Genomic DNA, 72,089 nt, shown 5'->3' with positions numbered 1-72,089 from the left:
AGGCAGGAAAATAGATTTAAGGTGTCAATTTCATCTAGGGTTTTGAAAGGTAGACCAGGAGGCGTTATGTTTGGGTGAGATGGGGGGGGTATCTCTGGTAAGCTTCATGATCCGGTGGGGAAGGGAGTAGGGTGGATTTGCATGGCAGAAGTTTGATAGCGTTCTCGATGTTGTTGGTGATTTGGATGGTTTTCTCAGCAAAAAAGGAGGCAAAGGTTTTGCCATTAGGTAGTGTTGTGTTAAATGAGGAGGTGGGATTGCTTTTGCAGTGTTCACTTGATTTTGGATGAAAGTTGCTTTGGAATTCCTGATTTGTCTATTGTAGGCTTTGCGTTTTCGGCATAGGAGTTTAAGGTTGGCCAGGGAGGGGGTATGTCTCCATGTTCTTTCTGCGAGTTGGAGGTGTCGACGTTCTTTGTTGAGGCAAGAGTTAAACCGAGGATTGGATCTTTTATATGTGATTCGTTTTAGTTGTTTGGGGGCAAGGGCGTCCATAATCTTGGACGTGGAAGTGAAGTAGTGATCAGTGAGGTCGTTGACGTTGTTCATGGGTGAGGGCGGGAGCAGGATGTTGGTAACAAGAGTTGATATAGTATGTGTGTTGATGCTGATGGTGTCTTGGACCCAGTGTTTGGCTTTTGTTGGTTGGCCTTTATAGGTGGTTGCCTTTTTTTTCTGAAGAAGATGATGCAGTGGTGGTCGATCTATTCACAAGGGAGAATAGATTCAAGTTGCATGGTGTTCTGCTTTGCAATGATTAGGGCCAGGGTGGCTCCTTTGGAGTGGGTCGGGGGCTATTGCAGGCTAGGATAAGGTTGCGGTCCTGAGTGAAAGACTTGAAACTGTTGATGAGAGGGTCATTGGAATTGTTACAGCGAATGTTGAAATCACCAATGAAAATCTGATTGTTCTGCTCTTCATTGTTAGTGGGGATAACCTCCATGATCTGTTCGAAGATTATGTGATTGTCTCCGGGAGGGTAATAAAATGTATGGAGGGAGTATCTTGAGTTGTTAGTGGTGGTGATGTCGATCCTGAGGTATTCACAGGAGGGCAGAGATACAGTGTGTAATTGTTTCATAGAGAGTGAGGACCTGTATATGCTGGTGAGGCCGGCTCCTGAGTGGTCTAGTCTAATGATGTCATGACTGGGGGGGGACTAGAATGTCCAGAAAAGGAATAGAAGATTCATTCAACCTAGTTTTCAGTAAGCATGAGGATGTCTAGGTACTGGTTATGAATAAGAGCAGCTAAGTCAGCCGCGTGTTTCATGGTTGAGCGGCAGTTTAGTAGTGCATTTCAGGATTGTTTTGGAGGTAGTCAAGGACGTTTGCGAGATGAGAACTTGATATATTAATTTACCTGGTGCTAGAGTGAGAGGTCCTGATAGGCTAAGTGATAATAGTCTCAATTTGTGTGGCAGGTAAAGCGTTAACAGCTGGAGCATGGTTGTAGGTGTCAAGGAGGGATAGTATATTGTCGCTTCATAGCTGTCTAACTAACCTATTAGGTTGTGAGGAGTGGTTGTGGTTGGGTGTGAAACACCAGAGGGAGTGAGATTCCTGGGTAAGCAGGGATAGTGTGAGAGTGGTACTTGGAGGTTGGGGAGATGTCAGTCTGGGGTGAGTTAAGTGTTGGGCCCACTTGTGCTCAAGGTTGGAGGTGATAAGAACTAAATTGCAAATGTCGACTCAATTGCAGCTCCGATTGCATAGTGTCGGGCTGAGAATCAATGTGTGGGATCCTAAGAGGTTCCTGGTTGGGACGGTATTGGAGCGAAGAGGAATAGCGAGTGGTTAGAGATGCTGGTATTGTGGCATTGGGGAGGATCATCGTCGGGGGTTGACAGTTGAGAGGTTATGGTGTGTGAGTTGCTCCTATTGATAGGGGTGCGAATGTGATGGTCAGTGGTGTTGTCGGAATGGTGTTGATGGTTTGGGAGCAGTGGTGCTGACGTAGGGGGATGGGATGTTTTGGACAACTGAAGTGACTGTGAAAGAGGGGTGGGAATGCAGAGAAAGGTGAGTGAGAGTAGGAAAGTTATAAGCGGAGATGTCAGAGGGGAATAATGTGGGGAGATGTGGGTGGGTGGCCGAGTCTAGTTTGTTCTTGAGGTAGGTGGAGAGGTCCCTAAAAAGTTCAAGACTGTGAACAGAAGATTGAATGAGAACAATGCCGTTGTTATAAATGGCAATTATGGCACTACCGTTGTATAAGGAAGAGGGTGTACAAGTACGTTTGTGACCTTGTGGGATTTTCTTGGTGAGGGTGGCGGCTGAGTGTAGAGGAGGGGGCTTTCCTCCATTTGGCACCCTGATTAGTTGAGAAGATGAGGTCATTCAATAGGGTACCCTTGTTATGGCAAAATAGGGGTCGGTGATAAGACTTTTGTTTTGAAGGTTGAGGATTTTGGGCCATATTATCAAGAAGGGCAATAACATTATCGACGCTTTAGCGGCAGGAAACTGCCACTAAAGTGGCAATAAGGGGCTTGATAATATGCCCTTGAGAATTCCCATAGAATCCAAGGTTCTGGTGTGAACCTGGGCTTCTATGGGAATTCACAAGGATATATTATCAAGCCCCTTTATGTTTGAGTTTTGTCATGGCGTTTTGGTATAAGTTGGGAGGGTAGTTTATTAAGAATGAATCGATACCAGTTGGGGATAAAATGGCGTTCAACTTTCGGGCCTCAGTAGGATCCGTGCTGGGTGGCAGGAGCAGGAGAGATAAGGGAAGAATAGGTAAAGGCCTCTAAGGGAGGTATGTCCTTCGGGAAGGAATGTGCGGTGTTTTTAGGCAGGCAGGGTAGATATATCCTGTTGCTGATTCTGGGACTAATCAGAATAGTCTGATATGCCCATTGCCAGACTGTGAGACCAGTGTAGTGGATGGCACAGAGTCACGTTTTAGTGGCCAGTTGCACGCATGGATAACTGGTACAGTTATGAGGATGAACAGTAAGAGTGTGCCTTGCAGGAATATGGAACGGGTCAGCCAAATAATCCTTATGATAGGGAAATCAACAAATATTTGGGGTAGAAATACAGGGAAGGGGGTGTAAAGAGGGTCACGCATCAGCTACAATGTAGACATAAATTTGGCAAAACATCATAATATCACCAGCTACGATGAAGTCATGAGTGGGGCATAACATCATAATATCAATTACGAGAGTACGTCAGAGATAGTATTCATTTCAATTCAGGAAATACAACGGAACTCCCTTCTTTCTAAGATGGTCGCCTCCTTAGTGGTTTCCTGACAAAGGTTCTCAGGCAGAGGACAGTCCTCTTTCTGTTTCTGGTAAGAAAGAGTCCTATGGTCTTTTTGGATTCTAGGCATCATCACATTGGGGAGAGGTGGATCTCCTTCACCTTCCAATGTAGGTAGGCAAGTAAATAAGAGTTTGTTTTCAGTTTCTGCAGTCACAGATGATGGCCAATCAGGGATGCCCTCCATTTAGTGAGGTGAAAGGATAGTAGTGGGAGATGATATCGGACTGACAGTGCGATGATCAAATGATATTGGATTGACGGTTTATCATTTGAAAATAGCCTTGTACAGGTATGCATCATTAATTTAAACACTTTCATTCAGTTCTCTTCACTTGCGTGTTGAGAGGTTGACCGCATTGGTGGGCTCAGGTTTGGTTTGTAGCTCACGACTAGAGTGTTTACTCACTTTACAGTGGTGTTTCATACTCACCATTAATTTGCAAAGCTGGTGGCACGATATGACTAGTGCTACTAGTGATTTTCTGCCTCTTTAACTATAACCTAGCTGTTTTTGTATTCCCCTACAGGCTGATTGAGAGTGGATCTTCTCTGAATCTTACATTGGACCTCTGATTGGTTTTGTATTTTCCCTGTATGAGGACGCTTTTTGAGCAGAAGCAATTTACACAGGTCCTGACAAATACCAATACACCTCTCTAAGGGTACTCGTGGCAGAAACATGATGACCGACATACCCAAGCAGTGTTAATCAACCACTACAATGGCCCTTCTTTTTAACCCTGACCCAGGCATGCATGAATAAAGTTATACGCTTGTCCTGGAGTTAGTTTTAAGCACTTTATCACTTTTTGCACGTTCTGCATACCTCACCACCTTTTTGTTCACCACAGGGTTTCTACCAACTCTTCTAAAAAACATCTGAAGAGCTTCTCCTTCTCAGTGAAGGAGTTTAAGCCCACACCGTGATCAGCTGTCACGATGCGAGGAGATTTCTGATGATGAAGCATGCTACCTCTGGTGGGGAGGGAAAAAATCCGTAAAAAGGAATATCCCTTCCCACCCAGGTCTTTTTGTGTGTGTTAGTTATAGGATTTGAAGTAAACACCTGCAGGTCTATAAATCTCCCCTGGCCCTCTTTGTTGTGTTGAAGTAGCCAGCACATACCAACAGGAGACATCACAGCCAACATCCCATAACAAAATATAGCAGAAGTCAGCATTTTACTGTGGCTTTATTCCGGAGCCAACATACTACAACAGCTTCCAGCATTAACTAACACCTAACTATAGAAACCAACAGCCTGTGACAATTTTCTGACAAAAGTTAATAGACAGCAGCCTCAGACAGCATATGACAGGAGCCACCATCTTACCACAGAAGTCAATGCCGTCCAACAAGAGGAGCCAACATTCTCAAACAGGAGGCAATGCTCCACAACAACCTACATAGAAGCAAACCCTCTATCACACAAGCCAAAACCTACAAAAGAAGCCGGAAGCCTTTGACTGCAACCAGCATTCCACAAAGCCCATGATAGAAGCCAATACGCTCTGATCAGCAGCCAGGACCTCCTGTCAACTTGCAAAATTAACTTCTGGGTTAGGGATACTGTAAATTGAGTTTTTGCTATGTGATACTTTGTTTGAAAATGTATCTTATTGGTTAGAATTTTGTGCAGTGGGTGTACATTTATAATGTGAATATTGGATATAAAAGGAGACGTCTCGCCTTAGTAAAATGAGCAGTCTCCTGAGAATTTACACCGTGATGTATTTCTAGGATCACTGTTACTAGCTGCAGCTAATAAACTTGGTCTCTGACGCCATCCAGAAGTATTCCGTGTCTTTGAATACCAAGAAAGGTGAACTCGAATATCTTAGGCGTGCCCCTGAAGCCGCTGGGTTAAACCCCGGTTCTTCAACTGGCACCCAACGTGGGGCGACTTCAGCGGTACTGGGCCAAGCCCGAAGATTGTGAGGAGCCCCGTGAGGAAAATCTGGAGGACGGCCGCCACTTCATTGACCCCTGCATGTCGACGTGGAACGAAGGTTTTTTCTGCGAGGCTTCCCCTTTCCGACGGCTGCGAAGGACTGCTGCCCTGACTGTCGCCCTGTCTTGGACCCTCTTGTGATGATTTGTAAGGCGAAACGTTAGACGGTCTTCTGGTGGCGTGACAGACATTTTGGTTAAGTAAAGTGGGTCGCTCCCACGACTTTGTTTTGTTTCTTGGTTTTGATTCGGCCATTGCAATAGTCGAAGCCGAGGGGTTCGTATATTTACGAGTGTATCATTTTTTGATAACCCCTTGAAGTTTTAAGCAAGACTAGCGAGCTAAAGATGCCTGGTTTTGGCAAAATTAGGAAATGGTTTTGTTGTAGTTGTAATAAGGATTCCCGATTGGAGGACTCGTGTCCGATACCTCCGGTTGGAACTCCAACCTATGAGCTCTATTCAAAGCATGGTGTGGGTCCCATTACCTTTAATGAAGTATGGGTCCGTTATTCAAGGAAAGATGGTGTTTTACGATGGCCCCAACATGATAGTTTTGAATCAGATGTTTTAGATAACCTAGAAGTTGCGCTATTTAAGAAGAAAGCCCGGCCGGCGATGTTTGACTCTTTCCGCCTTTGGCGTAAGGAAGCCAAACAGCGAGAAATTAAGCAAGTTAAGAGAGATAGGAAGGAAAGGAATATGTCGGTAATGCAAGCTGCTAGGCAGTTTAAGGAAGATGAAGAAGATCGTGCGATTGAAGTGTCAGATAGACAACATTGCATGGCCATTGACAAATGTTACCCGGCTTTGCCACCTCCCCTTTCAAATGTGACTGAAGACCCTGAAAAGGATCCTTTGATGTCACATTTACTGAGATTACCACCCCCTTATGTGCAGGGTGCTACTGCACCGCTGTTACCTCCAGTTGTTGCACCCCTTGTTGTCGTTCAACCCCCTGTTGTTGTTCCGCCACCTGTTGCTTCACAGGTGGATCTTCCTTCCGCGGCGCAGCCCCCTCCAGGGCCGCCAGCTTTGTCACCAGCCTTGCCTCAAACTCCTTTGCCTTACACTCCTTTATCTTCGACTTCTCTTATTTCTGTCCCTATGTCTCTCTTGCCTCAAAACACTTTGTCTCCTGTCCTCATGTCAACTTCTCCTTATGCTCGGCAACGAATGACTGAAACTGTCACTAGTCTTTTGTCTCCTTTCTTTGGGTCACTAAATATGACCCCTGTTTCTGAACGTAAGCAGAGACGTAGTCAGCTTCCTGGTCCCGAAGAGCGGGCAGTGTTAGATCTCCTTGCTCGTAGATGGGTTTCGAATGCCTCCAAGTACGGTCCACAAGTGGTTATGGATATCTTCCTACAGTGGGAGGCACCAAAACAAAGGTATGTTTTTGATGTCATGTGTACCTTCCTTCGTCAGGAGTGGGAAGATAATGAGTTGGGTTCAATTCCTTTGGAATTGATTAATGTTCAGTCTGAATTTGCTAAAGGAACGGTAGTGGGTTCCGATGTTGAGGAAGCGGTAGAGACACTACTCATCTTTAGGTCTAGACTTCCACCTCAGTTATTGTTCGAACCTGACCCTTCTGTTAGGAGAAAAGTGAAGCAGTATCCTATGAGAGAGGTCCCCCCTGTATGGAGAGAGGCCGTTGTGGCTGATGCCGCTCATGGTATTGTGGCTGCACCGGCTCATTTTCAACGAGTGTGGTTGAATGTCCCTTGGAAGAGAGCTGAGGTCTTGGCTCTTAAGCAGACCTTGCCTGACCCCCGTAAAAATCCTGCCGGTTATTACAAGGAATTGTCTCAGACAGTTGATGCATGTGTTATGAATTTAGCTGACATAGATATGTTGATGGGTAATGTAGTTCCTCAACCCTTGTGGGCGAAGATCTGTCACGAGGATCACGCGCCAGAGTTAGGAGATACATGGGTTAATATTACTGCTGCAGATGGTCGGCAGGTAGGAGGTGCCAAACCTGAACCCTTAGTTGCAGAACTACCTGGTAGAATTATTAATTTAATGAAAACTATGATGCCTCCTTTGCGGGTGAATTGGGACAAGTTAGCAGCATGCACACAAAAGAAAGATGAGAGTGTGTCTGATTTCTTCACTAGGTTTGAGGAAACATTCATTGATCATAGTGGTCAGGACATGAGTACAGAAGGTGGTCAGAGGTTGTTTGTAGATAAGTTTGTTTTTAATTTACTTCCTGAACTTTCTAATAAGTTAAAGGACTCTGAGAGTTCATGGGCTGTTTCTTCTTCGGCCCAGATATTGGCTACTGCACAATACTATGAGAAAAGAGATAAAGATGAGAAGGATAAAGTAGAAAAGAAGACTAGAGAATTAAAAACGAAAGTTCTTCTGCAGCAGGCTTATCCGCCTCGCCCTAATCAGCGTCAGTTTCAGCAACCCCCACAGTTTCAGAAACTGTTGCAGAAGCCTGAGTCTTTTGCTTCGCGACTCCCGCTAGGCCCTAATCAGTGTGCTTATTGTAAAGAGGAAGGTCACTTCAAGAATAGTTGCCCGATCTTGCTACAGCGTGCGAATGGTATGTCTGGTCTGAGAGGTCGTGGTGGTTTCCAACAAGTACCTAGGGGTAGGGGACGTGGTACGTTTCCCCAGAATGAACGTTCCTTTTCCCCTCAGAAATTCTATAAATTATTTTGACCAACAGAATGTTCCGACCGTCCAGTCCACTCAGTACTACATTGATGATTATTATGTTGTAAGTGAGAGTGCTGGTTTTAATGATAGTTAGTGCAGCCATGGACAAAGGGAGGGAGTAGTGTCGGTTCCAGTAGACCAGAGTGGACCTTATGTTGAAGTGATTACATCAGGTGTGGCAGGGACGGTCCAATTACGCAGCAGGAAATCAGACTTGCCATTCGCTCCCTAAACCGAGGTAAGACTCCTGGCATGGACGGATTACCTGGAGAATTTTACCAGACTTATTCCACAACGCTAGTGCCCATCTTAGAGAAAGTTTATGAGACGGCTTACGAGGTCGGTCACCTGCCCGTCTCCACCATGCAAGCCTCAGTTATATCCATACCAAAACCTGGCAGGGATACCCTTGACTTGACCAATTACAGACCCCTCTCAATGCTCTCCACAGAGTATAAAATACTTAGCAAAGCTATCGCCATGCGAATACAGGCCCATCTCCCTTCCCTGATACATCCGGACCAATGCGGCTTCCTCCCAAGGAGGAGCACTTCCCAGAACACGAGGAGACTCCATGCCCTCATGTCTGCCACACCGATGGACTTTCCTCAGGCCGGTTGTATCGCCTTAGACCTCCGACAGACCTTCGACTCCCTGACATGGGAGTTTATGTTTGAGGTCATCCGGCGTTTCGGGTTCCCCGACTCCCTGATCAAGTGGATTCGACTATTATATACGAACCAGACAACCAGAGCACGAACTGGCAGGTATATATCGGACAGTTATGATATCTATAGGGGCACCCGGCAGGGTTGCCCGTTGTCGCCCCTGCTGTTTGTACTGACACTTGAGCCTTTGGCGATAGCACTCCGAACCCGTGCGGGCGCAGTGGGCATCTCGATTGGAGGAACGCTTAATCTCCTCTCAATCTACGCCGACGATATATTGTTGTATTTTCGGGATTTGGATGCGAACCACTCGACTCTAGCAACCATCTTTGACCGGTTTAAGGCCGTGTCCGGCCTGGTCATTAACCCGACGAAATCACTTGGCTTTTATTTCCGAGACGGGCAACGCCACTCCCACGTACAATTTGGTGATTACCAGATCCAGATAGCGCCGACCACATTCAAATACCTGGGCATTAACGTTTGTAGACGACCAGAGGACGGCAATATTTGGAAGGCCATCACTAGCCTCCGGAGTAGTGTAAACTTTTGGACGTCCTTGCCATTATCCGTCATGGGTAAGATAGCAATTTCTAAGATGGTCATGCTCCCACGTATACTGTACTATTTTGTAAACCTACCGGTTCCCCTCCCACAACAAATATTTGCTGCACTAAACACAATACTGATTAGTCTCATATGGGGCCCTGGGAGACAGCGAATAAGCCTTAGGAAGTTACAGCTAGGCACCAGACAGGGGGGACTTGGAGTACCGGACATCCGAGGCTACTACTACGCAAGCCAGTTGCAATGGCTGTCACGATGGGTGGCGGGCAGCAATTTATATGAAATCGACATCACACGAGAACAATTAGCACGGGGAGAGCTACACTCCCTGTTGTTGCCTGGTGCCAAGATCCCACGCGACTGCCACCCTCTCCTACAAACGGCACTGCTGTGTTGGCGTAAGGCACTGGCGTACACGGCGGGGACTGTACCTTAAGCAGATAACATCCCTCTGCTGGGTCTCCCTACACCGCAAGGATGTCTGACACAACACAGATTACAACCTTGGACGGAGGCAGGAGTTGACAGGGTGGGCAACCTCATTGGGGACAATACACTACTAGATCACGTCTCCTTCGCTTAGTCAACGGGGGCCCCACCGCGATTGTACTTCCTACATGCTACAGTGACGCACTATGTGAGACGTACATGGGCCCCACAGCGCAGCAAACCTGAACAACATGAACTAGTGCATCTCCTTCACTATATGGGGACCGGGGGCCACTTAGTTCGATGGCTCTACACAGGCATTAGGGAACACGCAGCTCTGTCTATTACTACACTCAGAGACACCTGGACCCTAGACACAGGAGAGGCTATGACGGACGGGGCTTGGAAAATGGTTCTAGAACACCATAGAAGGGTGTCTAGAAATGTCAAGTTTAAATTTATACAGGCTATGGTACTGCATAGAGCGTATCTCACCCCACAGAGGCTCCATAGGATGTTCCCTGCTTCTTCCCATAATTGCCCCCGGTGTCAGATGGATGAGGCCGGACTCCTCCATATGCTGTGGTCATGCCCACGACTGCGCAGCTACTGGGGGACAGTCTGCCATATACTAAACACTGTTATAACTCTGCAGATCCCGGAGGGGGCATTGCCTTGTCTGATAGGACACAGACAGAGACCCAAGACCCAAAAAGCCTCGCTGAAACTCATAGACCTAGCGTTAGTGTTGGCAATTAGGGTCATAACAATGCGGTGGAAATCAGCCAGGCCCCCGAGTGTGGAGGGGTGGCGGTCTGATTTGCTAAAGTGGGGCAAGGCAGAGGGTGTAATCCTGCGTAGAGAGGAAGAGCGGGGGCTCCGGAAACATCCAGTTGCGCAGGACTGAAAGCGGATGCTGCTGGAGATAGAGGAAGTAGACCTGATGCCCCCACAGGTGAATATCCCATAGTTGGGCCTATAAGGTGGTGAACAGCGGAATACAGAGCGAGCCTGGGTACACCAAGCGCGCAGGTTAGCCAGCACCATGCAAATGCAATTTTCTGGATAAGAGGGAGTTTATATGTCGACGAACACAGTGCCTAACCAATGGAGGAGCCAGGAGACGTAAGGGGAGGGGTGGGAGTTGGGTGGGACGGGATCCAGTTTTACGGCGACACTGTAATGATAATGTAACGTGAACGGTGAGACACTGAAAGGTTTTTGCTGATTGCAGTTAATGTACCTGAGACGAATCACTTGTTAAATTGCCGACAGTTATATGAAGGAAAAGAGAAAAGACTGTTTGATGATAACATGTATACCTGTAACATGAGTTAATTGGTACAGTCACGAATAAAAAGTTAAAAAAAAAAAAAACATCAGGTGTGGCAGAACCTTTTCTTTTGGATACTGGTGCAGCAAAGAGTTCTATCATGCACTCTAAACTCCCTGGCGCACCCTCGTCTGGCTTGACTAATGTTTCGGTAGGATTTTCTGGCGCCCCAGTTCGTAACCCGGTTTCTTGTCCTTTGCCCCTTTCTATTGGTCCTTGTGAATTGGAGGCTCCCCTTATTCTAACGACAGGCTGTGGCGAGAATTTGTTGGGTTTGGACTTGTTGAAAAGATTGCATGCGACATTACATTGTTCTCCTTTGGGAGTACACCTTACGGTGGGTAAGAAAGTGATTTCCCCGATGTATCTGTCTAAGGATCGCCTTCCACTGGAACTGCGTTCTCTCCCTGATACACTTTGGGCTACAGGTCCTAATGATGTTGGTCTTTTGCAGATTCCACCCTACGTTGTCACCCTTAAATCGAATGCTAAATTACCTCGCATTCCTCAGTACAACATTTCCAGTGATGGCGAAAGAGCTCTTTTAGCGATTATCTATGATTTTGTTGAGAAAGGTGTGGTTGAAGAAACAAGAGGCAATGTGTGTAATAGTCCTGTTCTGCCTGTCCTTAAGCGTACTGACTCTTCTCAGCCACCTGTGTATCGGTTTGTGATTGACCTTCGAGAGGTCAATAAGATTGTTGTGCCACAGTTTCCTGTTGTCCCAGACATTACTGCTTTATTGACTATGATCCCTGCCTCAGCTGCTTGGCTTTCTGTTATTGATCTGAAGAACGCTTTCTTCAGTATTCCAATTGCTGAGGAAAGTAGGGATATTTTTGGCTTCTGTTTAGGAGGCCGCAGTTTCCGGTTTAAACGCGCTCCTCAAGGTTATTGTGAGAGTCCCTCCATTTATAGTCAGCTTTGAAAACTCAGCTTGATACTTTTGCATTGCCTTCTGGTGCTACTCTTATCCAGTATGTTGATGATCTGTTGGTTGCTGCTGATGATGAAGAGATTTGTAAAGAAGTTACTCTTTCTTTGTTGCGACACCTGTCTGACCTTCATCATAAAGTGTCACCTTCGAAGTTGCAATATTGCCGGCAAGAAGTGACCTACTTGGGTCATCTCTTGTCGAAGGAGGGAAGACGATTGACCCCAGAGCGTATTCAAGCGATTGCCCAAATGACTGTGCCATGCACACAGAGAGAGGTGCGTGCCTTTTTAGGTATCACCTCGTATTGTAAACAGTGGATTCCGAATTTTTCTTTTGCTAGCGAAACCTTTGTTGGCACTTACTCTTAAGGACACACCACACCCTCTTCCTTGGTCTGACGAATGTCAGAAGAGTTTTTCTGAATTGCGTGATGCATTGTGTTCTGCTCCGGTGTTGGGTACCCCCGACTATAGTAAACCTTTTACACTTTATGTACACGAGAGAGAAGGTTGTGCGTTGTCAGTATTGACGCAACAATTTAGAGACAAGCAGCGCCCATGTGCGTATTTTTCAGCCAATTTTAGATCCTGTAGCTAGGGCGTTGCCTAGTTGTCTAAGAGCTACAGCAGCAGCGGCTGTTTCTATCCGACAGTCTGCTGGTTTGGTATTGGATAATACATTGATTATGATGGTTCCACATGCAGTGGATACCCTATTGAACAGAACAAAGACTCAACATCTTACCAATGCACGTTTGTCAGGTTATGAGTTGACGCTTTTGGCTAGCCATGTACACATCAAGCGGTGCAAAAAAATTGAATTCAGCTACATTGTTACCAATTTTTGAAGAGACAGATGCTCAGGAACAACTTTGCACACGATTGTTGAAACAGCACGTATTGCACAGAATTCCGCACAGGCAGCGGAGTTGATAGCATTGACTAGAGTATGTGTGTTGTCAAAAGGAAAGAGAGTGAATGTTTTTACAGATAGCCAATACGCATTTGGCGTGGCTCACAGCTTTGGTCGTTTGTGGAAAGAGAGAGGATTTCTTACTTCCCATGGTACGAAAATTCAGCATGGACAATTAGTGAGTGAACTTCTTGAATCACTTACTTAACCGACTCAAATTGCGATAGTAAAGTGTAGTGCGCATAAGAAGGTTACGGATCATGTGGGTCGAGGGAATGCGTTTGCAGATGAAGTAGCGAGAGAAACAGCGAAAGATGTGACGAGTCAGATGTATGTTGCAGGTCCTGCCAGATGGGGTGTGGAAGGAGGAATGTGTGAAGATACAACAGAAAGTGTGAAGATGATTCAGGCAGAAGCTACTGAGAAAGAATTGAGTATGTGGAGAGAGAGTACAGGAATGTTGGATTCAACAGTCTGTTGGGTTGAGTTGTCAGAGCACCGGCGATGGTTGTTGCCGGATGCATATGTGCTTCCGGTGGTTACTATGGCTCATGGACTGGCTCACATTAGTTCAAAAGGGATATGTAAGTTGTTGGCTCCGGTATGGCAGAATGGTGGAATTCCTAAATGTGCTGAGAATTTGGTTAAACATTGCATGATTTGCTTGATGCATAATCCTGGAAAGGGAACACCAACTCCAGCGGGTCATTTTGCTCCTCCAACGTATCCGTTCGAGGTGTTGCAGATAGACTACATTCATATGGAAAGATGCAATAACTTGAAGTATGTTCTTGTGGTTGTTTGTGCCTTTTCCAAATGGATAGAAGCCTACCCCCTAAAGGATAATACTGCCTTGTCTACAGCCAAGGTTTTGCTCAAAGTATTCTTTCCCAGATATGGTTTGCCGAGGATGGTATGGAGTGATAATGGAAGTGAATTTGTGGGTCAGATTATGAAGAAAGAATGTGCGGGTCTGGGTATCAAACAGAAATTTCACGCTGCGAATCACCCCCAGTCAGCAGGCCTGGTCGAGTGCTATAATGGCACTCTGAAGCTGAAGTTGGCCAAGGTGCAAGCGAGCTCTGGTCTTACATGGCCCGATGCCTTACCATTGGCACTTTTGTCCACGAGAACGACAGTACATTCTTGCGTGGGACTTAGCCCATACGAGATTGTTTTTGGACGCCCGGCGAATGTCTGGGGTGTGCCGAGGCCTAAGAAGTACAGTGATATCGAGTACCCTACGTTGGTTAACTACTTACATGATTTGACTGCTAAATTGCGTGTTCTTCACCAACAGGTCCATGACACTTTGCCTTCAGTTTCTGTAGACGCAGGCCACACGATTCAACCTGGCGACTGGATTCTAACCAGGAATTTCCAGAGGTCAAAGAACTTGGAACCAAGATGGACCGGTCCATACCAAGTCCTGTTATCAACTCGGACTGCTGTTAAGGTGTTTGGCAAGAAAAACTGGGTACATGGTACCCATTGCAAGAAGATACATTTGCCCTTACCGTACGAGAAGTGGGTCCGGGAAGGTGTTGCCGATTCCGAGAGTGAAAGGGTTCCAAGATTTGTACCTTTTAGCGATGCACATCTGGAATGGACTCAGTCAGAACGTGCGGATAATGAAGTCTTGCAAGAAGCTGTGCCGCCGTGTTTGAGATTTGATAGTACGCATCCAGAGACACTCTTTCAGGATCAAACTGTGCCTGGTAAAGAACGATACAACTTAAGGTCTAAAAAGGACAAATATTTTTTTTTTTTTGTGAATTACACTCTTTCAGACAAAAGACTATTTTTCTTTTTCTTTTTTGAACCACCATCCGGGTTCAGCTGCAGGGTCGCGGTATAAGACTTAAAGGGTGGCCCGAGTATTGACAAAATGTCTGCGGTTCTAGGGACGTCTAGGACGCCTGGACGCACACTTGAGTGAAGAAGGAAAATTGCCGCGAGCAGCACATTAGAGGATGAAGTCTGTTGTAACTGAAAGAGATGTTGAGAGAATAGATCTTAAGACAAGATTTTGTACATTGATATATAGCAAATGTTTTATAATATTGTGCTTTTTGATGTTTTTAAGTATCACATTAGCTTGTGTGGGTTGGATTGTCTATGTTACACAACAGACATCTGCACCCACCTCTCAACCTATGCTTTCTTTCACTACTGTTTCTTTGCATCAGTTTTATACGTTGCCTGAACATGAACAAACAAGGGGCCCGATTCACAGAATGAACTTAAGACTCAATCCTAAACTTACTACTATTTTGGTATTCACAGAATGCACTTTCTACTTTTGGCATTCACAGAATGAACTTACTACTTTTGGTATTCACAGAAGTTAGTATGTTGTCTTAAGTTTGTCTTAAGACAAACTTAAGACAGACTTAAGACAGACTTAAGACAAACTTAAGACAGACTTAAGACAGACTTAAGACAGACTTAAGACAAAATCCTAACTTAAGTCTGTCTTAAGTTTGTCTTAAGTTTGTCTTAAGACAAACTTAAGACAAACTCCTAAATTCTGTGAATACTAAATATAGTAAATTCATTCTGTGAATGCCAAAAGTAGTAAGTGCATTCTGTGAATACCAAAAGTAGTAAGTGCATTCTGTGAATACCAAAATAATAGTAAGTTTAGGATTGAGTCTTAAGTTCATTCTGTAAATCGGGCCCAATGAGATCAGAATTTGTCAACAACTCGTTCATACAGTTGTTGCATCAGCATCAGTTAGTAGTAAATACCACTAATTGTTGGGTTTGTGGTCTTATGCCTCATACCACAGATAAAGGTATGCCATATTTGGTTTTGCCTTTTTCTTTTAATGGGTCTGTGTGGGCTTTACAGACCATGTTTATCTATGCAAATGAGGTACGCCCCTTACGTTCCCTTAAAGACAACTCCAGCAATAGTGCCTTAATAAGGGGAATAGTAGCTATGATCCGAGATATTGATGCATATAATACTATCCCTAAGGATGAGGTGCAGGCTTATGTTGGTTGGAACGTGACTGGATATAGTACCAGCTTGACAGAGAAGGAGAGACGAAAAAGGTCTCCCCCTATTTGGATTGTACCCCACCGAGGCCATTTTTGTTTGCAAGGTACTGGTCGGAATCCGAAAGCTCAGCTAGGTAAGAGTGTGTGTGCTCAAACCTATGTCTATTCATCCCGGACTTCTCCACCGTTTGTGCCAGCTAAAGGCACATATTTTGTTTGTCATGACAGAGCCTACACATGGTTGCCACCTGATTTTTTCAGGAACATGTTATGTGGCGTTTTTGCTTCCCCCTACATACACTACTGCTTCAGACTATCATAGAACGAGATATGGTAGAGGTGTCTTCAATCAGGAAGATACTGCAGCACATGAAGTAGGAGATTTCTTCAAGGGCTTCCTGCCCTTTTAGGTTGCATAAGATCTCTGAGTCTATCCATGTAGATGAAGGAGACTGGTCATTGACGGGATGGTTTTGGGGACTGCTGTCCAAATGGGGGTGGAAGATTCTGACATTCCTTGGTATGGTTTTAGCCATCTTTTTCTCTTGTTGTCTTTGCATCCAGTGTGGTCCCGCCATTTGTAGTCTTTGTGCTACTATGTGTGTTCGGAGACCTGTCCCGAGAGAAGTAGAGAAAATAAAATGATGCTACAGCAACACTTTGATGACCTAATGACTATTGATATAGCCCTAGATTCAGATTAACATGAGTCTTAGGTTATTGCCTACGTAATGGCAAAAGGAGGGTCTGAGGTTCTGTAATTCTCGAGTCTGACTCCATTTTGTTCTGTGCCACCATTTTGTGTTGCCCTCACGTAGGCCTGTAAAGGTAACCTGGCGAACGAAGTGGCCTGGCCTTCTTAGTTCATGTATACATTAACTAGGTTTCTTTTTGACTCTGAAATGAACTGTAAGAAACTGACCTCTTCACCTGAAACTGACCTCGCAAAGCCAATTTCCCTGATCGATCTTTATCTGAGATTGCCAATCAATGTTCAGGACATCGTTAACTTTTTAATTTCCTTGCACATGCTTTATCTTGTTCAGCATCTGTTACTGTTTATTTTTTATGTTTCTTCATTACATGGGTTATGCTTTCAATTATAGGTTTGTCCGGCTGGTAGAGATTGAATTTGGGACATTCCTAATAATTAACTTTTGGGTTGGGATACTGTAAATTGAGTTTTTGCTATGTGATACTTTGTTTGAAAATGTATCTTATTGGTTAGAATTTTGTGCAGTGGGTGTACATTTATAATGTGAATATTGGATATAAAAGGAGACGTCTCGCCTTAGTAAAATGAGCAGTTTACACTGTGATGTATTTCTAGGATCACTGTTACTAGCTGCAGCTAATAAACTTGGTCTCTGAAGCCATCCAGAAGTATTCCGTGTCTTTGAATACCAAGACAGGTGAACTCGAAGATCTTAGGCGTGCCCCTGACGCCGCTGGGTTAAACCCCGGTTCTTCATGTTCCATCAGCACCAGGATACCCTCCCAGTTGATACTGTGCTCTACAAAGCTGCATAACATAACATCATATCCAATACATAGCGCCATGTATTGCTTTCAAATGGAGCTAGTGCATTGTAAATAGCAACTGGTGCCCTAACTGTGAAGTGATTTGCTCAAATTACTTTCAGTTTACTTATTGTGTTTGTCCTCTTCAAGAGGGTAACATAACTCAATCACAGCGAGAGACATCAATTACAATGCGGGCATTGCTTCGCAATGCCTATATATTGCGGTCATTACAACGCAAGTCGTTACAACGACTTGCGCTGGATGGTGCTCTAACCTAAGGAATAGTATGATTTACTATTCCAACACCTTCCCGACTATACGTAGACTGGATCATACTATTCCTTAAAGTCCAGCGCCCTCCAGCGCAAGTCGTTGTAACGACTTGCGCTGTAATGAACGTGATGTAAAATACCACGTTGTCAATGTATGTGATGTAACGTCATACATTCAATCACAGCACAATAAAAAAATATTTTAAAAATACCAACAAACAACAGTCTAATAATTCCTTCCAGTATCCTCAATGTTATAGTTAGTAAATAGTTGAAAACCATTAAATGTACAATAGCAGGCAGAAGGAGAAGGTGGGTGGTGACAATAATAAATCATAAACATCAGTTAAATGTTCAGTACCGAGTGTCACTTGTAAAGCTTTTGCGGCTTAAATAGACCATACTTCACCTTTTGGCAAGAAGCATACCTTACCTCTGCTAAGGAAAAGCCAGAGGTTTAGTAACTCTTTAATCCCTGGGATGAGGTTTAAACGAATGTGATAACCTTTCCCTCGACGATACAAAGTAGAAATAGAAGAAAGACTAGAGCTGATCATTTAGGAGCGTGTGGTCACCACAAGCATCTTACAAATGGTCATGGCATTATCTCCATCAGAGTACTGGAAAGTCTTCAACGATGCACAGGGCATTCCATGGCATGCAGTGGTGGTTGGTACAGATCGGGGGTGGCGGGGCGGGGAATGTAAAAGCTAAAAATAAATAAAACGTACCTTATCGCCGCCGTGTCTCTCCAGTCTCTCCTTCTTGTCAGGACTCGGCCGGAACAGGAACCAGGAAGCTTCCAGGATCCTCTCACCAATCACAACGCTGCAATGCAGCGTTGTGATTGGTCTGAGCGCTGTGGTTAGATGCTCAGCCAGGGAATGGAGGCCTGGGCAAGTTCTCCAGGTAGCCTGCTATTCAGCCTGCGTGAAGTACATGCAAAGTGCGCATGTATGTTTGACCAGCCCAAAAGGGCCGGCCAAACAAAGAGCAGCCCCATCCCAGCTGCAAAGCAGCAGGGACAAATAGAATGATAATAACATTTAGTTATTACCATTTTATTTTTCCTTTAGTTTCACTGCTTAAAAGCAGCAGGGCGACGCTCCTCCACCTTAGTGGAGGAGCTGCCACTGGTGGCATGGCTCACAGTTGGGCTCTGAGGCATGGAGCTCATTACACCCACACAGAAGGCCCTCCACTGTCCGAGAAAAATATCATGGTTCAAGTCTCTGCACACAGCTATTGTCATTGCAGTGCAACCCTTCAAGATTATCAAACCCTGCAACCAGCCCACCACCGAAGTCAACCTCAGACACACAACCAGATACAAAATCTTTGGCGCCTATGGCTCAACCCTGTGGAGCAAGCCTTCAACAACATACACCTTTGCAAAACAGAAGATTTCACCCTGGCTGCAGAGTCAGACTTCCCGGTCTTTAAGGAAGATGCCTTGCAGGTCGCACCTCAGCCGGTCCCACGCCCCGCGAACCTCCCAAACCACCTACAAGTTGTTGAAAGGAGGCTTCAGGCACATTAAAATGTGAGTGGCAAAACAGCATTTCTCCTTCACAGCCTATCTAATCAAGATATTACCTGGAGAGCGGGTACAAAGGAAAATGACTGAGACAGAAGCCAAATGGAAAGATACAAGAATAAATAACCCACAAAGCCATTTGCACTAAATCTATAATATTGTGAATTAAATTATGCAAACAATTCACTACACGTTTCTTCCCTCATTTTGCAGGAAGACACTGAACACCGCTGCAGGAGCCCAGCCGTGCAGCGATACCCTTACACAAGTGTATCCCAGCCACGTGGCGTGCAGCCAGCATGACATTCATGAATCGAGCCAGACATAACAAGGGCCTGGCAGACGGTATCTTGGCAGCTTCACAGCTCGTGTGCGTCAGGCTGTTCAGAAGTCAAACTGTGACTCCGTGCCAGAGGATGTACAGGGTGTTGTGTAACCCCTGCACGGTTTTAGGGCAGTTGGCTGGGTGTACAACATCAAAGGGAGGATACTTCACTGTGCAGGATTTGTTAGTGACAGAAGCATGCGCGCCTGGATGTAGGCTCCAAGAGTTGGACACAGTCATCGAGTGATGCAGCGAGAGCTGATTGGTTGAGCTGTCCGACGTGATAGATAAAGTGAGTTTCTGGAAATGGTCATGCCATAAAAGAGCAGTGAGTCCACCATCTAGGGGCACTGCCCAACTCTAACGCAGATCCCAAGAAGCTGGCACTACCCGCTGGGTGGGAGGGCACATGGATATATGTGGGTGCAGACATATTGGTCACAAAGAGAGAGGAACAATATTGTCCTTGTAAATTGCCCTAGACAGCAGGAGATTAGCCCATCGGGTTTTCTCAGCACTATGAGTACAGAGTCGATTTTGGTGTAAAGAGGCCAGGGATTTATTGAAGCGAGGGCTAGGCTTGTTGACCCCTCAAACAGTAAAAGCCAGTCTGGCCTTTGGAAGGACCGACAATTACACAAGTAATTGTAACTAAAAACAATATATGTAATGCCTAGTTTTGCAAACGGAACACTTAATTTTGGTAGTTTAGTCTGCTTTTAAGCACTTCCAGTTTTCATAGACAGGCGAAGTAAGATACATTTACTAACTGTTTGCATCAAAAAAGTGACAAAACCCAGCACGAAGTGTTGTGGTGGGATTTACTTTTCCATACAAAACATAATTTGTGTTGGAATGTTGCCTAAAGTAAAGCTAAGTTAGCACAATGTGCTCACTTTGCACTACTTTGTCATGTGGCCCTGCCATTGGCATTCCAATCGGTTTTGACGCAAATCCCAATCTACAAACATTTGTAGAAAGGGATTAGAGCCATACAATTAAGCCTCCTTTTTAGGTCTCGTGACCTATCAATGCGCATGCGCATTGAGAGAAGCGAGACTATAGGGCTTTAAACAAAGTTTAACTAACTGTGGCGATTTGGTGCTGTGCCCGTGCGCTTTTAGGTCAATGCGCAAGCGCATTGACCTAAAATGCGCGTGCACATCATCAAATCGCCATCTGTTCCCAAAGCCACACTCCTCCCACACCTTTGAAGTGAAGCTTAGCTTCACTTCAAAGGCCCCGGCTGCTTCACACCCTCATGCCGCTCTCCCCGCTCCGCCCCCTCCCCTGCCCGCCGTGTGCATTTCTCCTCCCCCCTCCCCACAGCAATGCCCTCCGTCTTGTTTCCTTTCTTGTTTGTCGCCCTGCCCTTCATCTGACTGTATTTGTTGTCCCTTTGCAACTGTTCACTTCTTTTGGTTTCCTTTAGCCCCCACCTCGGTACAGCTTCGATTCCATCTATGATCTGCTTGTTTGTCATCTTTCACAGGCACGGCCATGCCCTGCGCATAGCGCCGTTCAAATGCACCCGTGCACTCTGACCAACAGCGCTATCTTGGCTCTCCTTCTGTTCTATGTCTCGGAAACGATAGTTCACTCATGAATGATCTTGTCACCTGTTTGTCATCTTTCACAGGCACAGCCATGCCCTGCGCATAGCGCCGTTCAAATGCACCCGTGCACTCTGACCAACAGCGCTATCTTGGCTCTCCTTCTGTTCTATGTCTCAGAACCGATAGTTCACTCATGAATGATCTTGTCACCGGTCAGATACCTGAGGTTCTCCTCATCTCTGAGACCGGGATTAGTGCGATGCGACCCCTGTTCAAAATTAGAAGAAATCACACATAATACCAACGTCGTCTCCTGGAACCATCTAAATAAAAAGTGCCATCAAATATCAGATGCATCAAATCACCACTGCTATCCTTGAAGTGCGGAGACAAAGTGCATGAAATATTGCTGTAATTATATCTGAATGTAAAGATCGGGATCTAAAAACCGGGACAAAATGAACAAATATATTCCAGAGTAAAGTCTCAGCTCAGATCTGATACTCCCGTGCACCAGCGATCAAAGGGTGCAGGCGTAGCTATTTCATCCAGACTGCAAAAACTGCCACTCCATTCCTGAGGCCTGATCTGGCCCCATGCTTTGTGATAGACAGGCGCAAAGAAGCAACAACATCTTCCTCTGTACTCTCTATTCTATCTCTCACTCTGTCTCTCTCTCTTCTACCTCTATCTCACGCAAATTCGTTGTCCCTTTGTCTCTCTCTGTCCCTCATTGCGTCTCTCCTCTCTCCTTTCTATTTTACTTTCATTCTTTCTCTCTCTTTCTCTATCTCTCTCACTCTTCCTCTCTCTCCCACTCTCTCTCTTTCTCTCTCACTCTCTCTTCCTCGCTCTCTCCCTCCCACCCTCTCTCTTTCTCTCTCTCACTCTCTCTCTTTCTCCCACTCTCTCTCTCCCACTCTCTCTCTTTCTCTCTCTCTCACTCTCTCTTCCTCGATCTCTCCCTCCCACCCTCTCTCTTTCTCTCTCTCTCCCACTCTCTCATTTTCTCTCCCTTCCAACCTCTCTCTTTCTTTCTCTCTGACCCACTCTCCCTCTCTTTCTCCCACTCTCTGTCTTTCTCTTTCTCCCACTCTCTCTCTCTTTCTCCCTCCCACTGTCTCTCTTTCTCTTTCTCTCACTCTCTCTCTTTCTCCCACTCTCTCTTTCTCCCACTCTCTCTCTTTCTCTCTCTCTCCCTCTCTTTCTCTCCCTGTCTCCCAAACTCTCTCTTTCTTTCTCTCCCACTCTCCCTCTCTCACTCTCTTTCTCCCACTCCGTCTTTCTCTCTCTCTCTCTCTCCCACTCTCTCTCTCCCACTCTCTCTCTCTTTTTCTCTTTCCCACTCTCCCACTGGCTCTCTCTCACACTCTCTCTCTTTCTCCCACTCTCTCTCTCTCTCCCACTCTCTCTCTTTCTTTCTTTCCCACTTTCTCTTTCTCTCTCCCCACTCCCTCTCTTTCTCTCTCTCTCCTTGCTGCTTGTTTTCCACAATCAGAGCACTCTCCTCGCTGCTTCCCCTGTATCATCTTAAATTTACACAGATGCCTCCTTTTCTGCATAATTCTATATTGTTATTGAAACTAGTGCGTAATTTATATTTGAAAAAAAAGTAAGTGTCAGGGCCCTTCTTTGGATGCCACTGCAGCCTGCACTGCCAATAAAAGTACCAGTACAACTACAACACATTGCAATGTTACAAGTGTAACAATTCAAACTATTCCAGGACTCCCAATACGAATGGCATGGAATAGTCTCAATTTCCATTTTCAATGTATTTTGAATGATTAAATACTGTTGTTGCTCTCATCTTATAATTAAACAGACAGCGCCACCATGTGTGAACTGTCATTAGCGCCGACACTGAGAATAAAGTGCCCGTACTGAGCCCTGGAAACCACCGGTTCAAATTAATTGCTGCGTTCCCGGTATTCATTCCAAACAATCTCTATTATACATGCACACCACACCAACCACCACCCTTCTTTCCCACATATGAATTATTTATGTACGGCCTCAGAAAGGAATCATTTAAATTTCAAACCTGTAAAGTTCAATTCACAGTTTCTGTATTTTGTGGTCGCCTTTACATAGTGCATTACACAGTGAGTTATAGCCCTCAGTTCACGACAGGCGACACTGTTTCAAGCTGTTTTCAAGCTTTCAAGCCTTATTACAAATCACAAAAAAGATGTTAATATTTCACTTCTGTTCTTGGATTTTCGTCACAATAAAAAACACTGAATATAATCTTCACAAAAGTTATTTACAAAAGTTTAAGCTATTGCCATTACAAATTAAATACAGTATTTAACAATTTAACAAAAAAAATAAAAGCCATTGTTATTTGTAATATTAATACATCTAAGTCACGTAAATAAAAAACATGTTGCATTACAAATGCTATAGGTGTCACATTTGCGAAAGTTATAACTATTGGCATTGTAAATGACAGAGCTATTAATTTAGCTATTTTAACAAATACATAAATAAATAAAAATGTAATTTATAAGACCAATAGCTCAAACTTTCCTAATGCGAGACCTATTGCATTTCCAATGCTTGTTAGTAAACAGGCTTTTTGTTGCAGGATTAACCCCCACACACTTTTGCCCCCCTTATGACTACTAGGCACTGGCGTAATGACTCTGAAATGCCACGAGCCCTGCTAAGTAGGGCTCAGTGCATGTGATCTGATCTTTGAAATGGTGTATGTTTAATTTGTCTTGTTCCCAATTGGCATAACCTGACTTACTTGTAATCCCCTAGGACATGGTACCCAGGGTAGGTAGGGCCTGTATGTTGAGGCATCTCTCGTGGACTGCAGCACTAGTTGTGCCCCACACTAGTAAGACAAGATTAAACATGGCCCCCAGTCTGCCACTGCAGACTGGAACGGCAGTTTAAAACTGGTAACTCAGCTTTGCCATTTAAAGTATCGACAAAGCCCAAACCTCCCTTTTTAATGTACGTAAGAAACCCTTATGGCAGGTCTAACGAGGCCTAAGGTAGGATGTTGTATGTTAAAAAGTGGAACCTGTACTTTTACATGTTGCAGCAGTAAAAACCCTAAATTATCATTTTTACTATGGAAAGGCTAGTAGCCTGATTGGCAAGTACAGAGTTATAGCCTGGCATCCCAGCCCTGCTAACTTCTAAATGGGACTACTAAGGTTGGTACTGTTTGGTATCAAAAGAATCAGGGTCAGATGTAGGTAAAACCAGTTTAGCGAGTCCTTAATAGCGATTTTTAGAGAATCGCTATTAAGGACTCGCAAAATGCCATGTAGGTAGGAATTGCAATATTTTTTGCGATTCCTTAATATTCCTTAATTGCAAATTGGAATTCGCAATCAAGGAATACCTTCCCATTCATTCCTATGGGCCTTGAGGCCCATAGAAATGAATTGGAATTGCGCACTCAATTTGCGAGTAAACAATAGGTACTCGCTAATTGCGTGCACAATTTCAAGGGTGCAAGGGTTCCAGGGGAACACCCTGTTGCACCCCTGAAATGTGCATGTTTGCACATGTGGCACACATACATGCCCTAAGGGCATGAATGTGTGTCACATGGCACTTTTAAAATAGCAAAAAAGTGCTTTTTTAAAGGAATTCGAAATTACAATTGCAAAATAGGGAATAGCAAATTTTGCGATTCCTTATTTTGCGAGGGGGTTTTTGTGTGCTACATTGCACACAGCTAATTTGCGATCACAAACGCTGAAATGCTGCGAATTTCAGTGTTTGCAATCGCAAATTGGCTTCCTACATCTGGCCCTCAGTGTATTAAATTCAATTTAAGGGTAAAATCAAATTTAATGTCACTGGTGGGCAAAGGGCAACTTTAGAAGTTGCCACTTTAGTTGCCCAAGCTTTCCTTTGTCCATTTACTGACAGGTTTGTCCTGCAGACAGCTTTTTTGCCCTCCTGCGGGATGTGCTAATGTCTCCCAGGAAAGGACATAATAGGGGTCTGCATGGGAGAGAGGTGTTACTTCCCAACCTGAGGAAGCCACATAGGTGTTAATCCAAAAGGCGAGCTTGAAGGGAGAAGCCGCATTTGAAGGACAAATGGTTAACACTTGGGAGAGGGGCTGCTCTATTGTTTAGGCAAACAGATTGGCCCTTGAGACAGGAGAGGAGAAGCCAGTTGTCAAACCATTTTTTCCAGAGGCGTGCACCCCCTTGGTAGACACCCCTCTGGTGTGGGCTAGGGAGCTCTGAGTGTCGATAGAAGGGTCTTGCCATGTTGGGAGTGGGCTGAATGGTGCATCCTGGGATAGCCGGATGCCACACTTCCAAAGAAGTGGTCCTCAGGAGAGAGGGAACCTAGGAGCTCATTGGCTCCCAACCACTTCCTTCCCTCTGGTTATTTTCTGAATATAAATAGAGCACCCCAGGGACCCAGAACTCAGATCTCAACTGACTTGAAAGAAGAACAGGAGGGGGACCAGCAAAGAGAGGATGCACCGTCACAGACTGCACCTGCTGGCTAGCTAAGAGAGGGACGGTTCCTGCCATGTCCTGATTGAGGGAAACTGTCTCTAGAGACCAGTCAATCCAAGAGAACTCCAAGGGCCAGCTGACTGGCCTCCTGTTCGCAGGACAGGGACGTAACAGCTGAAGAAGCCTGCTGGAGCAAGTTGGTAACCCAATGGTTTCAAGCCCCTACCACCACCGTCGTGCAACACCAAAGACCAAGACCTGACACACAGAGTTGCACCCAATTTTGCTGAACCCAGGAGAGCTGTTGGAGAGTTGCTGGGACCCTCAGGGAAGTTATCGATCCAGAAAGGATTGGCCTTTGACAGCGACAACGAGCGACTGGTAGTCCAGTGGGGACTGGACTTTGGCTAGACCGAAGTGGACTTCGTGGGACGTTGACCTTACAACCATGACTCCCTCACCATCTTTGTGGACTGACGTATCCCTGCAGGAAAACCCCATTGACCGCATCGCATCGTCAGGACCACTCATAAGACCCCATTGCAACATGGTTAAAGTACCTGGAACTGCTTAAAGACTTCTTCTTCTGGGAAGGTAACTGTTTCTAAGGACCTTACTGGTCCCCCTGATTAGTTCCCTGTCTGAGTTGGTCGCCCGAAGTACTTGCAACTGACCGCATTGACACTTATCTAAGTTTTCTGTGAAAAAGTTTCTAAGTGCTCAAATTGTTGCATTTCCCAAGGCTTGTTCGTGGTTGAGTAAAATTGCATGGCCCGATTCACAGAATTAACTTAAGACAAAATCCTAAACTTACTACCATTTTGGTATTTACAGAAGGCACTTACTCATTTTGGTATTCACAGAAGGCACTTACTCATTTCGATATTCACAGAAGTTAGTTGTCCTAACTTTAGGACTCCTAAATGACTTCTGTGAATACCGAAAGTCTTTAGGGCTCCTAAATGCCTTCTGTGAATACCGAAAGTCTTACAATTAGGATTTTTCTCAGTTTAGTAGTAGTAAAGTTAGGACTCCTAACTTTAGGACTCCTAAATGCTTTCTGTGAATATCAAAAGTCTTAAAATTAGGATTTTTCGCAACTTTACTACTACTAAACTGAGAAAAATCCTAATTTTAAGACTTTCGGTATTCACAAAAGGCATTTAGGAGTCCTAAAGTTAGGACCCTTAACTTCTGTGAATACCGAAATGAGCAAGTGTCTTCTGTGAATACCAAAATGAGTAAGTGCCTTCTGTGAATACGAAAATAGAGGTAAGTTTAGGATTTTGTCTTAAGTTAGTTCTGTGCCCGCATTGATTTATTATTGCTTGTAAAATCCATATCTCTGGAACCGTCCAGTGGTTCTTTTTGATCTAGTGTCTAAAATCTTATAAAAATACTGTTTATTTTTATACCTAGGGGTTGGATTTCTAGAGTGGCGTGTTGATTCCTTTTTCAATTGTTTTGGTGCTTTTTAGATGCTTAACACTTGTTCCTCTTTCTAAACCTGCTGCCCGAAGCTAGAGCTACCCAGGGTTCAGCTGAGGGTTTTACAAACGAAATCTACTGGAACTAAAGGGGGTTGGTAAGTGTATTACATGGTGAGGTTGTACATGCACACCATTTAATACACCCCATTTCCCTACACTCCTCAAGACAGGCGTAACAGTGGATGAGTTGGCGAATGTCAACCTAAAGGGCTCTAGTGCTGTGTGAGAGAAAAACAGTGCCTTATTTTATGGCGCTGTGTTCCTATCACCCTTTGACACGTCACAGCAGAGCAGCTCTGATTACTGCACAGCATTGTGCCAAAACTTAATAAAACTACCTCACAATCTTTTCCTCCCAGATGACAGATGAATACTCCACTGGGCTGAGCAAAGACGTGACTGACAAGGTCTCAAGCCAGCGCCTAAAAGAGAATGGTTGAAGAAAGCCAATCAATCAATCATGCCATTTGTATAGCGCACTACTCACCCGGGAGGGTCTCAAGGCGCTTGGGGGGAGGGGTATGCTACTGCTCGAACAGCCAGGTCTTGAGTTGTTTCCTGAAGGCGTGATGGTCCTGGGTCAGCCGAAGGTGGATGGGGAGGGAATTCCAAGTCTTGGCAGCCAGGTAAGAAAAGGATCTTCCTCCGGCGGTGGCTCTTCGGATGCGTGGTACGGCTGCGAGGGCGAGGCTGGTGGACCGTAGCTGGCGGGTGGGCGTGTAGAAGGTCAGGCGGTCGTTGAGGTACTTGGGGCCCAGGTCGTTGAGAGACTTGTGTGCGTGGGTGAGGAGCCAGAACGTGATCCTCTTGTCGACGGGGAGCCAGTGCAGGTTCCTCAGGTGGCTGGAGATGTGGCTGCGTCGGGGGACATCCAGGATGAGTCGGGCGGAGGCGTTCTGGATGCGCTGGAGTCTTTTCTGTAGCTTGGTTGTGGTTCCGGCGTAGAGGGCGTTTCCGTAGTCCAGTCGGCTGGTGACGAGTGCCTGGGTGACAGTCTTCCTGGTCTCGGTCGGGATCCAGCGGAAGATCTTGCGAAGCATACGCAGGGTGTTGAAGCACGATGAGGAGATGGCGTTGACTTGTCTGGTCATCGAGAGGGAGGGGTCCAGGATGAAGCCCATGTTGCGTGCGTGGTCGGTTGGCTTGGGTGCCGTGCCCAGGGCTGGGGGCCACCAGGAGTCGTCCCAGGCGGAGGGCGAAGATCCCAGGATGAGGACTTCCGTCTTGTCCGAGTTCAGTTTCAGGCAGCTGTCCTTCATCCACTCGGCGACGTCTTTCATCCCTTCGTGTAGGCAGGTTCTGGCGGTGTTGGGGTCTCTGGTGAGGGAGAGGATCAGCTGGGTGTCGTCGGCGTAAGAGATGATGTTGAGGGTGTGGTGGCGTGCGATGGCTGCGAGAGGTTTCATGTAGATGTTGAAGAGGGTGGGGCTGAGTGAAGATCCTTGCGGGACGCCGCAGATGACTTCGGTGGCCTCGGAGCGAAACGGGGGGAGGCGGACTCTTTGTGTTCTTCCGGCGGGGAACGAGATGATCCACTCCAGTGCCTTCTCTTGGATACCGATGTTGCTGAGGCGCTGGACTAGGGTGCGGTGGCAGACCGTGTCGAACGCAGCGGAGACGTCCAGGAGGATGAGGGCCACTGTTTCCCCCTTGTCGAGCAGGGTCCGGATGTCGTCGGTGGCTGCGATGAGGGCGGTCTCCGTGCTGTGGTTGGCTCTGAAGCCGGACTGCGAGGGGTCGAGGGATCCGTTCGTCTCGAGGAAGGCGGTCAGCTGTCTGTTGACGATCTTCTCGATGACTTTAGCAGGAAAAGGGAGGAGCGAGATGGGGCGGAAGTTTTTGAGATCGGTGGGGTCCGCTGTAGGTTTCTTCAGGAGGGCGCTGATCTCGGCGTGCTTACACCTCTCCGGGAAGGTGGCGGTGTTGAAGGAGGCGTTGATGATGTTCCGGAGTTGGGGTGCGATGGTGGAGTCGGCCTTGTTGAAGACGTGGTGTGGGCAGGGGTCGGTCGGTGATCCGGAGTGGATGGTGTTCATCGTGCGGGCTGTGTCTTCGGTGGTCACCGTGGTCCAGGTGAGAAGGGTGGCGGTGGGGGGCGTTGGTTCGATGGTTGGGTGCGTGGGTGGGGCGCCGAAGCTGTTGTGGATGTCGGCGATCTTGCGGTGGAAGAACGAGGCGAGGGAGTCGCAGAGGTCTTGTGACGGAGTGATGTCGTTGGTGCCGGTGCTGGGGTTGGAGAACTCCTTGACGATAGTGAAGAGCTCTTTGCTGTCGTGGGCGTTGTTGTCCAGTCGTTCCTTCAGGGATTTCTTCTTGGTGGTGCGGATGAGCTGGTGGTGCTTGCGGGTAGCGTGTTTGAGGGCGGTCATGTTGTCGGTGGTCCGGTCGAGGAGCCAGGCTTTCTCGAGGGTGCGGCAGGTCTTCTTGGAGTCCTTGAGGTCGTCGGTGAACCAGGATGCCTTCTTGCTTCTGGGTCTGCTGGGAGGGTTCTTTAGTGGCGCTAGGTCGTCGGCGCAGGCGGTCAGCCACTGTGTGAAGTTGCGGGCTGCTTCGTTGGGGTCCGTTGTGTTGGCGGGTGGGCTCTGGCTGAGGAAGGTGGTGAGCTGGTCTGCGGTGATCTTGCTCCAATTCCTGTGAGGTACCCGTTGCGGGTGGTGGTGGGTCGTGGATCTTTTGAAGCTGAAGTGGACGCAGCTGTGGTCGGTCCAGTGGAGTCCGGTGGCGTGGCTACAGGTGATGTACTTGCTGGAAGAGAAGACGGGATCAAGCGTGTGGCCGGCGTAGTGGGTGGGGGTGTTGACCAGTTGCTTGAGTCCGAGGTTGGCGAGGTTTTCCAGCAGGGCGGTGGTGTTGCGGTCCTTGTTGTTCTCCAGGTGGAAGTTGAGGTCCCCGAGGAGGATGTAGTCAGTGGAGGGGAGGGCGTGCGGGCTGATGAAGTCTGTGATGTCTTCGCTGAATTGTGTGCGTGGTCCCGGGGGTTTGTAGATGAGGGTGCCTCTGAGGGTCGTCTTAGGGTCGGTGTGAATCTGGAAGTGGAGATGTTCGGCTGCGGCGAAGGAGTCGTTGGCGTCGGTCATGATGTGGATGGTGTTCCTGTGGACGATGGCGATGCCACCTCCGGTCTGGTTGATGCGGTCCCTCCTGATGATCTTGTACCCGTCCGGGATGGCGATGGCGATGTCGGGTGCAGAGGAGGCGTTCATCCAGGTTTCCGTGAGGAAGGCGACGTCCGGTGATGTAGCGTCGAGGAGGTATCAGAGTTCCACGGCGTGTCTGTGGACGGAGCGGGTGTTGATCAGGATGCACTTGAGGTGGTTGCTGTTGGTGTTTGTCTTGGCGGGTGCGGGGCAGGTTCGGAGGCAGGTGAACTTGCAGGTGCAGCAGGTGAAGGGTCCGTGGGTGCGTCTCGGGGTGGCTCGACAGCAGGCGTGGGTCCGGCCGGCATTGAGTGCGTTGAGAGTGGCGGCATCGTAGGTCAGTCGGGTCGTCTTGCCTCGGCGGGGAGGGCCAGGGGTCCTGGCGCTGGGCACGGGCCAGGCGCGGACGGGCGCAGACGGGCTTACCTTTGGCGCGCCTTCGGCGCTCAATCGGCGCTCCCGCTGCGCGCGTCCGCTGCGCGGTCGCTCTGGGGGCATGATAAGTAAGGAGCCGGGAGGGAGGAGCAGCTGGGTGGCGGGAGCGGGGCGGCGAATGGAATCACAGGGGGGCGGGGCCGCAGGGAGGCAGCGGCGGGAAATTCCAAGAAGCAGCGGGCAGCGAACGAAGGAATCTGCAGGCAGGAGGCGGCAAAGGCAGGCAGGAGCGGCAGCAGTGAGTGGGGCGACCAAGCCCTGTGGAGGGCTGAGCGCAATAGCAATAGCCGCAAAGAGAAGACACATAAGCAAAATTGTGTTTGACAGTTGCAGTGCCAAAACCAGTGCTTAATTTTGGTGCCGGTGGTTGCTGGTAGGACAACCAGCTCAGATTCTTGGGGGCTGGCACTGCTTTTTCCTGATCAGTCATTCCCTGATGGAAAAACACACAAAGGGGAAAGGAGGAAGAGAAAGACAGAAAAACGCACACAAAGCAGGAACCTGTAAGAGCGAGATAAAGGGGAAGGTGGTAGATTAAAGAGGCCTGAGATCAATTAAAGACTATGGGGCAGATTTACAATAAATGGCGCATCCCTGCATATCAGCAGGGATGCGCCAGTTATTGCGCGCCAGGCTTCCGCCACCATGGATGCACCACATTTACAATGCGGTGTACCATGGGGCAAAAACGGCACAGATGCGTGGCGCATCTGTGCCGTAAAGGCGACGCATTGCTGGAGTTGCGTCGCGCTTGCGACGCAGCTCCAGCAATGCTCTCGGGGGCCCTATTTTTACAATGCTGCGTCAATCTTTAAGCCTGCTTCAAGCAGGCGCAGCGTTTTGACGCAGCATGGGCTCAAAAGTGACAGTGTGAAATCTAGTAGATTCCTGCGCCGGAACGCCCCCCCAACCCCTCCCCCCCCACGCAGGAACGCCTCCTTCTGGCGCAGGGCTTTACAACGTGACACATCTCCCAGATGTGTCACGTTGTAAATACCCTGCAGCATGGCGCATCTTTTGCACCGCCACTGCGTCACAAAAGTGACGTAACAGCGGCATAAAAGAGGTGCAAGGGGCTTGTAAATCTGCCCCTATGAGTTCATGAGTTCAGCACACTGACATTTAATAGCACTGGCTGCAGTTCATCTGCGCACAGCTCTAAAAAGAAATTAATCAGTTTATATAGATCTTCGCTGGCACCAAAGTAGCTGCTTGAGTCAGACATGATAAACTAGTGGGATGCACAAAAAAGCAGCTGCCAGGGTAGGCGTGGGTTGGCAGCTACAGGTTGAACATGTTTAACCTGAGAGCCAAAGGTACTCAAATTCAGGGCTTTACAGAAACATGTCAGAGGGCGCTTGAGGTACCCTTTGATTCACCAACTGTACCATCAGCTGAACCCAAAGATTACCTTGTTTCAGACGCAGACTGAGGCTGAAACTTAAGATAAAGTAGAGAAAGCCTCAGGCAAAAAGATTTTCTAAAAATACTACCTGTGTACCTAAAACCTGCAGTTATAAAATTGAACAGGAAGGACTTGATGTCTATGAAGATTCGCCACAGTCTGAGAGAGAACGTAAAAAGTAGAAAATAGAATCCTTGTGTGTATTTTCTAAATCATGAAGCAACTATAGAAGATGACCATGGAAAGGCCTTACTACCAAATAGATGGAAAAGAATAAAGCAAACACAAGAATATGATGGACGGAGCGCAGAAACTTTTTAGACACTCACCCCCAGTCACAGATCTGGGTTGCATCCATTAGCTCACTGCGCCACCCCAGTTCAGACCCAGCCATATGCAAATCAGTCTTGACCCTGTCCCTCATCGGAACAGTTTAGCCCGAACTGCCAAGCAAGGTCTTCCCTAGACTGGAAACAAGCCTCCTGGGACCACTTTCGGGGTAACACCCAATATCAGCCAGGCTAGCTTGAATTAATTGGCAAAGTGAGCAAGGTACACACGTCTGGGCATACCCTGCTAACTGAGCGAACAAAGCAAACACAAGGCGATAATAAATGTACCTCCCCGCTCGCCATGTCCTGTATATCACAAGTCCATCAATTGGAGGTGCAACAGAGTGGGTTCGGGACTGGAACGAGGAGGAGAGAAATCGGTGTAATGAAGGTTACTGGTAAATAATTGAATCATTACGCCCTCATCTTCGTCCTCCTCATCCCAGTTCTTACAGATTGAGTACATACATAACAGGCCGGGAACAAATGCACTGACAAACAGATGCTGCTGAAAACCTTTAATAATTTCAACAATTTCCTCATTGCTGACTTTAAGACAGTAGAACCAACATTTAGATCACTTGATTTGGATAACTTAAACCTGTAATGTTTGATAAATGTGTGGTGGGACAGCCAAGCCAAGTCAAAAATACTTTATTCAGCTATCAAAAGCCATAAAAGCACACAATCGAATTGAATTAAACACTTATATAGCGCAAAACTGCCACCCTGCGGGTATCCTGGTGCTTGGATTGTCGGGTAGACACCACAAAGCAGAATCAATTGTCAATGAGAAGATCTAAAGATCACCTTTTGGAAATAGCCAGGTTTTCAGGCTCTTCCTTAAGCATGTCAGGAAACTGGCCTGTCTAAGGTCCAGAGGTAACTCATCCCATGCACGTGAGGCAGTCACACCAAAGGCTCTGCCCCCCCATCCAAGATCTCTTAAATCTGGTAGTTGTTATCAAATTTACATTCGAAGAGCGGAGCTGCCTCCCAGGATTATACCAGGTGAACATCTCCTGCAGGGGGACAGGACCCTGACCATGTCCTGCCCTGTATACAATGCAGAGAGATTTGAAACAAATTCTCTCCTTGATAGTGAGCCAATGAAGATCTCTCAGAGCCAAATTCGTAGAGGACCTGCGCTGTCTGTTTAGCACCAGCTTTGCTGCCATAGACAGGACTCTCTGCAACCCCTGCACAATATATTGTGGCGCCCCTAGGTACAGGTAGTTGCAGTAATCCAGCCTACTCAGGATTACACTCCTCACTACGAGGGATCGAGCGTCCTTTGGAAGTAGCGGAAGAACCTTCCGTAGGAGACACAGCAGGGTGAAGCAAACACTGGCCGTTTTATTGGCTTGTGAGTCCATCTGAAGATTTCCATCCACCATGACCCCCAGGTTACGCACCACTTTAGTCGGAATCAGGGGTTTGTCCTCGGGGGTAAGTTTGAACTCCACCGATAGGTGACGAGACAATCTAGTGGCAGGACAATACACCACCTCTGTTTTTCCCCCTTTAAACTGTAGGGAATTTTTCCTAAGCCAACCAACAGTCTGGCACATACACTCCTGGAAGGTGTCCATTGATACCGCTTGTTTCCCCTCGCAGTTAAAACATGTAAAGACTTTGAAAGTACAATCAATATATTAAAAAAGAAAGGGGTGGTATACATGTCCGTTAGAAGGGTCCCCATCATACAAATAGTACATATACAACAATTTATCACGTTAGTCGTATTAAAGTAAAACACATTATAAAAAGCCATCCAGATATCAGTACATTTAAAAAGTCAGCAAGTAAAATACCATAGCAATAGATGCTTGACAAATGTGCCCATGAATAAGTGTTTAAAAAGTACTAAAAAGAGTATATAATATTATAAACACATTTAAGAAGGTTGTTATGTAGCTACTGCAGGGACATCTTACTGAATCTCATTGCCCCTAGCAGAAAGCTTGCAAACCCAAAGCACACCACAGGGGAGGGTAGCATTTGTAAAAATAACAGAGCAGCCCTTACTTGAACAAAGTTTGCCTCTCTCAATAGCGGCATTATACATTTCTTATGAAGGGGGATATAAAAATCACAGAAAAAGATAAAATGCAAAGTGTCCTGTTCTGAGAAATTATTGCAGGTGCACAGCTTTAAGGTACCTGGCCGTGAGAAACCCCTTTAGGAAGGCTAAAAACCAGGATATCTGATTCAGCCAGAATCTAGTTAAAACAAAACGATATTGTACGTTTGTTACTAGTGACAGATAGGGCTGTAGCTGTGGGGTCAAACTTAGGCTGACATACCTTTTCACCATGGGCTTGGCTAATTCGAGGCCCTCCCTAGTTACCTGCGGCCTTCCCAAGAAATGTATTTTAATATCCTTGATCGCTGCTGGTCCTAGAGATCTAGGTTTACTATACAGGTCTGGACAGCCTGAAGAACCGGGTTTTTAAGACCCAGCGGCGCCAGGGGCAACCCCAATGTCTTCGGGTTCCACCTGTCTTAGAATACAGAGACACGGGACTCTTCTTGGTGGCGTCAAAGATCAAATTTATTGGCTGCAGCCAGTAACAGAAGTCCTAGAAATCATCACGGTATGAGTTCTCAGGAGACTGCTCATTTTACACAGCAAGTCATCCCTTTTTATGCCAAACATTATGCTTCAGGCAAACATTCCTTGTTTACAGTTTAACTAATCACATGTTTCCACAACTAAAGTATCGCATGACGACAAACCCACTTTTCAGTTGCCCAGCCCATGATCAATCAACGGTCAAACCCAACATTCTTCTTTAGACAGGTCAAACGAACCCATAATAAAAAAGGCCACAACCCAATCGTAAATAGACCATAAAGAAAGGAGCAGAAACAGGTGAGAGTAGGATAAGGCATATTTGTGTGCAATAAAACTTTTACGATGTCCTGTGCTCTGATCCTTAATCTTGATCAGCTAAAGGGAAGGAATTGGTTTAACAAGGTCAGCTTCAGGCAACAGGGTCAGTTCACTCAGGTCAAACAGGAGTCAGCACGAACTGGAGTTAAGGTGTACATGTACTTAAAAGACTTGTTCCACCACAGTCATCGGCCTATGTGAGGGCAACCACAAAATGGCTGCCATACACAAAATGGAACCCAAGGGTTCCGAACGAAATCCCTAAATACGTAGTGAATCCATCAGTCTAACATGACGAAAACACTCATACTTGCCGCACTAACTAGTTACGGTTCGCTAATATCAAATTCATAACGAAACCATGACCTTTATGGAACGGGTTCAGAATTCACGGAACCTCAGACCCTCCTTTTGCCCTTACATAGGCAATAACCTAAACTCACGTCAATCTGAATCCAGGTCTATATTCATCAGATCATCAAGATGTTGCTGGAGCATAATCCTATTATTTAGTACCTCTCTTGGGACAGGTCTCCTTGCACACATAGTAGCACAGAGGCCACATATAGCAGGAGCGCACTGCACACAAAGACAGAACAGGAAAAGAATCGCTAAAGCCATCCCAATGATCATCAGAATCTTCCATCCCCAGGTCGATAACAGTTCCCAAAACCATCCAATCAACGACCAATCTCCTTTATCCCCATTTAAAGACTCAGAGATCTTATGTAACTTAGAAATGGCCTGGTATACTCTAGGAGCATTGTCTGGTATGAAAACGCAGCAACTCGATTGGATCACTTTACATACCCCACCTCGATCTGCAAGTATGACGTCTAAAACCATTCGATTCTGTAACGTCATAAGGCGATCCGCTTGAAGCTCAGCGGTCAGATTACTAAGGGCACCGGCAGTTTCATTTATGGTGGATTCAACCACTCTCGTTAATTGCCGTAAGTTTCTACTGTTTGCCATAGGTCCCCAAAACGGTAGGAAACCCTTGAAAAAGTCTCCCACTTCTTGTCCAGTGGTATCTTCCTTACTGAAGGCACCCCTAACGACTCTCGTTCTGTGGTAATCTACGGCAGCAGTGTACGTAGGAGGCAACAAATATGCAACATAACATGTTCCCAAAAAATCAGGGGGCAACCATGTATATGCTCTATCATAGCAGACAAAATATGTGCCCTTAGCTGCTAAAAACGGTGGGGAAGTTTGGGACGCAAAGACATACGCCTGAGTACAAACACTCTTCCCTAACTGAGCTCTCGGATTCTTGCCTTTCCCTTGCAGACAAAAATTACCACGATGGGGTACAATCCAAATCGGAGGTGACCTTTTTCGTCTCTGCTTCTCACCCAGACTAATACTATATCCGGTTGCATTCCAACCAACATATGCTAGTAACTCATCCTTGGGAATAGTCTCATACGTTTCGATGTCTCTACTCATATCTGTAATTCCCTTCACCATGGCTTTACTACTTGAGTTATCTCTCATGGAACACAGGAGATAGATTTCGATGGCATAAATAATCATCGTCTGATATGCCCATATGGACCCATTGTAACTGAATGGCAGAACCAGATAAGGAATACCTCTATCCATAGTATGTGGCATAAGACCACACACCCAACAATTAGTGATGTTTACTACTAACTGGTGTTGATGGAGAAGTTGCACAAAGGAATTATTCACAAATTCCGACCTTATAATCTGTTCGTGTTCAGGTAAAGTATGAAAAGAATGCAAAGAATTAGTAGCAGGTAAAGTCGTAGGTTGGAAAATGGGTGCAGAAATCAGTTGAGGAGAAAATACAAACCAACCCACCAAAGCTAACGTCATGCTAAAAAACATCAAAAGACATGTGATCAGAAAACATTTGCTATGCATAATTTTACACAGTTTCTTCTTAAAGTAAATTTTCTCAACGGCTCTCTCAATCTCAAAAAACTCCATCCTCTAACCGATGCCGTTCACGGTGGTTGGTTTTCTTCTGCTAAGGAATGCTTCTGTCAGCCCAGGGAACTCCCTTAGACCAACCAGAACCGTCGACCTTGCGTCTTCGGCTGCACTCTCTAGTCTTGGCACCGTGACCCTACAGCTGAACCCGGATGGTGGTTCACAAAAATATACCAAAAAGTTTCTTGGCTGAGAGAGTTCAATTCCTGAGAGAGTTCAGTTCCAAAAATAAAAAAAAAGGAATTCATTAATTTTATTAGTCCATTGTTTCTAGGACGTAGATTATAACGTTCTTTTCCAGGCCTCGTTTGAGGCTGAAACAACAGTTCAGGTTCAGTAGTGTCTAATCTTTGAGACACAGGCACAGCTTCTTGAAGGACATCGTCATCTTCTTTCTCGGGGCCTCTTCACACCAACTCAGCGTCGCTAAACGGTGCAAACTTCGGCACCCTTTCAGTCTCTGAATCTGCAATACCTTCACGGACCCACTGGTCGTACGGCAGAGGCAATGGCGCCCTCTTACAATGTACGCCGTGGATCCAGTTTTTCTTCCCGAAAACCTTTACTGAAGTCCTCGTAGATAGCAGGACTTGGTACGGTCCATTCCAGCGGGGCTGATCATTCTTAGTCCGCTGAAAAATTTTCACCAGGACCCAGTCACCGGGATTGAGGATGTGACCTGGGTCCGCAGAAGCTGGCGGCAATTTATCATGAACCTGTTGATGTAAGACACGCAATTTAGTCGTCAAGTCATACAAGTAGTCCACTAGCATAGGATATTCGATGTCACTAAACTTCGTTGGCCTCGGCACTCCCCACACATTTGCCGGACGGCCAAAAACTATCTCATAGGGACTAAGGCCTATTCGGGAATGTTTGATTTAATTTGATTTGATTTATCAATTTGTATAGCGCACGAATGCCCAAGGGCGTCTTGGCGCTGAGATGTACCACTGGATCTTGATGAGGTTGATTAGAACTGTGCCGAGAAAAGCCAGGTTTTAACTTCCTTTCTAAAGGATTTCAAGGATGGGCTGGTTTTTATGTCTAGTGGTAGTTGGTTCCAGATTCTTGCTGCGTGTACCAGGAAACTTCTTCCGCCCCAGTTAGCCTTCCTAAATCTAGGGACCCTGATGAGTTTCATTTGGCCGGACCTGAGAAGTCTATTTGGTTCATATTGTTGTAAATGGGTTTTTAGAAATTGTGATCCAGTTCCATTGATTGCTTTGTATGCTAGGCATAGTGATTTGAATTGTATCCTATTTACAATTGGTAGCCAGTGTAGGTTTTTTAGTTTGTGGCTGACCGTCTCAAACTTTGGTATTCCGAGTATCAGCCTGGCTGCTGCGTTCTGCAGGCGTTGCAGCTCGAGTATGATTTTCTTCCTGGCTCCGGCATATAGGCCGTTCCCGTAGTCCAGTCTGGACAAGGCCAGTGCTGTCACCACTGTCTTGCGTGAATCGTATGGCAAGTAAGGTATAATTTTTTTGATCATTTTTAGGATGTACCATAGTGATGATGCCAGTTTACTGGCTTGAGCGTCGAATGAGAGATTGGTGTCTATCGTGATTCCTAGGTTTTTCAACTTTTCTGATGACTCGGGACATCTTCCCAGCTCTTTTGGCCACCATGAAGGGGACCATATGTTTGTGTCCCCTCCTAGTATCATGACCTCACTCTTGTCCCCGTTCAGTTTTAGGCAGTTCATTCTCATCCATTGGCTGATTTGTGCCATGCAGAGTTGAAATTTTTCTGCTGTGTCCTGTACATCCTTACTTATTGACACCACAATTTGGGTGTCGTCGGCGTATGATATTAGGGTGAAGCCACTGTTCCTTATTATTTGTGCAAGGGGAGCTACGTATAGATTAAAAAGAGTGGGGCTCATCGAAGAGCCCTGCGAGACTCCGCATGGCAGGTTGAAGAGGTTGGATTTCGCTTCTCCTGATTCTACTGAGAAGGTTCTGTTCTCTAAGTAGGAGGTTATAAGGGCACATGCTGAGTCATGTATGTGTGCTATTTTTAGGCGCGTTAGAAGGATCTCGTGGCTGACTGTATCGAAGGCCGCCGATAGGTCGAGTAATATCAAGGCGGCCTTCGATCCATTGTCCAGTATTTGCCTAAGTTCCTCCAGTGCTGTAATCAGGGCCGTCTCTGTTCCATGTCCCACACGGAAACCGAATTGGGAGTGATCCAGCCAGTTGCCGTCCATCAGATATTGGGATAACTGTTTGTTTAACAGTTTCTCCAAGACCTTTGCTGCAAATGGGATCCTAGCTATGGGTCTGTAATTATTGGGAGTTTCACAATCCAAGTTAGTTTTTTTTAGCAGTGGCCTGATTGATATCATTTTCCAGTCATCAGGGAAGATGTTGGTACTGATAATTTGGGGAAATAATTTTTCTAGCACTAGGCTCAGCTGTTGGGAACAGATATGCATTATTTTGGGTGGACAAGGGTCCATTGGGCTGCCTGAGTTAATGGTGTGAACCTCTTTCTGGATCTGTATAGCTGTAGGGGGTACTGTAGTTCTAGTCGACAAAAGTGCCAACGGTAAAGCATCAGGCCATTGAAGACCAGTGCTCGCTTGAATCTTAGCCAGCTTTAACTTTAACGTGCCATTATAGCACTCAACTAAACCAGCTGATTGGGGATGATTCGCAGCGTGGAATTTCTGGTGAATTCCCAACCCTTCACACACTCTCTTCATCACCTTCCCCACGAATGCACTTCCGTTATCACTCCATACCATCCTTGGCAACCTAAACCCAGGGAAATATTCTTTGACCAGGACTTTAGCAGTGGACGAGGCAGTATTATCTTTTAGGGGGTATGTTTCTACCCATCTAGAAAAGGCGCAAACAACTACAAGGACATACTTTAAATTATTGCACCTTTCCATGTGGATGAAATCCATTTGCAAAACCTCGAACGGATACGTCGGAGGAGCAAAGTGACCAGCTGGAGTTGGGGTTCCCTTGCCAGGATTATACATTAAACACACCATGCAATTCTTGACCACATTCTCCGCACACTTGGGAATTCCAGCATTCTGCCATACTGGAGCCAACAACTTCCCTTTCACACTAATGTGAGACAAACCATGTGCCATCGTAACCACCGCAAGCACATACGCATCTGGCAACATCCATCTTTGGTGTTCTGACAATTCAACCCAACAACCAGTCGAATCCAATCTACCCGTAGTTTCTCTCCAAACATTCTTCTCACTTTCAGTAGCTTCAGCCTGTATTGATTTCACACTCTCAATCGTATCTTCGCACATTCCAACATCACCAATCCATCTCGCAGGGCCTGCAACATATATTCGGCTCATCAGATTTCTTGCTGTGTCTTTCGCAACTTCATCCGCAAACGCATTACCATGGCCAACATCATCCGTAACCTTCCGATGAGCACTACACTTCACAATCGCAACTTGCTTCGGCAAAGTAAGTGACTCGAGAAGTTCATTCACCAACAGTCCATGCTGAATCTTAGTCCCATGGGATGTGAGGAATCCCCTTTCTTTCCACAAACGTCCGAAACTATGGGCAACACCAAACGCGTACTGGCTATCGGTATACACATTCACTCTCTTTCCTTCAGACAAAACACACGCTCTCGTTAATGCAATCAATTCCGCTGCTTGTGCTGAATTATAGCTCACTCGTGCAGTTTTAACAACTGTACTTAATGTCGTGACGGCATATGCGGCAGTCATATCACCATTTGGAAGCTTGTAGCATGAACCATCAACCCATAACGTACCATCAGGATCCGGAAGAGGAGAATCTTTTAAATCGATCCTACCCTTCGTCTCCTCTTCCGTCCTCAGAAAACAATCGTGCTGTTCCTGACCATCTGTATCCACAGACGTCGGCAACAATGTTGCTGGATTTAATACATTGCATCGCTTAATATGCACATGACTCGCCAAAAGTGTCAACTCATAACCCGACAACCTTGCACTAGTAAGGTGTTGAGTTTTTGTCCGATTTAATAAAGTATCCACTGCATATGGAACTATCACAATCAACGTATTATCCATCACCAGTCCAGCAGACTGTCGGATAGAAACAGCCGCTGCCGCTGTAGCTCTCAAGCAACTCGGCAACGCTCTAGCTACCGGATCTAAAGTTGACGAGAAATACGCGCATGGACGCTGCTTGTCCCCAAAAGATTGTGTCATCACTGACAACGCACATCCCTCTCTCTCGTGCACATACAACGTAAAAGGCTTGTTATAATCTGGAGTACCCAACACAGGAGCCGAACACAAATCATCACGTAATTCCGAAAAACTTTTCTGACATTCATCAGACCATGGAAGAGGATTCGGTGTATCTTTACAAGTCAAAGCCAACAGAGGTTGCGCCAACCGAGAGAAATTTGGAATCCACTGTCTACAATACGACGTGATACCCAAGAAAGCACGCACTTCTCTCTGTGTGCTTGGTACAGTCATTTGCGCAATCGCTTGAATTAGTTCGGGGGTCAACCTTCTTCCCTCCTTTGACAAGAGATGACCTAAGTAGGTCACTTCTTGGCGACAATACTGCAACTTAGAAGGTGACACTTTATGATGCAAGTCCGACAGATGTCGCAACAAAGAGTAGCTTCTTTACAAGTTTTCTCATCATCAGCGGCCACTAACAGATCATCCACATACTGAATAAGAGCAGCACCAGCAGGCAACACAAGAGTATCAAGTTGAGTTTTCAAAGCCTGACTATAGATAGAAGGACTTTCACAATAGCCTTGGGGAGCTCTCTTAAACCGGAAGCTTCGGCCTCCTAAAGAGAAGCCAAAAATATCTCTACTTTCCTCGGCAATTGGAATGCTGAAGAAAGCATTCTTCAGATCTATAACCGAAAACCAGGCAGCTGAAGCAGGAATCAAAGTCACCAAAGCAGTAATATCCGGAACAACTGGAAACTGTGGCACGACAATCTTGTTAACCTCTCTAAGATCGATCACAAACCTATAAACAGGTGGCTGAGTAGAGTCAGTGCGCTTCAGGACAGGCAAAACGGGACTGTTACACACATTGCCTCTAGTTTCTTCAATCACATCTTTCTCAATCAAATCATAGATGATCGCTAAAAGCGCTCTTTCACCATCGCTAGAAATCCTATATTGGGGGATGCGCGGTGTGAGAAGTTGGCCTGATAGGTGATGTTTCCAATTCTGGAACCACCTATTATCAGACCAAACAATCCCTTATGGTGTCTGGTTGTAAGTCAACCTTATTAGACAAGCTATCCTAGGGGTAGCATGGACTAAGCAGCCTAAAGGCTTAACTTAAGAGGTCGTGTTAAGCGAGCTGTTTTACCACATACAATCGTGTAATACCAAATGAAAGGACACCACACAAGTATATATTATAAAAATATATGTGTTTATTACTAAAAACAATCCCCAGTATTCTTTATGAATAAAGGGGCACAAGCGTTAAATCAAAAGCACTGTTTAAACATACAAGTTGCACAATTATGGATGAGGGCGGGTGGCCACTCAAACCATATACTAAACAAGTGGTATAAGAGATGCCACTCGAGCAGTGGTTAGGCCTAGGGCCTAGGGAATCGCTGGGAGCAGTCAGGACAAGCAATGCTGAAGTCGGGAATGGCCCTCGGGATTCGGGAGATGTGCGGAAAGCGCACGCATGCACCAATGTTAACCAATGGTGCGTAAAAGTCATAAAGTTAAAGTTTAAGGACACTTCCGCTGGACCTAGAGGAACAAAACTTAACACACAGACCCTAGAGATGTGCACCAGTGTGGGAACACCGGCGGAGCAAAGTTACCTCACCCACAGGAAGTGGGTGCACAGGGTCGAAGTGGCGTCGGGTTTTGACACGCAGGCTCTTGGCGCTTGAAGCTGAAAGGGCTGCAGGCGGGTTAAAGATGAAGTGTCCGGTGGAGTCCAAGGGTGGACTCAAGTCGAAGGGTACCTGAAAGCAGAGGGGACAGAGTCTGGGTCACTCAGCAGTGACCAGGGTGGAACCAGGACGGAACCAGGCAATGTCGGGCGCAATCAGGTGGTCGTCGAGGAGCTTCTCTCCGCTGTCACGTGGGCTCTGGGGCATCTGCGACGTCCAGGAGCAGGTCACGATCTGTCCCATGCAGGCTCTCACCGTCGGTGCAGTCGGCTTCAAGTTTGGAGCAAACAACACTTGGCAAGAGCAATCCACGCGGGATCGGAAGATTGCTTCTCACTCGGACCAGGAAGGTCAGAGTCGGGGCTCCTTTTCAGGGGAGCTGGTGTGGATCTGGAGCAACCAGATTCACGAGTCTTCTTTGTAGTTTCGTCGGCACAGGGACCACTAGCCAGCGGGCAAGTGACCGGGCCAACGCGTTGAGCCAAATGGAGCAGAAGGGCCCCACGCAGCACTCGTCGAGTGTGGAGGGCTGAACTTCGGCTCAGGAGTAGCTCAGGGTGGGGGCTTCTCAAACCCCAGTGCACAGCTTCGAGGGTCACTCGTGGGCTGCACGGTCAGCGTCTCGTGGTCAATTCAAGATGGCGTGCCCCACGCTTCCGGTCGCCTCCACGGGTCTCAGCTCTGCAGGGACTGTGGATCGGGCTGTTGGAAGGCAGGCAAGCTTGATCTCGTCGATCTCAGTCGCTCGAGTTCCGGCAGGAACTGCAACTAAGTAGATGTCGAGGGCTGGATGGTGCCTGCTGCTGCAGGGTGGTCACTCCTTGACCACAAGGGAGATTCTTCGGGCATCCACGTTGAGATGGAGGTCCAAGGGTCCAGAGTTTCGTTTCTAATGTTTCTTCCAGGAAATCTGATGTGCATTGGCACTGCTCCCACTCTTATTCCAATCTGGGGGGCGTGATTACCTGCTAGGTCCCTCCCTATGGGTGGGACCCAGGAAGGGGGTGGATACACCCCTTTCCTTTGATCCAGGCCGCCCTGGCACGAGGGCTGGAGTGCCCCAGAACCGGTTTGGCCGGATTATGCAAGGGGCAGCCTTGTGCGCCCCAGGCAGTGTCTGGTTTCTTTCAAACCTCCCTGCTACAATCCACTATCTCCTGTCTGGAGGGTGGTGACACCCTCCTGTGACAGGAAACCCTTTGTCCAGGCCCCATCTGCTGAGTTTCGGTCAACTGCAGGGGTCCAGACATTTGTCTGTGGCAGAGGCATCCATTTTGTGGATCTTAAGGTCTTTGGAGAAATTAACCGCATTTAGTAAAGGAACATGTCTTACCCCTCTAGAGGGGTGGAATGCCATCCCCGTCGCCAGAACTGGCGAGGGGATGGTATTCCAAATCGTATGACACCTTACACGACATGTTTTGATAAAGCCAAACCAAAGTTGCTATTTAACCGCGAGGATTATAAGGCACTTAAGAGTATATGGTATGGCATTATCCTGAAACAGCCTAGGGAGTTGTTCCCGACAGCTGCAGACAGGCTCAGCTCATGCTAGAGCTCCATCTCACATAAAACCACGCACCCTGCCTCCAGGATTGATGAGGCCTTCCATAGGAGTGGCTCACAGGTTTACATGTGTCCAGATATAGGTTTAGATATAGGTATACTATATCTAAGCAAGGGGTGATTACACCACCTTACCCCAGCTGAGTGATCAGCCAGTTGTGTCAATTTAAGAACCAGCCAGGGGTGGCAAAAGATATGCTGCAGCCCCTGGTAGGCCTTGGTGGCCCCTATGCCCTGGGCACCTATAGTGCATTATACAGGGGCTGACAAGGGGTCCATTTCCAATTGGGGTATGTACCTAGGGTACATGGAATCCATTTTACAGAGAGAGCAGATGGCCTGGGGCCCTGATTAGCAGGGAACCAGGTCAACTAAGTCAAAAAACCAGCTAAACACAGGCAAAAAATCTGGGGTAACCATAGTCAGGTAGCCACCTTCCTACATAACCCCCCCCCCCCAAACGAAAGGAGATAAGGCTATCCTTGGCCAGGTAAGCCTATATTGCCTGAGTGGCCATATAAGGAAGTACCTGCACTAGCATGGGTACCCCCTGTCTCATGGTCCACTAAGCAGTCCCTCACCCTTTGGGTATTAGAGGGTCTCCACCATAGGGAATTACTACCTTGGGTGTGTTTATGCAAAGTTAAAGGCTGGTTTGGATATGGAGTATTGAAGTGAGGCTCTACTAAGTTAGGGCTTGGCTTCCTCCAATTATCTTCCACCATGTGTGCCTTTCTTTCTTTAACTGAGTTGCACTGTGCTCTCAGGGTCAACCTCTGGCTACCTAAAGCTGGAGGCTGGGTCCCTCTGTTTGGCTTGCTGGAGGGACAGTTCAGGTTTGGGCCCTTTGGGTCCCAGGTTTGGCTGTGCCCAACAGAATCCATCTGTGGGAGGTCCCTAACTGTTTTTAAGGGGGCTCCTTCAGGAGTTTTTAAAGTTTTCACCTCACTAGGGCTACTAGTTTTGGTGCACCTAATCTGTTGATGGGGGTGCTTTATTTGACAGGGGTCCCTCTGGGTCTCACTGTCCTTCTTGTCCTCTGCAGTCCTGGGCTGGCTAAGGCAAGGGAGAGAGGGGCAGGTTACCTGCTCCAGACTGGGTCCCACCTGAGAAGGGTCCACCGCCATCAGAGGCTCTGTCAGGCCAGGCCTAACAACCTCTGGGGCAGTTCCTTCATCAGGGGTAAGATCAGTTCCCTGAGGAGGCTGATCCTGTCCTAAAGTCTGGTGAGGGGGAGATTTCTCTTCCTCCTCCATGCTCTCAGTTTGTGTGGAGTTATCCATCATTTCAGGCTTCACAACACACATATCAGTTTGAGTTTGGGCTGTGGCCATCACAGCCCCACCAACCTTTTCAGGAGGAGACTCAGTTTGGGTTTCTGCTGTTATCATAACAGCTCTGCTATTCTGTTCAGGAAGAGCTTTTGCTAAAGATGGGGCAGAGAGTTTCTCAGCCCTACCAACCTTTTCAGGAAGGACATCTTGAATTGGGGCTGTAGCCATTACAGCCCCACTAACCTTTCCATTGGAATTCACCATTCTAGAATGGGTTTCCTGTTCAACCTCAGCCCAGGCTGAGATCTCTAAATCATTACCAAGTAGGCAGTCTACAGGTAAGTTTGGTGACACTGCCACTCTCTTTGGGCCAATGACACCTCCCCAGCTGAGACTTACTACTGCCATGGGATGATTTGTTTGGATTCCATCAATGTTTGTAACCTGGTATGTGGCACCAGGTAAAAGTTGCTTAGAGGGGACTAGGCCATCAGCCACCATGGTGATGCTAGCCCCTGTGTCTCTAAAAGCTTCAACTTTCAAACCATTGATGATGGGTTCTTGTCTATACTTGCTCAAAGTATTTGGGCAAGCAGAGAAGTTGGCAAACCCCATGCCAGTCTCATATACAAGATCATTGGGTGATGGGGACCTGGATAGGCCAGGGTCCACCTGAGCTCCAACAGTAAACCCACCCAGATTCCTGGGTGTGCTTCCACTTCCTGGGGGATTACTGCTGACAGTAACAGGAGGTGTTGAAGCTGGCTTTGGAGGTATATTTTCTTTATTGTTATTCTTGGGACAACAGTTGTCTGTTTTGTAATGCCCAACCTGTTTACAGGCATAACAATAAGGCTTTTTCTCAGTTGAAGAAGTGTCTTGGGACCCACCCCCATTCTTGGAGTTTTGGGGCCCTGGGGAAGTCTTTTCTTTACTTTTATCCCCACCCTTATCTTGAGGCTTGGTAGACTCCTTCTTCTGGTTACTGTCCTGATTCTTAGGCCTAATCCTGGTTCTGACCCACTTGTCTGCCTTCTTTCCCAATTCTTGGGGAGAGGTCAGATCAGAGTCCACCAGGTGCTGGTGTAAGAGCTGGTTCTGACAATTACTTAGGATCTGCTCCCTCATAATCAAATTATACAATCCTGTAAAGTCATGTACTTTGCTGCCATGTAGCCAACCCTCCAGAGCCTTAGTTGCACAATCAACAAAATCAGTCCAGTCCTGAGTCTGTGTCTTCTGGGTGTCTCTGAACTTCAACCTGTACTGTTCAGTGGTTAAGCCAAACCCATCTATCAGAACACTCTTCAGGACTTTGTAATTGTTTGCATCCTCATGTCTAACAGTGAGGAGCTTATCTCTCCCTTTCTCTGAAAAGGAGTACCATAAGATTGCTGCCCACTGTTCCTCAGGAACCTGCTGTACCATGCAGGCTCTCTCAAGAGCAGTTATCCACTTGTGGATGTCATCCCCTTCCTTGTAGGGGGGCACAATCTTTGTCAGGTTTCTACTATCATAGGACCTGGGTTTCTCTTTAGGAATATTGCTGCCACCAGTGGCATCTAAGCCACTTAATTTCTGCTCTCTTGCCAAGGTAAGTCTAGCTTGAGCCAAGGTAAGTTTAGCTTGAGCCAGGGCTACCTCCTCCCTCTCTATCTGGAGTCTGACAGCCCTCATTCTGGCCCTATGCTCAGTCTTTTGAGAGGCAGTCATACCTCTCTCAGATTCTCTGGAGGCACTAGAAATATGAGAGTCCCCTGAGGGAGATCTCACTCTTCTGTTGCCTGGGAGAATAAGACTGTGGGATCTGGGGAGGTGCTGGCCCTCTCCATTTCCCAGTAGGTTTAAATTGGCCTAGCTAAGCCTGGCAAATCCAACCTGGCTACCCTCCTGACCCTGGTCTTCTGTGTCCTCAATCTCTGAGTCCTCATCCACCTCTTCTCCTTCTTCCTCCTGAGGGGTACCAGTTACAGCTGGGTTCTCTCCATCTCCTGACCTTAGGGGAATTCCTTTCGCCCTTTCTAAGTCATCCTGTTCTAGAATGGCTATCAGGATTGGACAGGTGGGGCTTCTGCCCCTTTTTAACCCTCTTGATTTGCACAAGGCAACCAAGTCCTTTCGGGTTAGCTTGTCATAGCTGGACGTTGCCTGGGTAAGGTCAACTGTCACAGGAGTAGACCCTGAGGCTTTTCCTGTGTCAGACATGACTCTAGTGTGGTGTAAGTGATGCACCTACCTACACTAAGTGTTTTCCTACTGTACCTTACTAGTGAGTTGTAGTCAGGGTGTGCTACTCCCTTCAACCTACAACTACTAAGTTCAGTAGAACTTAATATGCTAAGCTTTTGATTTATATGTACCTAGAGGTACTTGATGTGATCTTTCAATTTGATACAAAGATTGCAATGGTAAAACAACAGCAAGCTCAAATCCGCACCGCTGCTCACCAATGTGAGAAGTTGGCCTGATAGGTGATGTTTCCAATTCTGGAACCACCTATTATCAGACCAAACAATCCCTTATGGTGTCTGGTTGTAAGTCAACCTTATTAGACAAGCTATCCTAGGGGTAGCATGGACTAAGCAGCCTAAAGGCTTAACTTAAGAGGTCGTGTTAAGCGAGCTGTTTTACCACATACAATCCTGTAATACCAAATGAAAGGACACCACACAAGTATATATTATAAAAATATATGTGTTTATTACTAAAAACAATCCCCAGTATTCTTTATGAATAAAGGGGCACAAGCGTTAAATCAAAAGCACTGTTTAAACATACAAGTTGCACAATTATGGATGACGGCGGGTGGCCACTCAAACCATATACTAAACAAGTGGTATAAGAGATGCCACTCGAGCAGTGGTTAGGCCTAGGGCCTAGGGAATCGCTGGGAGCAGTCAGGACAAGCAATGCTGAAGTCGGGAATGGCCCTCGGGATTCGGGAGATGTGCGGAAAGCGCACGCATGCACCAATGTTAACCAATGGTGCGTAAAAGTCATAAAGTTAAAGTTTAAGGACACTTCCGCTGGACCTAGAGGAACAAAACTTAACACACAGACCCTAGAGATGTGCACCAGTGTGGGAACACCGGCGGAGCAAAGTTACCTCACCCACAGGAAGTGGGTGCACAGGGTCGAAGTGGCGTCGGGTTTTGACACGCAGGCTCTTGGCGCTTGAAGCTGAAAGGGCTGCAGGCGGGTTAAAGATGAAGTGTCCGGTGGAGTCCAAGGGTGGACTCAAGTCGAAGGGTACCTGAAAGCAGAGGGGACAGAGTCTGGGTCACTCAGCAGTGACCAGGGTGGAACCAGGACGGAACCAGGCAATGTCGGGCGCAATCAGGTGGTCGTCGAGGAGCTTCTCTCCGCTGTCACGTGGGCTCTGGGGCATCTGCGACGTCCAGGAGCAGGTCACGATCTGTCCCACGCAGGCTCTCACCGTCGGTGCAGTCGGCTTCAAGTTTGGAGCAAACAACACTTGGCAAGAGCAATCCACGCGGGATCGGAAGATTGCTTCTCACTCGGACCAGGAAGGTCAGAGTCGGGGCTCCTTTTCAGGGGAGCTGGTGTGGATCTGGAGCAACCAGATTCACGAGTCTTCTTTGTAGTTTCGTCGGCACAGGGACCACTAGCCAGCGGGCAAGTGACCGGGCCAACGCGTTGAGCCAAATGGAGCAGAAGGGCCCCACGCAGCACTCGTCGAGTGTGGAGGGCTGAACTTTGGCTCAGGAGTAGCTCAGGGTGGGGGCTTCTCAAACCCCAGTGCACAGCTTCGAGGGTCACTCGTGGGCTGCACGGTCAGCGTCTCGTGGTCAATTCAAGATGGCGTGCCCCACGCTTCCGGTCGCCTCCACGGGTCTCAGCTCTGCAGGGACTGTGGATCGGGCTGTTGGAAGGCAGGCAAGCTTAATCTCGTCGATCTCAGTTGCTCGAGTTCCGGCGGGAACTGCAACTAAGTAGACGTCGAGGGCTGGATGGTGCCTGCTGCTGCAGGGTGGTCACTCCTTGACCACAAGGGAGATTCTTCGGGCTTCCACGTTGAGATGGAGGTCCAAGGGTCCAGAGTTTCGTTTCTAATGTTTCTTCCAGGAAATCTGATGTGCATTGGCACTGCTCCCACTCTTATTCCAATCTGGGGGGCGTGATTACCTGCTAGGTCCCTCCCTATGGGTGGGACCCAGGAAGGGGGTGGATACACCCCTTTCCTTTGATCCAGGCCGCCCTGGCACGAGGGCTGGAGTGCCCCAGAACCGGTTTGGCCGGATTATGCAAGGGGCAGCCTTGTGCGCCCCAGGCAGTGTCTGGTTTCTTTCAAACCTCCCTGCTACAATCCACTATCTCCTGTCTGGAGGGTGGTGACACCCTCCTGTGACAGGAAACCCTTTGTCCAGGCCCCATCTGCTGAGTTTCGGTCAACTGCAGGGGTCCAGACATTTGTCTGTGGCAGAGGCATCCATTTTGTGGATCTTAAGGTCTTTGGAGAAATTAACCGCATTTAGTAAAGGAACATGTCTTACCCCTCTAGAGGGGTGGAATGCCATCCCCGTCGCCAGAACTGGCGAGGGGATGGTATTCCAAATCGTATGACACCTTACACGACATGTTTTGATAAAGCCAAACCAAAGTTGCTATTTAACCGCGAGGATTATAAGGCACTTAAGAGTATATGGTATGGCATTATCCTGAAACAGCCTAGGGAGTTGTTCCCGACAGCTGCAGACAGGCTCAGCTCATGCTAGAGCTCCATCTCACATAAAACCACGCACCCTGCCTCCAGGATTGATGAGGCCTTCCATAGGAGTGGCTCACAGGTTTACATGTGTCCAGATATAGGTTTAGATATAGGTATACTATATCTAAGCAAGGGGTGATTACACCACCTTACCCCAGCTGAGTGATCAGCCAGTTGTGTCAATTTAAGAACCAGCCAGGGGTGGCAAAAGATATGCTGCAGCCCCTGGTAGGCCTTGGTGGCCCCTATGCCCTGGGCACCTATAGTGCATTATACAGGGGCTGACAAGGGGTCCATTTCCAATTGGGGTATGTACCTAGGGTACATGGAATCCATTTTACAGAGAGAGCAGATGGCCTGGGGCCCTGATTAGCAGGGAACCAGGTCAACTAAGTCAAAAAACCAGCTAAACACAGGCAAAAAATCTGGGGTAACCATAGTCAGGTAGCCACCTTCCTACACGCGGCAATTTAACATTCGCTTTAAGCGTTATAACGTAAGGTGGAATCTCCAAAAGACCCACATCATTAGGACCAGTAGCCCAAAGTGTATCAGGGAGAGAACGCAATTCCGGTGGAAGCCGATCTTTAGACAAATACATCGGAGAGATCACTCTCTTACCCAATGTAAGCTGTACTCCCGAAGGAGAACAACGTAATGTTGCATGCAACCTTTTCAACAAATCCAAACCCAACAAATTCTCACCACAACCTGTCGTTAAAATGAGAGATGCTTCCAACTCACAAGGCCCTATAGAAGGAGACAAGGGACTAGAAACTGGGTTACGAACTGGGGCGCCAGAGAATCCTACTGAAACATTAGTTAGGCGAGACAAAGGTGCGCCAGGGAGTTTAGAGTGCATGATAGAACTCTTCGCTGCACCAGTATCCAAAAGAAAAGGCTCTACCACACCCAATGTGGCTACTGCAACATAGGGCCCACTCTGATCTACTGGAACCGACACTACTCCCTCTCTTTGTCCATGGCTGTCCTAGCAATCATTATAGTCAGCATTCTCACTCTCAACATAATAGTCATCAGCATAGTACTGAGTCGACTGACCAGATGCAATTTTCTGTTGATCAAAGCAATTCATAGAATTCTGCGGGGGAAAGGAACGTTCGTTCTGAGGAAACGCACCACGTCCTCTACCCCTAGACACTTGCTGAAAACCACCACGGCCTCTCGGGGCCGTCATTCCACTCGCGCGCTGTCGCAACACTGGGCACTAATTTTTATAATGGCCTTCCTCCCTACAATACGCACACTGATTCAAACCCAAGGGGGGTCTCGGAGGAAAATACCCAGCGTTCTGTGGCGGTCTCTGAAACTGTAGATGTTGCTGAAACTGTGGGCGTTGCTGTGACTCTTGCTGATTCGAGCGAGGCGGATACGCCTGCTGTAAAAGAATCTTTGTCTTTAAGTCTTTTGTCTTTTTCTCTGCTTTTTCTGTCTCGTCCTTATCCCTTTTCTCATAGTACTGTGCAGTCGCCAATATCTGGGCCGACGATGAAACAGCTCAAGAACTTTCAGAATCTTTCAACTTCTTAGAAAGTTCAGGGAGCAAATTAAAGACAAATTTATCTACGAACAATCTTTGCCCACCTTCCGTACTCATATCCTGACCACTATGATCTATAAACGTCTCTTCAAACCTAGTGAAGAAGTCAGACACACTCTCATCTTTCTTCTGCTTGCATGCTGCTAACTTGTCCCAATTTACTCGTAACGCTGGCATCATTGTTTTCATTAAATTAACAATTCTACCTGGCAATTCCGTAACCAAAGGTTCAGGTTTAGCACCTCCCTGTTGTCTACCATCCGCAGAAATAATATTTGCCCAAGTATCTCCTAATTCTACCGCATGATTCTCATGACGAGTCTTCGCCCACAAAGGTTGCGGAACTACATTACCCATCAACATGTCGATGTCGGCTAAATTCATAATACATGCATCTACTGTCTGGGACAACTCTTTGTAATAACCAGCAGGATTCTTACGAGGATCAGGTAAGGTCTGCTTAAGAGCCAAGACCTCTGCTCTCTTCCAAGGGACATGTCCCCTATACTCGCTAAAAATGAGCAGGTGCTGCAACAATACCCTGATTTACATTAGCCTGAACTGGTTCCTTCCATACAGGAGGAACTTCTCTCATGGGATACTGTCTCGCTTTTCTTCTAACAGAGGAATCAGGTTCAAACAGTCGCTGAGAAGGGAAATCGCTCCTTAACGCAAGTACCATCGCAACTGCATTCTCAATTCCGGGATCCACTATCGTCCCTTTCGCAAACTCAGACTGAACATTTAGCAATTCTACAAGGACTGAACCCAAATCATTATCTTCCCTTTCCTCACGAAGGAAAGTACACATAACTTCAAAAACATACCTTTGCTTGGGTGCTTCCCACTGCTGGAAAACATCCATAACTGACTCTATACCTCGAAACATTCGAAACCCATCTGCGAGCCAACAGATCTAACACTGCCCGTTCTTCGGGACCAGGTAGCTGACTACGCATTTGTTTACGTGCAGAAACAGGGGTCATACTCAATGACCCAAAGAAAGGAGACAAAAGACCAGTAACAGTATCAGTCATTCGTTGTCGAGCAGAAAGAGAAGCCGTCATAAGGACAGGAGACAAAGTATTTTGAGGTGATAGAAGCGTAGGGTTAGTAGCAAGAGAAGTTGAAGGTACAGGAGAATAAGGCAAAGTAGTTCCAGACAAAACCGATAGCAAAGTCGGCAGCCCAGAGGAGGCTGCGCCGTAGGAGGAAGAACCAGCTGAGGAGGAGCCGGTGGCGGGACAGCAACAGGAGGTTGTGCAACTGGAGGTTGCGGAGGTGCCGTAGCACTCTGTGCATAAGGGGATGGTAGTCTCAACAAATGTGACATCAAAGGATCCTTCTCAGGGTCCTTCGTTGGATTCTCAAGAAGAGATGGCAAAGCTGGATAACATTTATCAATAGACATATTATGTTGCCTATCTGACACCTTAATTGCTTTATCTTCTTCGTTTTCTTTATACTGCCTAGCAGCTTGCATTATTGATACATCCTTTTCTCTTTTATCTCTTTTAGCTTGTTTAATTTCTCGTTGTCTGGCTTCTTTACGCCAAAGGCGAAAGGAGTCAAACATTGCCAGCCGGGCTTTCTTCCTAAATAATTTAGTTTCTAAATTGTCTAAAATCTCTGTATTAAAGCTACCATGTTGAGGCCATTGTAAGACACCATCCTTTCTAGTGTAGTGGACCCATACTTCATTGAACGTAATGGGGCCCACACCGTGTTTAGAGTAAAGTTCATAAGTCGGAGTTCCAACTGGAGGTATCGGACATGAATCCTCCAATCAGGAATCCCTGTTGCAACCCCAACCAAACCAATTACCAAATTTGCTACGATTAGGCATCTTGCTCACTAATCGAGCTTCAAACTTCAAGGGATTATCTCTACCGATACACTCGTAAAGAATACAAGACCCTCGGCTTTGGAAATTGCAACTATTACCAAAACCTATACACCCCAGATAACATACCTTCCAAAAACACAATAATACAATATCTCAACAAATATTTATCAACACAAAGGGACTTAAACATAGAAGTTTCTCAACAACTAAACTCAAAAATAACATCAACTGAAATAAAATCAGCAATCGCTGCTTTACCGTTAGGAATAGCAGTCGGAGAGGACTGTCTACCTTTGGAAATATATAAAACCTGTGCTCAAGAATTGCTACCACTTTTGGAAGAAGTGATCAATTCAATACTTACATCTAAGAAAGCACCATTATCTTGGAAAATAGCTAAAATAGTCTTCTTTCTCAAAAAAAGCAAACCCGAAAAAGAGTGCGGTTCGTATCGGCCAATCTCTTTGCTCAATTCGGACGTTAAGTTTTTCTCTAAGATCCTAGCTAATCGTCTCGCTCCCATCATGCCAGATATGGTTAACCTACAACAACACGGCTTTGTGATGGGGAGAGACACTACTGCCCATGTAAATATGGCAATTACAGCTTTCGATGTTGCTGAGACTACTCACACCCCACTCGGAATGATCATGCTAGATGCGGAAAAGGCATTTGATTGAGTGGGGTGGGATTATCTGTGGGAAGTGTTAAAGAAAATGGGCATCTCTGGACCATACTTGGATTGGGTTTGTTCACTATACGATAACCCGCTAGCCAAGACTAGTTATGGGGGAAAAGACTCAGCTAACTTCAAGATAGGAAGAGGAACAAGGCAAGGCTGCCCTCTCTCCCCATTACTCTTTGCTCTATCTCTAGAACCTTTTTTAAATGCGCTAATGGAACAGGTTAATATTACTCCAGTATACCATGGCGGAAAAAGTCTCAAACTAACAGCTTTCGCTGATGATATCGCGATATATACAACAGACATAAATAAGGCAATACCTGAGATAATTGAAGAAGCTACAAAATTCGGCAATGTATCCGGCTACAAATTAAATGTGAGCAAAACACAAGTTATTGCTAACTATCTTCCAGAAGAACCTATATATGATATATGCCAAAATGCTACTTATTTAGGAATCAAATTAGCAGCTAACGTCGAGAACATACTAAATATGAATTACGAATCACTATTAAAAGAAACAGCTTCAATTCTCAAAAAGTGGCATAAGATACCACTTAGTTTAATAGGGCGACTTAACTTGATAAAAATGAAGATATTACCTAAAATACTTTATTTATTTAGGGCTATACCTTTACAACCTAATAAACTTTTTTTTTAAAAACTAGATGGCATATGTAGCAGTTTCTTATGGGGGTTTAAGAAAGCTCGTAGGGCTATAAAGCTTTTGGAACTACCGATTGCAAAAGGTGGTCTTACATTTCCTGGTTTTAATTTGTACTTTTTAGCAACTTTTTTTCGTCGAATAAGAAGTCTAATGAAAAACGAAAGTCCTCTATTTTTCCATCAATACATGCTAGGGCCAGATAGTAACCAATTCTTGTTTCGCGTACATGACCCCAACTATTTCAAACGAGTTAAATTTAAGACGGCCAAACATATTAAAAAAATCTGGGATCAAATCATGTTAATTGACAAAAGCTCATTTTTTAATGTTGAACTCAGACTTTGGAATAATCCAGGTCTTCCTGGTATCTTTTCAGATGGGACAGGAAGTCGCTGGATCCGACATGGTATTAATACACTGGGTGACCTTTACGGTTCAAAAGGAATATTAGATTTTGAAAGATTGAAACTAACAAATGGTCTAACAAATGATATGTACTTTAAATACATGCAAATAAGAGACTTCTTCTTTTGTAAAATGAAAATAACTGAAATAACCCAATCGGATATATTAGCCTGCTTATATTCAGAAAAAACAAAATCATTAATAAGCTTGGGCTATCAATATCTAGCTAACGGCAAGTGTGATGACACTATCAAAATTGCAACCAAATGGTCTGGTAGACTCAATATGGATATCAATCCTATACAGATTGCAGCGGCATTATCCCATATAAACACTATAGTACACTCTTCCAATCTTAGACTACAACTCTATAGAACAATCACACAACTTTACTACACCCCACAAAGAATATCTACCTGGATTCAGGGGAATTCAGTAATTGATAAAACTAAATGTCCGAAATGCGACCTGTATGCAGCCGGATTAGAACACATGCTGTTCTCTTGTCCTAAACTATCTATATATTGGGAAGGAATAATGGAGGTCTTAAAACGCAAACAAATTACAACTCCGGTGATTTCTGCACACTTTGTCCTTTTAGACATCCAAGAAACTAATTGTTTGAATAAGGACCTCTTAACTATACTTTTTGCATGTGCTAGATTAGTTATAGCTAGAACATGGATATCTAAAGATCCTCCGAATGTTTCAGAATGGTGCGCTTTGGTCAGCGAAATAAGAATCATGGAATTTACATTAGCAAAACATAGAGGCCTAAAAACCTTTAAAAAAAAGGAAAAGATTTGGAAACACTTTTTCGAACCTTGAAAAAAGGAATTTTTTATTTGTGACTATCTACTATTAGTTTGGCACAATATACAATATTTAAAACGTACTGTATAGTCTTCCCTCTTGTTTTTTTTTTCTTTTCTGTTGCTCTTTTGATAGCTAAAGATTTACTATATGATAATATTCTGCCATACCATAGATATGTGAACTGATGTGTTTTTTCTTTTTTTCTTGCAATAATAAACATACTTTAAAAAAAAAAAAAAGGGAATTGCAATTTTCAAATCAAAACTAAGGACCAAACAAACTAAGAACCAAAGAACCAAAAACTAAGGACTGGGAGCGACCCACTTATACTTAATGAGGTATCAGTCACGCCACCAGAAGACCCGTCTATCGTCTCGCCGTACAAAGCATCACAAATGGGTCCAAGACAGGGCGACAGTCAGGGCAGCAGTCCTTCGTAGCCGCCAGGAAAGCGGGAAGCCTCGCAGAAAAGACCTTCAGTCCACATTCGACATGCCGGGGTCGATGAAGTGGTGGCCGTCCTCCAGAATTTCCTCACGAAGCTCCTCGCGATCTTCAGGCTTGGACCGGTACCGCTGAAGTCGCCCCATGTTGGAAGCGCCAACTGAAGAACCGGGTTTTTAAGACCCAGCGGCGCCAGGGGCACGCCCAAAGTCTTCGGGTTCCACCTGTCTTAGAATACAGAGACACGGGACTCTTCTTGGTGGCGTCAAAGATCAAATTTATTGGCTGCAGCCAGTAACAGAAGTCCTAGAAATCATCACGGTATGAGTTCTCAGGAGACTGCTCAATTTTACACAGCAAGTCATCCCTTTTTATGCCAAACATTATGCTTCAGGCAAACATTCCTTGTTTACAGTTTAACCAATCACATGTTTCCACAACTAAAGTATCGCATGACGACAAACCCACTTTTCATGTGCCCAGCCCATGATCAATCATCGGTCAAACCCAACATTCTTCTTTAGACAGGTCAAACGAACCCATAATAAAAAAGGCCACAACCCAATCGTAAATAGACCATAAAGAAAGGAGCAGAAACAGGTGAGAGTAGGATAAGGCATATTTGTGTGCAATAAAACTTTTACGATGTCCTGTGCTCTGATCCTTAATCTTGATCAGCAAAAGGGCAGGAACTGGTTTAACAAGGTCAGCTTCAGGCAACAGGGTCAGTTCACTCAGGTCAAACAGGAGTCAGCACGAACTGGAGTTAAGGTGTACATGTACTTAAAAGACTTGTTCAGCCACAGTCATCGGCCTAAGTGAGGGCAACCACAAAATGGCTGCCATACACAAAATGGAACCCAAGGGTTCAGAACGAAATCCCTAAATACGTAGTGAATCCATCAGTCTAACATAACGAAAACACTCATACTTGCCGCACTAACTAGTTACGGTTCGCTAATATCAAATTCATAACGAAACCATGACCTTTATGGAACGGGTTCAGAATTCACGGAACCTCAAGCCCAGCAGCATCAATTGCTCCTTCATGTATTTTACCCACGAAATTTGTAGGGCCCCATCAAGGGCAATACAATTCATGATGACCATCTGATTCAGGGTGGGAGCAATACTTGACCAAATCCTCAACCAACACATCAGTGGTGCAACAGCAATATGATCCGAAATGTACCCCAAGCCAAGCTCCTCATGTAGAATAAAGGCAGGGGAACTAGAGGGGAGAGCTAGGAGGCTGCGCATGAATTTGCTCTCGACCCCCTGAATGGCCCTCAGATCCTTGTAATCACATACGTCACACCCATATGTCACCATAGGGATACATTTCTCTTTATAGAACTTGAGTATGGCAGGTATTGGTTTCGACCCCAATCTTTTGGCTAAATCCCATATGGCCCGACTGCTCTGGCCAAAGTGTTCTTTTTTAATTGCCTTTGTGCAGCCCAGGACCCATTATGGTCAAATTATACCCCCAAATATGGAAAAGTGGACGGTTTCGACAATTCCACCCCCCTGCAGAAAAACTTTGTCTTAGCGACCTACTTACTGCCCATTGTCATTGTGTGATTTGGTAAAAATTGGTCGCTAAATCAAGTAACTCCATAAAATCAATAAAAGCATTTAATAGATTTTGGAGACCTATGGTGGTCCTAGCGGAAAAACACAGCATCCTCTGCGTACAGTAATGTTGGGACCAGTTTGGATCCAGCTCCTGGGATGTCTTGAGTACTGCCTATGAGGTGATCTCCTAGTTTATTTATGTAAAGTGTAAACAGTAGAGGTGCCATGATGGACCCCTGTCGTACCCCTTGCTTAACCTCCCAGGAATCCGTTAAATTACCGTCATCCTTGAAACTTACCGCCTCCGTTGTGTTATTGTGGGCATAGTGTAAAAAGGATACCAGACTCGATTCCATGCCCAATTCACCCAGGATCCACCACAGTTTCGATCGATTTACTCGATCAAAGGGCGGCGTTAGGTCCATGAATCCCATGTGCAGTGTGCCCCTCTATGCTATGGTGTACTTCCCAATCACCAGGCTCATGTTTATGCATTGATCCAGTGTGCCTCTCCCTTGCCTGAACCCATACTGCAAGTCGCTAATGACATTACAATTTTCTAGCCATAGTGATAGCCACTTCAGAATTACTTTTCACATTATTTTGGCTGGGGAGTCCAAAAGTGAGATAGGTTTATAACAGGTAGGATTATCCCTAGCGCTCTTTTTAAAAATTGGGATGATAATGGCCTTTGCCCATGATGGGAGAAAACCACAGGTTCTAGCAGCATTAAAACCCCAAGCCAATTTTACCAGATGGTCTACCTAAAACAGGTCATCTGGTACCACATCCGGGCCAGGGGCCTTTCCCCCAGCTGTGGCAAGAATGGCTGCCTGGACCTCAGCAGCATTAAAATGAAGTGGTTCTAGCGGCAGGGTAGGCTCCTGCTGTGGCTCCAACCTCTCCAACTCACCATCACTGTACATTCCCCCAAAAAACTCTACCCACCGTTCGGAGGCTACAATACAATCTGTATTGGCATATCCAGTCCCCGAAAAAAACGAGCTATTCACCACCGCCCAGAACATCTTGCTATCTGAGTATGTGCTTGCTGGACCAAGATCTTGCCGAGCCCTTTCCCTGATAGCTTTCTTCCTCTCATGGGTGGCCTTCTTATAGTCTGCCTTGCATGCCCTAATTTCACTCTCGTTTCTGGGTTTTTGTTTAAGGGCCAGTGCTAACTTCTTATCGGTGGTAGACCAGGTACCATCAAACCATCTCTTCGCTTTGGATCTGTTACCCCTGCATAGGATAGTTAGGTTGATGGCTACCTGATTGGTCAGTATTCGAAAGGCATCTAATACCGCCCCATCCGACCCAGTGCTGTCCGTACATACTGAGACCTCAGCTATGCACTCCGTGTACAACCTATCTAGAAACTGTTCAGGCACCACTTTCATCCACTTCGGTCTACGTGACTGTTCCTTAGTGCTAATGTCAGAATTTGAGATACCCCTACTCTCTACCTCATAAAAGGCAGATGAGTAGAAGTCAAGTGTGAGGGGATTATGATCAGTATGAGTGCCCCAAGAAACACTCAAACTACAGACCACAGGAGCTAAAGATGCAGAGATCATTATAAAATCAATGATACTGGAGCATCCCGTAAAGGTGGGAATAGAAGTATTCACCCCTGTTTGCTCTAGGCAATACAAATGATTTGCAGCGAGAAGCCCCTTTAAAAGTGTGCCTGACTCTGTGTGTTCAAAATGTGTATTTGAAACTGGACAGTCCCCGGGGGTCTTATTTAAAATACAGTTCAGCTTACACAAATGTGTATTAAAATCGCCCAGATTTAAGATCTCAGAGTAAATGTGTTTTCGTTTTGTATATGTGTCAACAAAACCTTCCAGGGCAACTAAATGTTCATTCGCAAAAAGTCTAGTAAATGAATTATAAAAGTTTATTACTAATAACAGGTAGTCATCCTTAAAAATCAGCTCTACTGCCAAGATATGGGGAGAATGACACTCTAAGTGGCTCAATTTGTAGCCAAAATTGAGAGAAACCAATAAGAGAAGACTTTCCCTTGCACGCCCTGATGTGGAGGGGACTGCATGGTTAAAGTATGAGGTAAAACCATTCGAGTGAAAGCCTTCACCTGTATCCCAGGTCTCCTGTAGTGCAATTATTTGGCAGCCCTGGACTGTCCTACACCAGAGAGCGTCATCCCCTTGGTCCCAACGCCTTGTACATTGCACGTGAGTACCCTTAAGTGGACGTGATTTGTCAAAGGGAGTGTTATACTGGGCAGGGGGGACAAAAATAGGCTTCTCACGTGGCATTATACTTCCCACTCCTATAGGGGACAGCCTAGGAGGCGGAGCACTAACAATTTCTGGGCAGGTAACTTTGCTGGCAGATGGAGCAGGATCTGGACTCACAAGTAAGGGGATAATATTAACACACAGGTCGTGTGATCTTGGCCCCTGTAATTCTTCCTCAGTGATGATTGTCAATCTATGGCATCCAGTCCCTGTACGCTTTGCCAGGGTTCATATTTATTCGACCAGGTTAGGGCCAGACCAGAGCTATCCGTTTGTTTGGTTTGGTTTAGTCATAATGGATGCCTGCAGACACGGGCTTTTTGATGGAGGAAAATGAGCGGGCGGGTAGAAGTACTGGAGGGGGGCTATCCTAATTAGTGTTTTAGAGCTATCCTTGAACTCACAATCTATTAATGCGTCAACTTTTAATGGATATATCATGTTGACTATCACACAGTCACCCCCGATATTTTTCCCCACCCAGCCGACTCTTCTAGCCATGATAATGTCCGGAGATATTCGATGGCCATTCACATTGTTCATGTTACCCCAATGTGTAACCTTGTGTACCAAGTACAGTGTAGTTTCTTTTGTCCCCGGTGTGGTTGAAGGGACCCCCACCAAAAGTACTGCCAAAGGTGCAGCCTCTGGGGGCAGATCTATGATCTCATAACTGTTAGCCAATGATTTATCAAAGTAATTCGTAGCAGACACATTAGGTACATGCCCCCTTATCAGTGGTGACCCCGTGATCGAACTGCTTGGACCGTCTATCCTAACTGCGTCACAGCGGGCGTTTCACAAGATGACTTATTGGTCCTACTCAAGAACCTGGCCTTTTTGGTTATCCATTGTTCCTGGGGCCCAGTATTTTGAGTATTTTTAAAATATTGTGGATCAGAGGCATCCGAGTTGAACAACCTGGGACCCCTGATTCTTCCACTGTGTCTGTGCCTTCTACCCCCCTATCAGGCACCTATGGCTTGGTGTTCCCGACAGGGCTAGTGAGATCACCTCCCACTGACTCCCTTACAGTGGGGGTGAGGGGGTATTAATTGGAGAGCAGCATCGGGTATTGCATCCAACCCCTCCAGCTTTTCTTGTATAGGCCTTAAAACATTTACAAATAAGGATTCCAGTTTAGGTAAAAGTCTAGGTCAATGAAGTATTTCGGGTCAGACTCAGTGTTGCGAGTCTTTCAGGCAGAGGATTACGAGCGGGTCTTTTGCAACCTATTTTCTTCCTCAGGGGCAGGACAGGTGATCCTCCACCAATCTCATAGCCGTTTCAAGCGTGGAATCTATTATGTCTGCATTAGCCTCGGGCAGACATAGGCCCGGGATTGGCTTCTTCTGCTCCACAACCAGTCAATAATGGTTGTGTGGGGGTAGATTTACCTATCTCCAGGGATAGCCTTCTTTCAGTAAGAACTATGGGGCATATTATCAAGGACAGGCGATACATTATCGCCGCTTTTATTGGCAGGAAACTGCAGATAAAGCCTTGATAATGGCCTTGATAATATGCTCTATGAATTCCAATCGAAGCCCATGTTAGATGTGTTCCTTGTTAGGAAAGAGTCAATAGTTGTGGTATTGTTACCCCCGCTTCTCCAGCTGTTGTTTTTCTTTTGGCCATGATTGGATAGTTAGTGAATCATATATTCTTACTAACTGGGAAGGAGTATAAAAAAATACTAAACATCCGTCCAGTCTCTGACGGGCGCAGACAGGCCCGCTCTTTGCCCAGGCTTCGCCCGTACGCGTCCCGCGCCGCAGGAGTGCCGAGCAGCTTGTGTGCGCCTCCTGGCGTGAACAAGGGACTTTGGGCGCCTGGCGGGGGCTGTAGTCCCCCCTGCGGTAAAGTGCTGAGTGCGATATGCGATGACAGGCTCCCGTGCCGTGGGAGCCCCGAGCAGTTTATGCGCGCCTCCTGGCAAAAACAAGGGACGTGGGACGCTCCTGCTTCGTTACCTGGCGGGGTTGGTAGTCTCCCCTCCAGTTAAGTGCTGATTGCGATATGCGATATGCTGTGGGAACCCCGAGCAGCTTATGTGCATCTCCTGGCGCGAACAAGGGACATGGGCGGCCCCTGCTGCGTTACCTGTTGTGGGCTGTAGTCTCCCCTTCAGCCAAGTCTCTGCCCTGCATATTTTGTGAATAGAAGCACCCCCAACTTCTGCTCAGGATGCTGATACTGCCCCATTTAGCAGCCTTGGAATTGTGACGGAACGGTATCACTAACTAATCTATAGGCCTGAATTATTGCCTGACGGACCCATCTACTGATAGATTTGGTAGTTGCCTTTTTGCCTTTGATAACTGACCCAAAAGATATAAAAAGGGAACTGGAAGACCTAAACTCCTTAGTCAGAGGTAGATGAATGGTAAAGGCCCTTATTACATCCAAAGAAGTGGGAACTTCTGAGGTACGGTCTGAAAAGACAGGCAATACCAGCTCATGCACAAGGTGGAAATTAGACTAGACCTTCAGGACAAATTTAGGGGCATATTATCAAGGACCGGTGTTAAAATTATCGCCGTTTTATCGGCAGGAAGCTGCCGATAAAACGGCGATAATGGGCTTGATAATACACTCTTGTTAATTCCCATAGAAGCCCATGTTAACACCAGAACATGGGCTTCTATGGGAATTAACAAGAGCGTATTATCAAGCCCATTATGGCCGTTTTTTCGGTAGTTTCCTGCCGATAAAAGGCGATAGTTTTAACACCGGTCCTTGATAATATGCCCCTTAGGGTCCAACTGAACGACGCCCAGTCTGAAAAAAACTCAAATAAGGAAATTGAGCCATTAGAACACCCAGTTCACCTAATTCTTTTGCAGGTGTAATAGCGAAAAGAAAAAACTTTTATGAGAGAGCCATGCTCTGTTTGCTATAATGTGATCAAGTTGTTAAACCCTCAGTACTATGGAAAGATCTAATGTGGGAATAGGGCTCAGCACTGGTTTTTTCTTCAGTCGGAAACTGCTAAAAAGGTCTCACAACAAAAGGAGCGTTATTTGAGCAGCCCAAACCAACTGGAAGTGCTTTAATAGCTGCCCACTATGTGTGCACAATAGATGAGTGTAAACCCTTCAAATGATAATGATAATGATAATGATAATGATAATGAAATTTATAAAGCGCACGAATACCAAAATGGTGTCTCGGCGCTAGAACCATGAACAGACAACCCGCCAGTCCCCCTCACTGAAACAACCAGGTTTTCAAATTTTTTCTAAAGCTCAAAATTGAGCTAGCCTTCCTAATTTCTAGTGGCAGCAGGTTCCACAGCTTAGAGGTGCCGTGTTGGAAACTCCGTCCTCCCCAGTGCAGAGTTCGAATCCTTGGCACTGCAAGGAATTTTGCCCCTGAGGAACGGAGAGATCTGCCTGGCAAATACCAAGCAAAAAGCTCTCTCATGAACAGTGGACCCTTCTGTGTCAAGGCTTTAAAAGCCACACAGAGTGCTTTAAATTTGATACGCTGCCTCACTGGGAGCCAATGAAGCTTCCGAATCTCTTCTGAAATGGGTTTGTGCCGGGGTAGATTCTGCAGTAGACGAGCCGCCGAGTTTTGGACAGCCTGAAGTTTTCTCAGGCACTGCGTTTGGGCGTTCAAATACAGCCCGTTGCAGTAATCCAACTTGGACTGTATCAGGGAGGCAATGACCACTTTCCTGGTTTCCTCCGGAATATAGGGAAGAACCGTCCTGATTTTTTTTATCAGGAAGTAGGAGGCAGATACGATGGCATTGGTATGAGGAATAAACGTAAGCCTATTGTCTATCAAAATGCCCACATTTTTTGTCTTTGCTGTAGGGACAGGCGGGAGGCCCATTTCCACAGGCCAGCAAAGCCTACTCCAGGACGGTTCAAGTTACCAAAAATCAGCACTTCCGTCTTTTCAGAATTTAATTTAAGGCAGTGACTGCTCATCCAGGTGTTAATGGCGGCCATGCAGTTGTAAAACTGCACCGCGGGGGAGCTCTGTTTCTTATGGGCCGCAACCACAATCTGTGAGTCATCTGCATATGATGTTAATGAGAAGCCGTGGTCCCTGACAAGAGATGCAAGCTCAGTAACATAGACATTGAACAGCAGAGGGCTCAACGAGCTACCCTGCGGAACCCCCCAAGGCAGCACATAGGAATCCGAGTTAAACCCGTCAAGTGACACCGTTGATCTCCTCTCCTGCAAAAAAGAGGCCAGTAAGGCCAGCGCCATGCCATCCACACCAAGAGTTTTTAATCGGCGAATCAGGAAAGTATGATCAACGGTGTCAAATGCGGCAGAAAGATCAAGTAATATTAATGCCGCTGTACCACCACCATCCATGACTGCTCTAATTTCTTCAGTCACCTTGATGAGAGCTGTCTCGGTACTATGTTCTTTACGGAAGCCAAACTGAGAGTGGTCCAACAGCCCATTGTCATCAATGAACTGAGACAGTTGGATGTTCATGATCTTGTCCACAATTTTGGCTGGAAGAGGGAGGCGCGCAATGGGGCGATAGTTTGAAGTCATGGAAGCATCTAAAGAGGGTTTTTTTTAGAAGCGGGAGAATGGAAGTCTCCTTCCAAATGGTGGGAAATCTTCCTGAGGAAAACATCTTATTAAAGATGTCTGTCAACACAGGACTCACCAGGTCTGTCAGCTCTATCAAAAAACCTGACGAGCAGGGATCCAAAGGAGAGCCCGATTTGGAGGCCAGAATGTAGTGACTCACTGTGTCAATTGACACAGGGGAAAACTCTAGAAATCTGCTTGTATCTGCAGCTATCGCCTGTATATTAGAAGCCGGCTGAGCATTTGAGCCGTCTTTAAAATTGCGGACAATGTCCAATACTTTGGTTTTAAAATTGGACGCCATGTCATCCACAAATTGTTGACTGCCCAATTTATTCAGAGCCTTCTCAGGAATTCCATTATTTCAAATGGATCCACAGACTGTGTAGTGAGCCCTCTAGATACACAATACACACCACTTGCAAAAGGATGAATAATGCTTCCTACATAAAAAACAATGTCAACGGTTTCCTTGATGCCTGGATGTTTAGAGCAACCATTTTGAACCAATCTATTTCCTCTAGTCATACCTGTTCCATAAGCCAGGCCATCAATCTAAGGTGCTGGACTTGAGGGGGTGGAAGTCAATGCACTTGAAGCAGAGCGTGCTTGAGGGAAAGATAGAGAAAAGTCCCCTTGTAAATGCTCACTAAAAGAGAACCACTGTCATCGTAGCCAGAAAGGGGCAATTAGAAGAACTGTGCTTGTCTCCTCTCGAATCTTTTGCAACACCCTTGGGAGGAGGGGAATTGCTGGGTCAGCATACAATTGCCGGGTGTCCATAAGATTGATAACACAACCACTGCCCGGGGCTTAGGGACAGACCTTTTGTGAACAGAAGATTACAAGTATTGTGTTGTGTTGAGATGCAAAATTATCCATCCAGGGGGTTCTCATATGGGTACATATCTGGTTGAACACCCAGGTCGACAGATCATAAAGCACTGAAGGTGGAAGGTTCTGACTCAGGCTGTCTTCCTAAAAGTTCAAACACCCTTGGACATAAACTGCTCCTAATTGTAGCAGGTGGACTTATACCCAAACAAATATCTGATCGCCCATTAGCCCCTGAACGTTCACCCAAGTCCTTGCCATTACAATGGGTTGAGCTAAGAGATGAGAGAGTGGCCACTGAATCAATGCAATTCTTGAAGGGGGAAGGAATACATGGCCCAGGAGAGTGCAGTTGAACTGAGCTCCAATGAACAACTTTTCTCGTGAATGTTTGACATCTGAAAAATTGATTACGAACTCCAGTTCCTACAGGGCTCTCATCACCAATGCCACATCCTTTTGAGTCTTTAAAAGAGAGGAAGCAGAAAGTAACTAGTCATCGAGATATGAAAAAATAGAAACACCACATAACTGTAGCTGCGCAACAAAACGAGCAAGTACCTTGATAAACACCCTGGTTGATATTGATAGACACAACGGCAGAGCTTGAAGTTGGAAGTGTTAGTCTCCTCCTTCGAACCGAAGATACTGTTGACTGGCAGAATTAATTGGGACGTACAAATATGCATTCTGCATGGTTAGTGACATTAGGCAATCGTCTTGTGAAATAACAGGAATGACAGATTGAAGAGAAATTATTCTAAAAGACTCCACAAAGACATACTTGTTCAGGTTTTTCGGTCTAAGACTGGTCTGAGTCTTCCATCTACCTTGGGAACCCAAAAAGGTTGAAGTAGAATTCCTTTCTTTGCTGGTCCACTGAAACCAGAACAACTGCCTTCTTTTGATAAAGTGCTTGAATTCCCAGAAGCATTGCTTCAGCTTTTACGTGATCTTTGGACAATGAGGTAGGCGTGAAAAGACAATGAGAAGCATTCTGTAAGAACGGGATACAATAGATGTTTTGACTATGTCTAGGACCCAGTGATTCGAAATGCTAGTTGTCCACTGATGATGAAACTCCATTAGCCTTGCCCCAACTACCAGATATTAATTTCTGGGACTGTTTCTGATTTTTTTCCCAAGCATGGCCCCGGAAACCCTGGCCTGACCCCGAAAGAGACGTTTGTCTTAGGGTTTTGTGCTATGTGTTTGGCTTTGAACAATTTCTTACTGGACTCAAGCCTAAAGTGCTTGAGAATTTCTTGTTTATCTCCCACCTTTTGCACCATCTCGTCAAGCTCAGCCCGAACAATTTTGGCCCTGTGAAAGGTATTTTTGGGATAAGAGCCATTTGACTGGATTACGTAAGTAAGCTCTTAATTCGAAGCATGGCCTCCTCGTTTAAAGCAATTTTAGGCCAGCGAACCCTTCGTTCGTTATTGGCCAAAGTGGCCTGTGGCAGGAGGGTTTTAACCAAATTGGACTCAACAAAACTATTGTCTCTAATAGAAAGGACTAAGGGGTTATGATCACTTTCTACTCTACTAACAACCACCATGTTTATCAGGCCAGGCCACATTTCTAAGTTAACCAGAATATAATCAGTACGAGAGCCAGGCCTACCATTGTCATAGGTTACCTCCCCTAACCTATCAGACTTTAGTCTTCCATTAACTGCTCGTAGGCCCTGATCTAGTGTGAGCCCCTTCATGAACAAGGCTGCTTGGGTCCAATTCTTAATAGGCGAAATTTCCAACCCCGGAATACCCCACAGTGAGTCCTCAGCCTCTGAAAGCCTCCCGTCATCCAGACCCAGTGGCTCAAATCATGTGTTAAAATCCCCCATCACCACCCTATTGGAACTCCTAGGTAGGGAACTCAAGAAGGCCTCCAGTGCCAGTGCAACCGGCGAACATTTACCCCCTTGAATACCCCTCATATAAACATTCACAATGACAATATCCAAACCCTTTGTGGAGCTTACCCGAATAGCCAACATATCAAGACTATCTATCGGGATCTCAGCCACAGTCACCCCCTCATGCTGCCGAACCCAGATTGCCAAACCCCCTACTGGTCTGCCTCTAGCTCCCTTCACCACTGGTCTGGAGAAATTTAAGAAACCTGTACGATATGCCGGACATATAGCCCACGTTTCCTGAAATGACCAGATGTCAGATTGGTCAATAAAACGTCCCCAGTCCGGAAGAGCTAGCTTGGAGTCAAGGCCAGCTATGTTCCATGATGAAACCTTTGCCGTAGGCAAGACCTGGTCGGGGGGACTCCCTCGGGCATGACACAGAAATGGGGATGGTGGGGGTAGTGGTACGAATTGGGCTAGGGTTAGGGGTAAAACAGGCGGTAACAGATAAAGAGTCCTGGTCCAATAACGGCAAAGTCAGGTTACCAACCGGACTTCTAACACCAGGAGAAAAGCTACCCAGTTGCAGGGATTCATTAGTGACCTTCTTCAGTGGATTGAACATAACACCACTGCAAGACCCTTCGGTAACGTCCAACACTGGTAATTTACAGCTACCTACAGTGCTAAGAACTTGAGTATCTAAATTAGGATGCCTCAAGTGGGAGCCATTTTTCAGTGTTTTACCCCCACCTCTCATACAATGTATAAACCCCAAGGGAGTATTAGACCAAACATGGCTAGCTTTGAGAGGAGATAACATAACCCCATTATTAGAGTTAAGGAGTCAATCCTGTTCATCCAGAGCGGAAAGAACACCATACCGGTTGAACGTAGGGATTGTCCATTGGGGTAGATGCACATTGTGTCTTGGCCAAGGTTCCCGAAGATTATTGGTGAGGGGCCTATCTACATACCCATGCAACATATGCTTTGGTCTATATTGGTTAAATTTCATAGGCCGAGGTTCAAATATGGGATAGTTAGATCTTAAAGGGAGCATAGAGCGGTCACCCTGATATGGCTTTGGCACTGAGGGTGGGTGGGATGTTCTCAACATTAACGACTGGGGATAAAAGAAGGTTAGAGCCTTGGTGGAAACTCCACCCCCACTTCCAGCGTCAAACCAATCTTCAATATGTTTGACTACTCTTGGATCCTTAAAGTTAACAATAATCACATCACCCTGTAAATCCTTAGGTCTTTGACCCAGCCAGCCTACCCTTCTAACGTGTAGTATTTCCCCATTTAAGTTGGCTGGAAGCGGTCTATTATTAATGAACCAGTGGACAACCTTGTTTTTCAGGGTTTGATAGTCTTCTACCTTTCCCTTCTCTAGTTCAGGCACCACGGTCAAAATAACTACAAAAGGGGCCGCTTGTGGAGGAAGATCTACATTCCTCCTTGGTGCCCTTTGTTTAATAGAATGTAGAGCAGGCCTGTTATCAGCCGACGGTGTAGAATCCCTTTGAACAATTGTTGTTTTTTTTGCCTGTTCAACCCCTGGATTACTCTCTAGGTTTACGGGCCTGTTGACTACAATTCTTGAGGGCTTGTTTACCCCCTCAGGTTCAGGGTTTGGTACTTTACACTGCTTATTCCCTACAGAAAGGTGAGATGCAGAGGACCTAGGTGGGGGGGCTTTATGCTTGCCTGTGATTAGTTCCTTCAACTGATCCGTATTCCTCTCTATTGAGTTTTCAATTTCCCCTAGTTTTTCTAAGATGATTTTAACCCTAAGTACTAAAGGTAGTGTTAGGGACCTCACAAGAAGGTCCATCTTCCCCATAATTTCTTCTATAATAAGGGAGTGAAACTGTGAGAGGGTAGGATTAAGAACTTGTCCACTTTCCCTATCAGATGGATGCGTACCCACTTGAAGATTGGCCTTCCTCGACGGACACTCCACTAATTTTGCTGTCTTTGCACTTCTACCAAGCTGTTTATTACCCCTGCGTTTCCTCTTTTTTACCTGATTTGTATGAGCAGATAAACCTTCAAGGGGTGTCGGTACGTTAGAATGTGCCATGCTCACACTAAGAGTGACCAAGGATGGTGTGTCAGCAAGGGCAACAATCTCAGAAGTTTTAGATGTAAAGGTTGCCTGATGTTGTGTGTATGAATCCAAAACAACAGGGGAGTTTAAGTCTATTAGACGGTTGGTAGTCTCCGACAACACATTGGGGATACAGCTATTAACAATATCAAAAGAAGTGGGAGATGAAGTACGATCTTGGAAAATTAGTGGAATATTGTCAGTACTGAATAACTCAGCATCAGTATCCAGAAGACTTTTGTTTCGTTGTTGTAAAGGGGGTACCTTTGGGGGGGAAACTCGGGGTTTCTTTTTTAACAGGTCAATCGAATAACGGCGCTCCGCACGTTTTTCAGCCAACAACAGTTCTTTATCAATGTCATTCCTTGCCCTGGCAAAATATTTATCCAGAGGGCCAAGTATTGTAACCCCCACAGAAGAGGGCAGAGGATTAAGAGCACCTGAGGACATCTTGGGGGGTCCCGGTATGTAATACACAATCAACACAACAATAACAGGGTAGGATATACCAATCTAGCGTGGGTTCAAACATAGCAATATAGTGACATAGTTTACCATACACCAACCTAACACAAACAACACAATACCGATAGTAAGGAAGAAGATGTCAATGCCCAGCCCAGCCTCCTTCAGCCCCTGACGGCCACAGGCCCGCCCTTGTCCCGGACTTCTCCCGTCGCCGTCCCGCGGGACGGGGTTCCGACCTGACCTATAAGCGCCTCCTGGCGCCACGCCACGCACAGATGGTGATGTCAGTGTCCTCGCCGCTGGTAGGGCTGCCGGGGAATGTAGACAGGTGGGGAGGGGGCTCGGCCAAGGGGAGAGGCGGAGCAATGCCCGGCCCGTAAAACGAGCGGAGCTCAGCCCGGCCCTGTAAATACCAACGCTGACCTTCCCAAACAAGATTAAAGTGTTACAGTGTAGCCCTGGCGCCTGTTACACAGTATTTAATAGACTCTGTGATAGTAAAGTTCCAGATATAAAGTGTATCTTCTCCGAAAAAACGACTTGCAGAGGCACCCTCAATGCGCTAACTCTGGTGTTTAGCTGCTCCCCTGTCAGTCTATTCAGTCTATTCAGTCTATTCACGTTTTCCAAGCCGCTTAAAATTACAGTTTTAGTTTTAGTATTGTTTTTAATATTGTTATGCCGGGGGTTGATTTAATAGACCCTTTTTCCCAAGCCTTACTGCTTGCGTTGAAAGCCCTCCGCCGGCTCCAGCTCCAGAAACAAAGTTGAATTCAATCAACTGCTGTGACCGCAGGTGAGCTAATATGCCCGGCGAGTGTTCAACAGCCGCCGCCCTGGTCTCCACGTTAGTCTCCCAGCCCTGCAGTCGGTGTTTCCTCCAACCAACGCTGCGGCTCTTTCCTATGCTTTTACAGAGGCAGTTCTTTTTAGCGCCGCGTTTTCACATCCAGCCGACAGAAAGACCACGAAAAAAAAAAAAAAAGAAAACGCAGCACAGAAGCCTCACGAAGCCTCACGAAGGGAGTCAGCGGGATTCCAATATCCATGATTTGATCCACAACACCCCATGACCTGCTATCATGGCTCTCCTTCTGAGTGTGGATTCCACCTTTTCAACCATGACATCAGGAAGTGTAGCGGATTCCGATGCAAAATTAAATGCAGAAGTCATTGACTCTAATATTGTGTTCACCTATGGCATATGAGGAAAGTCTTTATCAAAATCAAAAATTAAATATCTTTAATTTTCAAAACAGGGAATTGCAGACTTATCAGGAGCCTTACACTCTTTAAACAACATTTATTTTATAACCTCATGCAGGTCCAAGTCATCAACATTATTATTGCGGTATTATGAAAAAAAACTTCCTCCTCATGGGTATTTTCTTTGAAACTAAAAGATTCCCTGAAATGTATTAACAGGTGGCAGAGTTAT

This window comes from Lissotriton helveticus, chromosome 1_2 (genome assembly GCF_964261635.1).
Source record: "Lissotriton helveticus chromosome 1_2, aLisHel1.1, whole genome shotgun sequence".
Classification (NCBI taxonomy): domain Eukaryota; kingdom Metazoa; phylum Chordata; class Amphibia; order Caudata; family Salamandridae; genus Lissotriton; species Lissotriton helveticus.
The sequence above is the reverse complement of the archived record's forward strand: the minus strand, read 5'-3'. Positions refer to the sequence as shown.